This window comes from Alosa alosa, chromosome 14 (assembly GCF_017589495.1).
Source record: "Alosa alosa isolate M-15738 ecotype Scorff River chromosome 14, AALO_Geno_1.1, whole genome shotgun sequence".
In the NCBI taxonomy this organism is placed as follows: domain Eukaryota; kingdom Metazoa; phylum Chordata; class Actinopteri; order Clupeiformes; family Clupeidae; genus Alosa; species Alosa alosa.
In genome coordinates, this window is record NC_063202.1 from 2472354 (window position 1) to 2544442 (window position 72089).

The 72089-nt window shown below is 41.5% G+C and overlaps 1 protein-coding gene and 1 long non-coding RNA gene across 2 annotated transcripts; both read left to right on the forward strand.

The window, feature by feature from the left end:
- The first annotated feature begins 5960 nt into the window (after nucleotides 1-5960).
- On the forward strand, nucleotides 5961-8248 carry LOC125307299. Its single transcript, XR_007195684.1, has 3 exons — nucleotides 5961-6054; nucleotides 6827-6904; nucleotides 8190-8248. It is a non-coding gene; the product is annotated as an uncharacterized LOC125307299 (long non-coding RNA).
- Nucleotides 8249-37373: 29125 nt separating this feature from the next.
- Nucleotides 37374-54162, forward strand: LOC125307346 (NEDD8-activating enzyme E1 regulatory subunit-like). Its single transcript, XM_048263269.1, has 6 exons — nucleotides 37374-37568; nucleotides 37645-37713; nucleotides 52145-52236; nucleotides 52368-52427; nucleotides 52736-52869; nucleotides 53860-54162. The coding sequence occupies exons 2-6, from the start codon at nucleotides 37686-37688 to the stop codon at nucleotides 53924-53926; spliced, it is 381 nt and encodes a 126-aa protein (XP_048119226.1). The 5' UTR covers nucleotides 37374-37568; nucleotides 37645-37685; the 3' UTR covers nucleotides 53927-54162.
- Nucleotides 54163-72089: the final 17927 nt, after the last annotated feature.

The following is a 72089-nucleotide window of genomic DNA, read 5'->3' on the forward strand; positions in this document are numbered from 1 at the left end:
GTGCTTCTGAAGGTCATAGTCTTTCTCCCCACTCATTGTGAGTCACAGCAATGCCAAGTGAATCAGACCAGCTGTTATGTTTGTACTCTGAATGTTTGGGGTTCATTAGGAGAAGTGATATGTAAGGATCCATCACTATCAGTTTGACCTAATTCAAGTGCCTGTCAGCCTTTTGATTACATTTTCTTAGAATAGAATCTGGACAGATATGAGGACGTATTTGTTTGAGCTTCAGTTTGCAGCCTTCATTCTGCCTTTACATTTTCTCATGTATTTTCCCAGTAACCTGTTTGTGTAGATAATGCAGTAGGAATTTCTGTTTTATGATTATCTGCCAAATGAAAGAACTCTCAACTCTTTTGTTTTGCCTTGCATGCAGTCAGGGCGCACAGTTTTTGCTTCCTCCATAAGTTAGTGGGCTGCAGAGAGGTGGAGGCCTGTGGTTGTGAAGGTAGAAGTATGTGGTGCAGAGCCCCTCCGGTCCAGCTCCTCTCCCCTCTCTGCTGCTCTGGGGCTGCTGCCGCTGATAAATCTGCTGTCCAGTTCCATCGCTGGCCGGTCCAAAACGGGTTGCAGAGGAGCGGTTCTGGGCAGGGGCGGACCTGGGTCTTGCCGGAGTGGGCCAGAAGCATTAATCAAAGCTCGTCCTGATGCTTGTTACCACGGCAGCAGGACGGGAGTGGCCCCTGCGGAGGATGCAAGGTCGTTTGCGCTGCCCTCAAGGTCACGCTGCTGCCGGTGCACGGCTATGTTTGTCGGGGACGGAGTCAGCAGCAAGGCTCTCTGGGATAGTAATAAGATGGAAACACGTCCCAGGGGCCGGCTGTGGAAAATCCATCTCCAGGCCTGGCATCTGTAGAGGCAGAGGGCAGCAGAGCGGGCACATGTGCCAGTGGTGCCACGTGGAAGTGCTTATAAAGCCCCCTCAGGAGAGACAGGCCTGGGCCACTGCGGCAGCATGAAAGCAGTTTGAAGGGGGAGCCTGCTGAGGGTTTGAGGATAGGACACACCAGTAGCCCAGCTCGGCACAGCTGAGTACTCAGTGTGTGTGTGTGTGTGTGTGTGTGTGTGTGTGTGTGTTGTGTTTTTCCTTTCTTCATGCCTATCTATTTGGCTTTCTGAATGTATTCATGTAACAGCGTCATGCTCCACATCTGGCCCCAATAGATGCATGATCATCTGCTCGTGCGTGACTATTTCCATCTCAATAAGTTGGAGGATTGGAGTTCTGACACTGACATAATTAATTTGATGACAGCTGACCGTGCGACAGGTGAAATATTCCCTAATTGCTGAACACGGCAGACAGCCTTGTTCTCCCAGATCAGCCTGAATTTCTCTCTGAGGATTTATGTCCTGGGAGGCAGCCGTGTGTAAGCGCTGGGGTTAATCTGTCTGCTGTCGGAGCAGCACAACCATCACTCATGGCACCGGCGGAGGGAGGCTGCGGTCTGAGGTCTTAATTATTTCTTGTTTGCATTATAAACGGCTTTCATCACAGAAATACAGCTGCAAATAGACACCCTGGTTGTGCATTTTAACAAGGCTGTCATATAAGTTTAAAGACCTTTCCATAATATAATAATTTGCCTATGAGAAGAGACTAGTGAAATACATTTGCTATATATATCTCAGTGGTTATCTACACACCAAACTGAGAGACTAATGACTGCTAGACCATCAGTCTGTCATCTTGGTTTGAGATTCTGTATTAAAATTCAGCTGGGGTCACATGCATGACACGTGTACACAAGTCTGCCAATTAAAACTCACTGTGACCTTCTCAAGGTGACAGGCACCTACAGTGAACTTTTATCTGCAGCATTTGAGTGAGATCTTTCTGACACTGACTAAAGGTCCAGGAATAATTGCCCTGTGGTCAAGGATCAATGCTTTGTAGATGGGTGGAAAACAGAGTCTGCTCTTGGTAGAATTGTGGGCAATTAAAAAATACCAACATCAAAATTTATAAAAATGTTTTCAATCATATTTCTGAAATGGAGACCACAGGTGATGTGGAGTCTCACACTACTGGTAATTAAGGTTCTGAAGTTGTTTGTCTGCTGCTGAAGATCAGAGGAGAGCATGACACTTGTGGATAATCAGACATGAATGTTTCCACTGATTTTTCTTTGATGATTTGTTTTCCTTTGATGGTCAGCAATGAGTATTTTAAGCTGTTTCCTGTATCTAGTAAATAAGATCTCTAATGTTAGGCTGTAATTTAAATACAAGTGAAATGTTTACTTTGAAGATGCACTGTGCTAGCCATGCTGTGTTATTGCAGTAGTTATATCATCAAAGTTCACCTACAACATGTTTATTTCACACAATGCTATTTGAGTCATAGAGATGCAAGTGTTTGGTCATTGGTCAAATGTTTTCAATCTATCTACTAAGGTGAAGCCTTTTCTTTAAACCAAACCAAACCTTTGTAAGGCTGTGTGAGAATCCATTATTGTGTGCACTCATAAGAGTCCATTTCCTGTTGATGCTGGCACCTTCATCCTGGTGGTGGAGGACATGTGCACAGATAGCAAACCCTCACCAGCTCACTATCTGCCTAATTGAGCCCCAGCACTTTTCCACAGAAAGACGCCTCCTCTCATTCACTGGGGGAGGAGTGAGGCTGACTCATTCCGCCCGACTGATATCTTCCCCCTCTTTCTCTCCCTCTCCCTCTCTCCATGTTTCCTCACAAGCTGTTTGTGAATGTGACACTCTCTCCATATTTCACACCATTTTCCCAGATGGTGCAGAGGAATTTTTGCATGTGTTTGAGAATGTGGCTGTTTAAGTGTGTAGAGTAAGTTAAGAGTCTTCAGTGAGGCTGCTGCACAGCTCAGATTGACTAAGAGAAGTGCAGTTTTCCCACATGTCCACATGTCCTCAGATTTGTTTTGATCTCCTCAATCCATCATCTCTAAATCCATCATAACCAGGTAATGTTAGTCTTGTAGTGTAAATAAGTATCTTTTCCCTTATTGCTGAAACATGTTCACAATGTATTTGTCACCCTAATCCTGAATCTATTGTCATACTGTAGATCTTGAGCTCTCAATTTTTCTACTTGGATTCTGGTTGTCATAAAGTCTGATGACGTATTCCCTGGTACACAAGGATAATTGATGGTGGAGGAAATATTTGTTGTTAAAGGAACACGCCACCCAATGTCAGTAGTAATATATGTTCTTACCTTAATTTTCACCAGTTGAGTCATACCTCTCCCGTGTCGGTACGTGCACTCAAACGCTCTGGTGCGCGGCTGGACTGTGTTAGCATGTTGCTATGCTAGCGGGCTTTGCCGTAACTAACCGTAGAAGTAGCCTAATCAAAAACATCCACGTTTTCCCGACTTAAATACAGTTGCACTAGTAGTTGATAGAAATGTCTACGGCCACGCAACATGAAACGTGGCGATTTTCCAAGCGAATAAACAGGAGAACTACAATGTGTGGCGCAATAGCACTTGGGAGTAGGCTACTTCGACCTAGCGTAGTAGTATTGTTAACACCTAATTGTAGATCCTATCCACCACAGAGTTTAGAATCCATGCTGGATCGACCCTCAGCCTCTCCCTCCCCTCCGAGCGAGAGAGAGGCACACACACTAGAGATGCGCTGATGGGCTATTTCAACCATAACTGCATAGCAAAACTTATCATCCATCAGCCATCCATCAGCACCAAAGTTTTTTGACCAATTTTCAAAACCGCACCCGCCCACCATCCGCTGGTTGTTTTAATGTAGGCTATGGGTGATGCAGCGCTGCTGACGTGAGGCTAGAAAGCCCTTGCCTGTTCTAGAAAGACTGATCCAATGCAGCAAATATATTAAAAGGCTAAAGTCGTACATTGTTGTAGCCTATCCCTAGAAAATCAGCAGCAAACTCAGTCTCTGTCTCGCAATAAAACGCACATCGGCCTGTTGCCTATTCTGCCAGCTTGTGACAATATATCGTCCAAAATGCTTGATTGCATTGCATTCTCCACTTTTTTAGCTAAATTTTCATGTACCACATCAGCATTTTTGTTCAGTGAATCTTTTGTAAATTGCTTTACAATTACCGTCGGGCCTATAGGCCTATTGCCTGGCTTGCCTCAGCTTCGGTCACGTCCTTTTACAATTTTATCATTGTAATAAAAACGCAATTTGCCACATAATTTCAACACGCTCCTGGCCTACTAATTAATGCCTATTGTACTTTATTTTTTGCAAAAAGAAAGAAATCCTTGATAAAATAACAAGTCATTCACATTATAGGCTACTTTACGCACTGTTATGTCAGGGTGACTGACAAGCCTGGGCCCACTTCCACGATAACGACGGAGACACGCTCTTAAGAGGGTTTTCTACGATTCATCTCACGATCGTTCGTTTGGTTTTTCCGACTGTTTCCCGAACATGCTCGTAGCGTGAACGCGCATGCACTGACACTCCAGCTGGAGTCCACGTTAATAGCTCTGAAATATCCTCTGATTTGACGGTGATGTCAGGTGACTGCACGTCACAGCTATAGGCCTACCATTTAAACTTCGGATCTACACATTAATTCACATCAATACGAAAATAGAAACACTTTGACATCTGCATGTAAGCATCCCAAGTAGGTTACATACCACACAGAGACATAAATAATTGTAATTATTTTAAGATTAGATTGTTGCACCATGAAATAATTTTTCATTGCCACTTAAGAACACGTTTGAAGATAAGAAAGAAGTCGAGTAAGAAAGAGAGAAATGTGTAGGCTTAGATTTTGATGCAGTAGGCTACAGACTAAACCACATGTTGCTTTCTCTGCTTTTTTACCTCATAGGCCTAATAAAATATTCACTTAGCAAAGATAATGTCAAACTATTCTGGCAACGTCTGGTTTCATAACTTGATTGCATTTTGTCCGCTTTTCATCACATTATTATTACCATTAAATGTAGGCTATTTTGCACGCTAAAATCTGATTCATCACAGGTAAACACAATAAAGAATGGGAACGTAAATTGGATTATGTATTCTAAGTTGTAATTCCTCTGTATGTCCTGTTGGTGACCTCAGTGAGAAGTAGCCTACTGTTAAGACGCTCTTAGCCGGTAACGAGTAGGCCTACTCTGGAGCACTCGTAGATCTACGAGTGTTTTCACGATGCTCTTAAGCTACGATGGTTTCGGGAAACAGTCGGCCAATCTTAAGACGTTCGTAAGAGGGACTTTACGACGCTCTTAGGCTTAAGATGCTTTCGGGGAAGTGGGCCCTGTTCTGAAGACTCCCATTCATTTTGACTGCACGGGAAGAGAGCGCGTCTTTTTCAGGCAGACAGCGCAATTCATTTTATAGCAGGCCATCGGACAAACTATATGACGCCTCGATATTAAAGAAACTCCGACTCCATTCATTCTGAAAGTCCACCTAATTGAGCCCCAGCACTTTTCCACAGAAAGACGCCTCCTCTCATTCACTGGGGGAGGAGTGAGGCTGACTCATTCCGCCTGACTGATATATTAGTTACGGCAAAGCCCGCTAGCATAGCAACATGCTAACACAGTCCAGCCGCGCACCAGAGCGTTTGAGTGCACGTACCGACACGGGAGAGGTATGACTCAACTCGTGAAAGTTAAGGTAAGAACATATATTACTACTGACATTGGGTGGCGTGTTCCTTTAATAGCTTGAGTTTTTGAAATATTTGGCAGTATGTCATTTTCCGAAGTAATTCTGTTAGCACACAGTAGCCGCTGGGGCCTAAGATAATATGAATAATATTTCTCATTCTCAGTTTTTGTTTGATAGAACTACTCTCTCCAAATCATAGTCTAACTCATTTGTACAGTCTGTGCATATGCTGTGAGATGATGTCCCTGAGCTGCTAATGAACTGCGCCAACAGAAATGACGCCTCCGCTCACTCAGTCCAGGAAGTTTCAAACGAGAGCCCTGAGGTGTCTTAACTGCAGTGTGTGAGTGTGTGCCTCTGTGTTTCTGTGTTGCAGTCTGTTCCAGCACTACTGCTACTCTCGTGGGGGAATGCGACATGTCTCCTACACATGCATCTGTGGAAGGTAAGGCTTCATCGTCCCTCAACCCTTCTGGGGGAGATATAGACACACATTCAGTTCCAGTCAGCACTATAGCAGTGGGCATGGGGGCTCTAAGTGAGCATAGCACTTACAGTACATGGCAGTGATGCAGCCTCTTTGAAATACGCTCCTCATCTCTCACTACTGCAAGCCTCATCAGAAATGTGCTCGGGGTCTTCCTCTGAGCAAGTTCCCTCAGTTCAAAGCTCTGCCTTTCAAGTGTATCCCCACATCATGCAGCTGGTTTCACTGATAAACTTTGAGAAGCTGTCGTTTCTGTGTTTATCTTTGAGCTCTGTGGCACGAGTGACAGACCAGCTCCTTCTGTTTCAACTCGTTTGTCCCTCTTATAAACCACACCATCGCTGGCTCATTTTAAATGCCACTCAGTAAGGATCACTGCAGAGTTTTAATTTTGGGTTACACTTTACTTGACAGTATCGACAAAAGTGACATGACACTCTCATGAATGTGTCATAAACAAATCAACGCTTATGACATACTGTAACGCTTCTGTTATTAAGTGACATTCGGTTTTTGTCATAACAAGTTAGGATTAGGTCATGTCACTCTTATGTCGATATTGTCAAGTAAAGTGTTACCAAATTTTGTTACTAGACACAATGTTGTCGCAACTCCTAGATCCAAGTGGTCAGTGTTTATGATGCGCTTTGTAGTCTGTTTAAGTCATGATTCCCTATTGGTGGATTAAAGCCAAGACTATGATCTGTGTGATTTTGTGTTTGATTGACAGCGGAAACAACGGTTCAATTATTTACTATGGCCATCCTGGAGCTCCCAATGACAAGACTATTGATGACGGAAACATGTGGTGAGCATGAAACACAAACTCACCAAAATGCTTTAATTGTCATTTTCACTGACTTTGAGGCCAATCAGATCATTATTTTCCTTTTCAAAGGAGACTGTGAACTGTGTTGTGTGTTTAAAAGTATACTTGATTTAGTCAGTGTTTGGTATTGTGAGTGCAGAGATTCAAAACTCTCTCATGTCTGCATTCAACTCTCTCATTTTAATCACAAGAGGAAACACAGGTGTAATCTTTTTTGTATATTACATAACCTGTCCATTCTAAGGCTCTTGTAGTGATGAAGCTGATGAGGTCTCTCTCTATTTTAAATAAATAATCAAGTCTGTTCAGGATATCCAGTTCCTTCTGACATACGTTTACATGGAAGCCCCACTATACTTTTTAAAATATTAAATCAGAGGATGTCTCCATCCACTCCCCCACCAGAGTTATCTCTGCTCTGCCCTCTCTGCTGTGTGGTTGTGTGTGTTTGATGGCAGTGGAGTGTGTTCTGTGGTTGAACCTGAGAGACGATGTCCAGTGGGTGTGTTGATGGAGATTTAAAGAGGCACTTTAGTGAGCTCATGTTCACACCACACTAGTAGATCTGAGGGGCCTTCTGCGCTGCACTTTACCGTCTGCAAGTTTACAAATAGCTATTTGAGTTTTTTTTTTTCAAGAAGGCTAAATCAAATAGTTTCTGTTAGTCTATTTTTGAAATGATCACAGCCTGTTTGACATGGGTGGAAATAGCTCTTTAAATTAGGCTAAATCAAATAGTTTCTGTTTTATTTTATTTTTTATTTTACAGCCTGTCTGACATGGGTGGAGATAGCTCTTTAAATTAGACTAAATCAAATAGTTTCTGTTTTGTTTTATTTTTTATTTTACAGCCTGTTTGACATGGGTGGAGATAGCTCTTTAAATTAGGCTAAATCAAATAGTTTCTGTTTTGTTTTATTTTTTATTTTACAGCCTGTTTGACATGGGTGGAGAGAGCTCTTTAAATTAGGCTAAATCAAATAGTTTCTGTTTTGTTTTATTTTTTATTTTACAGCCTGTTTGGCATGGGTGGAGATAGCTCTTTAAATTAGGCTAAATCAAATAGTTTCTGTTTTGTTTTATTTTTTATTTTACAGCCTGTTTGACATGGGTGGAGATAGCTCTTTAAATTAGGCTAAATCAAATCGTTTCTGTTTTGTTTTATTTTTTTTTATTTCACAGCCTGTTTGACCTGGGTGGAGATAGCTCTTTAAATTAAGCTAAATCAAATCGTTTCTGTTTTGTTTTATTTTTTATTTCACAGCCTGTTTGACATGGGTGGAGAGTACTACTGCTACTCCTCCGACATCACCTGCTCTTTCCCAGCCAATGGCAAGTTCACGCCAGACCAGAAGGCCATCTACGAGGCTGTGCTCAAGTCTTCTCGGGCTGTCATGGCTGCCATTAAACCAGGTACTGGGTGAGCATCATTACTCGTCGCCAGAGTCACTCGCTGAGCAAATTTCGCTCTCGCGAGAACTCTGGATTTCCAGGGTAGGGGTTAAATTGACTGACATGCATCGTCTGGCTGACCGTCTCCATCTCGAGGAGCTGGTGAAAATTGGCTTCCTGAAGGGCAGTGTTGAGGACATGATGAAGGTGCACCTGGGGTCTGTGTTCATGCCCCATCATGCTCCCCAGCACAGCGCTGCTTAATCAACAATGACGTGTTGCCTCACTTCCGTGGTTGTGGAGGGGTGAGAGTGCTCACGTCTCATTTAACACGTCTCAAACAAAGTAGGGTTGTTCCGATCGTGATGGTTGACAGGCATCACGATGGAAAGCAACCATCATGATGCCACGCCCCCACATGCCAGTCACTAATTCCTGCTGTAACAGGCTAAAACAAAAAAATAATAACATTTTATATTCCCTGAAAATAAAATGGAGCCTACTTTAAAGGCTGTCAACCAAACAGTTATCACGTATTAGTCTACCGTCTTGTAAAATAAAAGACTTATTAGTCTACCCTCTTATTCAAATAATTCCTGACTGTGACGTGAATGTGTAGCCTAATTGTCTTTTTGTAGCCTACATGTCTCGCAGGCCTATAGCCTACATTGGACGTAATAAGTAGCCTAATGTTTTAGCAAATAAATATAGATTTATAGTGTTAGGCTACGACTAGGACATTCTAGCGCTCAAATATTTTTGCAAGGCTACAGCGAGCGCCAAATGCGTCCTTCTCCTCTGTGTTAAAATAAACCATTTCTTTCGTTAATTATAGGATCAGAAGGTAGCCTATTCGTCTTGCACTGTAAGGCTTGTATTTCATGCATTTAGCAAAAGTCCCAGACAGCAGCGGAGTGGTAATCGGGATTCGTTATTTGTAAAAGTGTTTTTACTTCGCCCTCTAATATAGCCTGGACTGCGCGATCGCAGCCCTTTACTTTCACTTCCCGCCGCCCTCATAGTCAGCACGGTAGCCTGATAACGTGGGATGCTGCATAGTACTAAGATTTTAAATGAGTGACCACGATAGTAGTCTTAAGTAACTTTTTTGCTGGGCCCAGCGAAGGCTGGCAATGTGTAATATTCCGCTGGTTGATGCACACGCAAGTGTTCAGATTGATTGTCTATCCGTCTTTCACAACAATTTTCTTGGAGCAGATCTTCCACACAACTTCGACAGCCTGGTCAGTATGTCTCTCTTAGCTGTCCACTTTCATCAGGCCGTATAGCCTATATATTTTTTATTTTTTTATGTAGAACATTATAAATGTATTTCTGTACAGACATACCTAGGCTATAGGCTAATTAATTAGTGTTTACCACACTAACCCCCCCCCCCCCCACGATATCATCATCCATCACAATGTTTTACTGTACACATCGTCAAATGCCAATTTAGGCGACATCGCCCAACCCTAAAACAAAGTTTAGTGGAGCAAATCTTGTTTTTAAATAAAAACTTTAGTATTACTTTAGTTGGATAGTAGCTCTGTTCCCCATTAAGCACCTTCCCCAACACATATGTTTTGTTGCACAAGCACCCTTCTAAAATTGTAGCCCTACACAAGCACTTCACAATCCCCACTGTACACAATGCCCCATGTTTTCACAACCCCCACTGTTCACAATGCCCTTTATATGTTTTCTGTTATCTGACACTGCTGTGGTCATCTGCAGCAATTAGCCTACATTATTTTGCCATTCGTTTTTGCAAAACATCAAATTAAGTCTTAAACACAACCACTATAGAAAAGCATGCAATATCAAATAATGCTAACGCATGGCAATTACGAACATGGCGGGATTTGAACCCCAGTCGCTCGCGTGCGCTTCGTCTGTGATTGTTTAATCGCTAATGAGAACTGCTGTTATGTCTGCTAACCACCAGATGTCACTGTTTTGTATTCGATGCTTTGACACTTCGAAACACTTACAATACAATCAGGAAGAACCTTCCAAAGCCTCGTGGGGCTTCATTCGCCCAACCCTAGTTTCAATTTCCTAACTTTTAAGAATCATGTTTCAGTAGCTGAAATGTTGTGGGTTCACTTCATGGCTTCCACCATTGTGGCCTTGAGCAAGGCACTTAACCCCAAGTTGCACCGGGGACAATGGCCCTTGTCATATAATTGACATATTTAAGTTGCTTTGTCAAGTTTATATAGCACATTTCATACACAGAGGTCATTCATACTAAGATTTTAAATGAGTGACCACGATAGTAGTCTTAAGTTAAAAACAGCACTCACCGACGCACTTATTCTTACTGTACTCTAATGTTTTTTTAAACTGTAAAAATTGTGAGAATTGTTCTAAAACTTACTGTTTACCATGTTGTTAGTCGCTTTGGTTAAAAAGCGTCAGCCAAATGTAATGTCATGTAATGTAATGTAAAGTAACTTTTTTGCTGGGCCCAGCGAAGGCTGGCAATGTGTAATATTCCGCTGGTTGGTGCACACGCAAGTGTTCAGATTGATTGTCTATCCGTCTTTCACAACAATTTTCTTGGAGCAGATCTTCCACACAACTTCGGTAGCCTGGTCAGTATGTCTCTCTTACCCCATAAAAGCCTCTGCTAAAGGAATAAATGTAATTGTCCGTCTGAACATTCCTGTGTTTTTTTGTATTTATACTATTGTCACCATGTGCTTTTGTGACTTATTACTGTAGGTCTCTGAGGAATATTATGACATTTTTATCTTCCCAACAGGTGCGCATTGAGGATGACATCGCTGTGACCGCAGACGGAATGGAGCTGCTCCCCTGCGTCCCGTTGAGGAGATCGAGGAGTTCATGGAGGAGGCTCGGGCTGACCCCAAGTCCTTCAGTCCCATCACCCAGAAGTTGTGAGGGGGCAGGCTGGAACTGCTCTCTCCCCCGACTCCTTGGGTTTCGTCCCAAATCCACACACTTGTCTGAAAGGGAAGTTGGCTTTGATTTCTATACTGTGACTGTCATCATCACACACAGCTCTATCTGTCATTCCCATCTGATGACCCCTTGGTCTCTGTACGGATTTCTGAATGTCTCTCAGACTGAAACTCTCAAAGGCCGAACTTTTTTGGGTAGTGAGGGTAGTGAGAAACATAGGGGTCATGATTGATGACCAACTAACCAGCTCTTAAGCTCCACAGGCCTTCCGCATTAAATCGCTAATGCTTGCCTACAAAGTGTTCTGGTTGTACACCCACTTGAATACCCTCATACAACTGTCCTCCAAAGAACGCCACCTGTACACGCAAGCCAATGCAACCTTTTCTCATCTGGATGTAACCCACTCAAAAATAGCATTCATACAGGGTTAGGTTTTTTTTAGTACTACATCCAACTTCTTGATTTCTTTTAGTTATGTTTTCCCTGCACATCACATTTGTCCAGTAGGTGGCAGTGGTGGCGCTGCATAGAGGGGAAACTGCTATACTTTGTTAGAGAAGAAGACACAGACAACGTGAACAGCAGAACGCTAGTAAGCTGAAGCTGAATTAGAGATTCCACACTGGTTAAAATTAAATTAATAATCGCATTTAAGAGCTAGTTATGCGGAAGATGGAGTAAGGTGGGATGGTTCACTCAATGTGTCTTTGTCTTCATGAGCTGGTAAGGATGACACAACTTTAGGAAAAGAGAGCTCAGCAATGCTATGACCTGCAGATACTTTGATGTCATGTGCGGTCTCATTTTTCACCAAAACAGGCATCTTGAAGGATGGAAATGGTGGGCTTGTCATGATGTAGCTACAGAACAAGAGTCCAGCAGGTAAGTTGGATTGAGGGGGCTCTACTACAAGGGGTGTATCGGTTGCTACTGGGACATGTCTTGCGTATCCAGGTAAAGCCACTCTTTCACCTGCAGGAATGATGACACTCTTTTTGCCTTGCAGCTTCACAGTCCCAACTCTGCCATTTTGTTGATAAATGTTTCACAAGTGGGGAACAGTGACTGTTGGTCCGGTCATCCTGAATAAGTGCACACTTTTCATACAGGGGGTCCAATGTGTTAGTGCCTCTCAACAAGGGAATGTCCATGTTTATTCTGTGGTCAGGCACGACAAGTGCTAGGTTTTGAATCTTCACAGGCTTTCCCATGATGTTCTCTGGAAAGTTTATGATGGCTTGGATATAGCCTAGATAAGGTACTTCCTGACCACCAGCACCTTCTATGTCTAATAGGTCTTGAATGGGGAAAATGGGCTGATGTGAAAGATGACTCTCATGGAAAGACTTTGAAATAGTGCTAACCTGGGAACCTGAATCTAGAAGGCAATCACACTGAACCCCTTCAACTACAACAGTTGATGTACATTTTGGTCGTATCAACCCTCTTGGGAGAGCAACATCCAATGACTGAGCTGGAGAATGTGTTTCACAGATGACTGTGTCTTTTCGTTTCATTTTACTTCTGGGTGCAGTTTGTCCCTCTACTGCGACCCTGTCCAGTTTAAATGGCCATGTCTGGTATCCCATCGGTTTGTCTTGTTTTAAGTTCCTTATATTTCTGATACACCAACGGCTTATTTGGGGAATTTTCACACTGTCTTGCTAGATGACCATCATTGCCACATTTGAAACAGAACCAATCCCTTGGCCGGGGTTTTGGCGATGTTTGTTGGGCTTGAATTTCGGCTACTCTAGTTGAGGGGGTTCCTTGAGCTGAATTCTGGATTTTGTTAGCATACTTTTGCCTCCTTTGATCTTTCTTTTTGGTAAGTTGCATTTTTAGTTCAGCGACTTATTTCCGTAAAGCTTCATTTCTGTAATGTATGTCTGGAGAACATTTGCACTTGCATCATCAGGAAAAGGCGGCTCATGCACAAGTTGCATATTCAAAGAGGATTTGGGCTTTCCCTTATTGACGTTGCATGCGATCTTGCTTTGCAGTTATCCTGTCTTCCTCTGTTCTAACTTGAAGTAGGAAATCAGAGAAATTGGGTGGGTTTTCTGTTTTAAGGCCTAATTGCAATGCCAGAATAAGGGACTGATCCCAACACCCACGGCGAAACTGTCGCAACAGCTGTTTATTGGCGTCTGCTCTCACAATGCCACCCCTCTTTATAGCTGTAGTGATTAGCACCTGCAATCGCTGCAGATATTCTGAGGCTTTCTCTCCTGCGTTTTGATGAGTGCTAAGGAACCTTGCAAAGATTTCTTCCCCATCCTCGACTAACCCATATGCTGAGTCGAGGAGCTTCACATTATTACGAGGGGCTGCATCTGGGCCTAGCTGCCTGATTAAATCAGAGGCTGGTGGAAGCAGGCTTTCTAGAATTTTACGTCGCTGTATGTCAACAGGGGTTTTGTCCTGAATCATAAGCTCCACATGAAGAGACCATGTCTGAAAGTCAGCTTCATTTGTAGGTTTAGGAAGTTTGCCTGAAAAAGGACGAAGTCGCTTAGATCCCTGGTTAAAGGCATTGGAGTTGTCATTTTTAATAACATGCTCTACAATGTTCCTCTGAATTATCTGTTGTGTAGGCTATTTAACAGCCAGAATTTTTTAAAAATGCCTGGGGGAGGCCCTTTTATGATCCACACTACCTCTTACAAAATAGGCCTACTCCAACGTCCATCTAGCTCTTGTGAATTATGAACTTCTACAACACTGCCTATACAATTGTCAGCAGTCAGTAACAGCATAATGTGACTTAATGGCCTGTGTGATTGGGATGTGGATTGCTAATTTATTATGAGTAGACCTATAGGCTATGGTATGGCTTATGGTATGGTATTCTCTCCGATATAATAAATACAACACAATGGGTTTGGCAAGAAATTTGGCAATACTACTTTCATACAAGTGATGGCACCCCTGCTTGGAGACAGAAGATTGTCCGTTTTGCTTTTAAGGATTTCATCTGCAATGGGAAAAAATGGAACAACATGTAGGCTATGCTTACTTTAGTGCTGGACTTGGACTCGACGATCAATAGGGACTCGACTCGGACTCGACGTGGATCAATAGTGACTTGACTCGGACTTGACGTGGATCAATAGTGACTTGACTCGGACTCGACGTGGATCAATAGTGACTTGACTCGGACTTGACTCGGATGAGTAGTGGACTCGACTCGGACTTGACTTGGAATTTTGACTCGGACTTGAACACTGGGGACTCGAACCTGGACTCGGACTCAAGGCATAGTGACTTGACTACAACACTGTCGTTTGCATATATTTCTCTTTGTACCCAATGTATATGCTGATGAGCCTTATCAATATGTTAATCATTTATTAATAAACTATTTCTGCAGCATCTGTGAGCTGTTCTCTTATCTTAGAGTCACATGTAATATTTGCCTTTAGAAATTATTCCATAAACAATAAGTGAGTTTGTGTCACAAAATGTAATAAAATAATTATCTCTGTAGATTACTGAATTAGCGCCAGTGAGCCAGTTCAGTTCAGGAAGAGCCATGTTGTTTTTACCTGCACTGAAAAAACTTTCTCGTTAAAGGGACACCAGACAACGTTTTCGTGTTAATTAATCATCTTCGTAAGTTGGTATATGGTTAAATTACTCATTACGGGGCGAATGAAGGCTCTCTCGCCCGCCCCTACTGCCTGTTGGAAGAATATCCCACTTGCAAGTTCGGTGTATCCTACCCGCCGACCGATGCAGGATCAGTTTACAGCACAGAGGCAGGCTAACAAAATGCTAGAGATTGTTGCAAACGTGTGTATAATGGCAGAGCCGGCGAAGAAGCAGCGAAAACCCTTGACGGAATACGCAAAGAAAAGGAAAAGAGCTTCAGACCGAGCGAGGGGGAGTTTCGTAGAGAAAAAGCATCAGGCTTGCCTGGTGTCCTTTTAAATTATCTTGACTTTGTGATTCATTGACCTTTGGCAACAGAAAATGAAATTCCGGTCTAATTGACTCAGCTGGATCTCATGAGTCATAAAACTACATGCTGAGAAATGAACTCAACCGGACTGAACTGAACCAAGCTGAACCTTACAGTAGAATAGTTACCAGAGGAGATATGTCAGAGGAGAACAGTCAGTTTGTTATAGAGACAAGTCAAGTCAAGTTTATTTATGTAGCGCATTTCATACACAGAGGTCATTCAATGTGCTTTACATAAACAAAACCAAACAATAATAACAAATAAAAGCATAGAAGGGCAATATAGTCAAAGAATAGTTCAAAAGGTAAAGATCATAATAAAAAGAAAACATAAAACACACAAGGTGAAATCATTTAAAAATAGAGAATGATTAAAAAGACAAAATAAGACACAAGGTAGAATAATTTTAACAAGAGTTTACTGTTTATGATTCCATGTCTAGACATTTAATGTAAAATCATAGTGACATGCCTATACAAGCCACAAGCTCTCAGGCTTCAACAAATTGAAATCAGTAGTTGAGTTAGCTATCACAGGAGGCAAGTAAAGGTGTGAGATAAAGGTCTGAGTATCCAGGCCTCCTGCAGGGAGCATGACCTCTTCATGTAGGCTGCTGGTCCCCTGGAGACGACCCTGCTGTGTCCATCTCCTAGGGCTCCCTTTGGCTGTGAGAGCAGATTAGGTGATGCTGTTGGTCCAGACTGCAGGTACATCAGAGGGACTGTGGACTTTTTAACCAGCTGCACAGGGAGAGTAGACAAATTATAACCGGAAGACATGGACTGGGCCTCAGCATTGGGAAAGGAATGTCTTAGTTCAGACATCAGATGTGTGTCTTGAGCAGGAGGTGTGTAGTTAGGCATCAGGAGTGTGTCTTGATCAGGAGGTGTGTAGTTAGGCATCAGGAGTGTGTCTTTGTGAGCGAGAGAGATTGAGAGAGAAGAGAAAGGTTTGTCTTTGTTTTTGACTCTTTGTTTCACCCACATAATGTCTGCTACGTACACACTGGTTCATTATTTTAAAAGGCCAAATCAAAGCTGGTGTTTAAATACTTAACACATTATGCGCAAAACAAAATGTTAAACTGCCATGACTGCATTAAACCAGAATGAAACCAATAAAGTGTGTAAATTAATGTAAATTTGTTCATGTGTCAATTCCAGAGGCCAGGAAGCCCAATTTGCATACAGACAAATACATTACATTAGACAAACTGCCAACAACAGTAAATGCCAAATGTTGCACTCCCATTTAAAATCTGAGTGTGCAAGTTAAAGCAATACCATACTCCTATTCCCAAACATATTGAGCTCTTTTGGGTTTCTTTGAACCCTATGTTGTGAGTCTGCGTTGCTTCAGATAAAAAACAAAGATAAAAATACATCTGCGATCAAATGCCTTCGTTTATGTGGTGTGAGAAGGACAGAGTGCTGTCTAACCAGAATCCCAGGTATTGTATTTGATCATGGGCGGCGCTAGGGTTGAATTCCATAGTAGGCACCGCCCCATCCACAAAAATACGCTCTGATTTGTAACCCAAACCTGACCAAATCCACGAAAAAAGGAAAGAAAAGAAAAACATGTGCGAAGCATGTTTTAATTAAGAGATTAAATGTAGTTGTCACGCAAGCTATTTATGTTGTTATATTGAATGATTTTACAAATAAAGCCGTGAAATCTACATTGTGTCGTGACTGCCATGGCTGTTTAAGTCTCGACTTTTCAAGTTTATTGTCATGTACTCATAAATAAAGATCTATCAGTGATCAAATTTCTTATGCTCAAGAGCCAGCTCAACTTTAAAGAATAAATGAAATAGTAGTAATGAGGCTGGACCAATGATTTCAAAGTTAACGCCCATCACCATGCTAGTGTTGAAAAGCTTTCGCAAGCGTGAGTGCTCAGACTCTATTCATAAAGTGGTTTTAACCAGGCTAGCAATGTATTTTTATATACAGAGAAAATATGTTGGGCCTAGGATCGAACCTTGAGGTACGCCTTTAGTAACACAAAGGGGCTGAGGGAAGATTTGCTGATAGGATCCTGGATGGCTGTGAAAGCTACTGAGTTCCTGCCATGTTAACAGAATAGTATTGCTATTGGCTAAGATATTACCGTAGTAATACTAGTGTTAAATGGTCTAAGTCTAAGCCGTAGTAATACTAGTGTTAAATGGTCTAATGTCCAGAGAAGTCTCAGTGGGGTGAGGATCAAGTCCAGCAGGTGCTTGGTAGGCTGTCTGAACTGCGCTCTAAACTTAGGGCTGTGTGATCCTAACCCAGACACCCAAGGAGAGCCTTACAGGTGTCCACTAACATGAACTATCAGTTATAGATGCCAGAGCAGATGCTGGTTCAACACCCAGCAACACCAAGCCAGCGGCAGCGGCAAACGTAACGCAACGCTCAGACCATAATAAGTTTTATCTCGTTCCTAAGCAACACAAACGGTTTGTCAATTGAATACGCTTGCATTGTGCTTTGAAAGTTGAACCAAGTTCAACGCTCCGCTTGTTCAACGCTAGTGTTACGCCAGCGTTGCCACCGTTCCACTGCTGAACCCTAGAGAACAATAGGAAACCTGCCGCTTGCCGCTGGCTAATGTGATCCCCACCTAAAACTTTCCACTAATCATATTCCAGACCACTGAATGTCACTCACTCACTCGCCCCATGGGTCAGTTGTGTCATCCTGAAAGAAGACGGTTTGTCCATATGGTTAATATGGTCACCTTAGCCTCTGCTTCCTTCATTAATTTCCATGGTATGCACAGACAGGAAGTCTCTATCCCGGGGGGAATTTACTGCAATATGCTGAGACAGGTGTTGGGTCCAGGGTTGAATGGTGACCATGAAAGAAAAGCACCTGAGCACATAAGGTAGACTCAGAGCAGCAATAAGCTTGTCAGTTGCTGACAGGAGGAGCTGTCCTAAGAAGAAGTGTCTAACTAGACAAGGAAAGACACGAGTGGTTGTGTATGAGTCCTGCAACACTTGCGGTTAAAAGAGCAGTGTTTATTTTACTATTGTGCTCTTGAAAAAAAGGTCTTTATTAGAGTATAAGAATAGTGTGGAACACTAGAAAGCAGGGATTTAAAAGAAATCTTCCTCAGTGAAAGAGTCGTGACACACGCAGCCCTGGCAGTAAAGCTGCTCGTTATGTCGGAAGCAGTAAAGAAAAGGCCACAGGCTCTAAGAACTGCTCCTTAGATCATCAGGCTCTCAAAACTGCTCCTTACATCCACAGGATCTCAAAACTGTTCCTTAGATCATCAGCAGCACATCCACAGGAGCTAGACTGTCTAAAACCAACTACTGTGCAGAACTCAATAAGTATAACACATAGAACAGTAACATGCACACGCACACACACACACACACACACACACACACACACACACACACACACACACACACATACACACACACACACACACAAAGACACACCAAGGGGAAACATTACTGAGGGAGGATGTACAGTATAAACATTTTTCATAACACATCAGGAAGTGAAATGTGAAAGATATGCACAGAGATAAGTAGCTTAATTTTCAGATGTCGACTAGCTCTGTGAGTGCAGCATGAACACAGTGGCCCAACAGGCACCAGGGGGGGATGGAAAGTGTATTTTTATTGCTGCCTTATTGCTTTCTGAGAAGCACACAGAAGACTGTTACAGTATGCAAGCAGTGCGAGGGACAAAACTGAGATATTCTCTTATGTCTCCAGGGATTCTGTGAGTATGAGCTCAGGGGAGACTCCATTCTACAACCCTTATTACCCTCATAGTTGGCCAGCCTCTGCAGCTTTCTAATAAACATCATATCAATAGCTTTCCTTTTTTCACCACCTTCCTGTCCATATTAAACATGATGTTTTTTGAATATACTCCATGTCTTGATATTGTAACACTTTGATACTTCTCATCACCATCAACCATTTAAAACCATCTGCACTGGTTTACATATATAAATATGAAGATCATTCATGGGCCTTTCATTTATTGGCAATTTTATTTTTATAGTGGATCCTAAAAGATTTTGGTGTGACACACTACTGTAAGTATAAGTATATGGGGGGGGCAGCCGTGGCCTACTGGTTAGCGGTTCGGACTTGTAACCGGAGGGTTGCCGGTGTGAACCCCGACCAGTAGGCACGGCTGAAGTGCCCTTGAGCAAGGCACCTAACCCCTCACTGCTCCCCAAGCGCCGCTGTTGATGCAGGCAGCTCACTGCACCGGGATTAGTGTGTGCTTCACCTCACTGTGTGTTCACTGTGTGCTGAGTGTGTTTTATTAATTCACGGATTGGGATAAATGCAGAGACCAAATTTCCCTCACGGGATCAAAAGAGTATATATATTTATGTGAGGGAAATTTGGTCTCTTGTTACATTACTTGCTGATGTGTTTGGCAATTGAACATTTAATTGTGCAGCAGTTTTGTGCTGGTATGTATAAAATGATTCTCACTCAACAGCTTTCATCTCTGGAGGTGACCCTACAGATGGGTGAAGCATGTGTGTGTGGGGCATCCTGGGATGGGTGGAGCACTTGTGTGTGGGGCTTCCTGGGATGGGTGAAGCACGTGTGTGGGGCACGCTGGGATGGGATCGGTTGGTGGTGTGGGGGACGCCAGTGTCCGTGAAGTGCGTGGGGGGGACGTGAAGTGCGTGGGCAAGTTTCCCGAAGGGGAGGGCAGAGTGACGGAGTACCGTCACTACAGTTGAGTATGCGCTCTGACTGCCATGCCAACGCGCCTGGCTCTTTGGGTTCACTACAGTTGAGTATGCGCTCTGACTGCCATGCCAACGCGCCTGGCTCTTTGGGTTCACTACAGTTGAGTATGCGCTCTGACTGCCATGCCAACAAGGTCTTTGCCGTTGCGGTCAAGCTGCAGATTTAGTGTCCCGTAGGAACGGGTGGGGTCACTTCTCTCTCCCTTCTCTACAGGGTAGCCTTTTTATTTTTCTCTGTGTTGATCTTGATGAACTGAATCTTGCAGGCCTTTTTGTCTCTCTACTGATGTTGTGGGACGTAGAACAGCTAGTTTTCTAGTTTTCTTGTTTTAAAGATTATATTGTGACATGGATGGAATTTCATGTAGAGGGTGCGGGTGTTAATGTGTTCATGTAGCCAGTATGTTTTCATCCTAGCGTCCTATGTGCCATGTGTTGATGTAATGTGAACGTAAGGACACAGTTAAGTGTCCATTAATCCTATTCACACCATGTTCCTGCTGAGTACTGAGAGAAAGTGGAATAGAACATTATGTCCAATATTCCAATATGTGGTTTAATGTTCTGCATTTCTCATTAGTGGGTCACATTGATACTAAAAGTATGATTCTATGTAATGACTGTATGATATCTGTACTGTCCCTGTGTATATCTGTGTGTGACTGTATTTAGAGATAAGCTGGAATATTATGACTGGCATGGCTGTGTCAGTAGCTATCTGCTCCGGATTGCCAGGTTGCCACTAATCAGGGTCTGATTCAGTGTAGTCCACGTGAGATGGGATGACCAGCGCCATCTCCCGATACTTAAACCATAACTATTTCCTTGTCTAGTTAGAGCAGCTGATGGATCTTTAGGTGAAGTCATGCTGTCTCTCCCTTGATGTGCATCATTGTAAATAAACTCTGTTTCTGATTTTTCATACTATTGGTCTGACTGGGTCTCTATTCATCTGTGGTATCAAAATTACCATCAGTACCTGCATGAGTACCTGCTTACTGCTAATGACCGCTAACTGATGTGGTCCATGTGTGCGACCGCTATTGTGCCGTGTTTGCGCCTGCTACTCTGCGACCCGTGACCACATTCTATGTGCTCACACATGAAAGGGCTGTGCTACAGCAGCGCTGTTGTCTTCATGCCTGAGAGCCAATCAGCATTCAGTATGTGTTGTTTTGGTGCCCACATCACAATACCTTGATGCATTCAGTTGATTTTATCCTGAAATAAGAGATATCTCCTATAATATTTTCTCATAACAGCAAAGCATTATTAATAAACAGTTAGATCATATCTTGACATAGAGGCACTAAAATGATTATGTTCAGAGAGGGACATCCAATGGTCCCTGCATTTATTGGCACCTCTGGTAAAGATAAGTTAAAATGGTTTATGGGAGGTATGAAAATGCTTTGAATCATGTTCTGTGGTCAGATGAAAAGAAAAGTGAGCTTTTTGAACCAAATATTCAAGTAAGGTTTGTTGTACATAGAAGAATGTCTATACTTACAAGAACCCCATGTCTAAGTACAAGTATAGTGAAGGGTCTGTGTTGATCTGGGGCAGTTTTTAATCTAATGTTCCATCGGAACCTCATGTTTGTGGTATAATGATAAAATACCAGGGGATTTTAAATCAAAATCTGGATACCTTTGCCAAGACACTAAACGTGAGTCCTGATTGGATCATCCAGCAGGTCAATGATCCAAAATGTCTGTCATAAGTATAAGTATAGTATAAGTATATATACTTTTTTGATCCCGTGAGGGAAATTTGGTCTCTGCATTTAACCCAATCGGTGAATTAGTGAAACACAAACAGCACACAGTGTACACACAGTGAGGTGAAGCACACACTATTCCCGGCGCAGTGAGCTGCCTGCTACAACGGCGGTGCTCGGGGAGACAACACGGTCATCAACAACGGTCATCACAGACAACATAAAAATGGTTTACTGAACACAAATGCCAGGTTCACCATAGTTCCCTAATCTGAACTCCATAGAAAGCCAGTGGAGTGCTTTGTATTCTCCAGCTTTATTAGATGTTATATGGGAAAACTAAGAGCTCTTTTTTGGCAGAGATTCTTTACAAATAATTAAATGCAAGGATGGCAATACTTGTGGCACATGTATGTTTACTAAAAAATATTTATTTTTCTTCTCCAAATAAATGTGATTTCCTCAAGGTTAGCATAGAGAGCGCTTCAATACTCAGAGCTTCATGTAATGCAACCATCTGATTCAGGTCAGATATTCAACCCATTTGAAAAGAAAATATGCCCCCTTGATCATGAATAAGAGTCTTTCCTGTGAACTGTAGTGAGACCTACTGTATTTCAGGTGCCCCACTGTGTACCAACGTTGTGAAAAGTCCCCTGTCAAAGACTTCAGTTGACTATCTAGCACTTGGGTGGTTGTGTGAGTGTGTGCTTGGAATTGCTACTAAGCCCCTTTTAGTTTTGTGCCCATGAGAGCTCGGCCACGCACTCTCGTTGCCGTTAGCAGATAGCAGATAGCGCGCGTGGCCCTGCTTCTATTTCTGGTCACTGGAGCAGAGCCTCATCACCAGAGGTGCAGCACAACGTGGCTTCATTCAAACAGATCATTTGGACGAGCAAACAGGGAGAAGGAAAACACAAGACGCTAAAAAGTAGAGCAAACACACAATGGGAGATGGGAAATCTGTAAAAACAAACAGGAGCGCGGGGAGGCAAACACGAGGCCAGGGCTAATCCATCCCAATCCATCCCACTCTTCCCTCACTCAGGATGGGCTGCATGCAGACAAACACCAACCTCCACCATGTGGAAAAGCATGCATAGGTAAACAATCTCAATGGCAGATCCAGAGGATCCACATAAAATCCACACAAATAAAACCCATATGATTGTTTTTCCTCTGTTGAGACAGCAGGGGGCATAATAACCTGATTTGACAAGGCTTTGCTCATTGTAATTTATCTGCAATTGTGTTGCGTCTCTTTTTTTTGCCAAAATGTCATTCTTCATAACAACAGACAAGAATGTTGTGTGTGTGTGTTTGGGGATGGTGGCAGAGAGAGAGAGAGAGAGAGAGAGAGAGAGAGAGAGAGAGAGAGAGAGAGAGCGCTAGTTACTGTATCAAAGGAGCCTGACTTCTCCACTATGATAAGACATTGTAATGAGCCATCACAATTCACAATTCAGATATGACATTGAAACCCCATGATATGAGATGATTACTTACTGTAAATAAGCAGGATTTAGTTTTTCAATCGGAAATACACTTGTAGCTCTCATTTTAATCAAATGAATCTGACATGATTGAAAACATTTGCTTCATGCATACTAAGCATTTCCTCTTCTAAAAAGTCTTTCTATTTCAAATGATTTGTCTTGCCTCTCTAAAAAATTGTGCCCTGGATAATATAAAAGATACATTCCAAATCACTATAGACAAAGGATCAACATGCAAAACATGCACACAAACGCAATTTAGTCAAATTCACATGGGCCTTAGGCCGGCTGCAGACTGCCCGTGTGGCGTGAACGTGGTGTGTCTGTTGCGTGTAGTTGCACAGCTGCTGCGTGGCGTTTTCTACGTCTTTCCACGTCAGAAACGTGTCTGACTGCGCTGCAGCGGCCCTTCTGCCTATTAAAACATCTCTTCACTTTCTCTTTTGAATGGAAACGCTTCCAACATGCTTGTGTGTCGCGTGAAATAAAGAATGACATGCCACGCGGCGGACACGCTCACGCTACGCACCTAGTCTGAATCAGCCCGTTGCGGCGTTTGCTGTTGCAGAGCTGTGAACACACTGTTGCATTAGTTTCAGAGGCACTGCATGAACCCCGGAGTGGCTGTTTCATCACACTCATGTGCCTCTAATGTATAATCCCTGTGAGTGAGGTGAAAGCTTCACAGCCTTCATGTTGTCCCTGCTTGTTTGCAATTTGTTTAGATTTGCCTCTCTGGCTGGACTGGTTAATGCTGAGATGAAAGCCTTATGAGACTTTATTTACTTTCATCTTTGGCCTCTCTTTCATTAATATGTGGTGGATGGGGAGGAAGCCTTACAACCCGTGATTTCCACTTTAAGCAAAAAAGTGCAACACACATAACACACACACACGCACACACACACACACACACACACACACACACACACTTACATATCACACACACACACACACACACACACACACACACACACACACACACACACACACACATACATATCACACACACACACACACACACACACACATATGTATGTCTCGGTTTTTTTTATTATTATTACGATTTTCTGTCATAATCAGTAGTTCTGTCCCAGAGGCTCAGGCCAGCAGTTTCCCCCATACTGGAGATAACATCACTGGAGCATCACATTCTCATTCAGATGAAACAACAATTGGATTCCGTCAGGGTTTTAGAAAGGCACATTCATGTTTCTGGAAAGACTACTTCTGATGTCTCTGTCTCTTGTATTTCCTCACATGTTTTCGTTTGTTTCTTTTGAGCTGAAAAATGTAGTTTCAGTAAATGACAAATGTGCCATGACCACAGTGTGCAAGAAGATGACTAAATGTGTGTGAAGGAAATTTGTAGATGTATTTTATGATAATAAGTTGCTGTTTGTGATTTTGGAAAATGGATTATGAGTTCCAGATGAATTACATTTTGAGGCATTCCAAATGAGGCGACAAATAGCACATAATGAATATTCAGTGAGCATATATCTTTTTTTATAGGTTTGCATTTCGACAATAAATGCCATATGCTTGCCTAATGAGGACAACATTTCTAATATCTATCAAAACCGCTGGAACAAAAAAGAGAAAACAAAGCTAAAACATAAACAATAATGCAAATCTCATACAGAAATCTCCTTGTAAATCTCCTACATAAATCTCCTTGTAATTCTCTTACATAAATCTCCTTGTAAATCTCATACAGAAATCTCCTTGTAAATCTCCTACAGAAATCTCCTTGTAAATCTCCTACAGAAATCTCCTTGTAAATCTCCTACAGAAATCTCCTTGTAATTCTCATACAGAAATCTCCTTGTAAATCTCATACAGAAATCTCCTACATAAATCTCCTTGTAAATCTCCTACAGAAATCTCCTTGTAAATCTCATACAGAAATCTCCTTGCAAATCTCATACAGAAATCTCCTTGTAAATCTCATACAGAAATCTCCTTGTAATTCTCATACAGAAATCTCCTTGCAAATCTCATACATAAATCTCCTTGTAAATCTCATTCAGAAATCTCCTTGTAATTCATTCAGGTACTGCACAAAAAAAATGCTAACCTTGTACAGGGCTTATTCTACTGTGGCCTTTGCCTTCTGGGGCCAGTTGCCTCCTCAGGGTCTGTCCAAATCCAGAGAGCCTGCGGATCCAACTCTACTCTGGACTCATTTGCAGCAATAGAGACACTGACGTATATTAAATGCCATAAGTCTCCACAACTGCCAGATTCACCAAGGGCTGATCAAGACAAACTGTGCTGCCTTCTTGCCCCTGCACACTCTCCTCTGTTATTATTGGATATTCACTGTGAGGGGTGCAGGCCTCTGGAGGCTACAGTGAAGCGAAAACAAATGGCAGCAGAATTCAGCAGAGGAGGAAAATCCAATAGTTAGTGGGTTCACTTCAGGGCCACACAAACTCTATACTAGGTTGGGGCCAGAGAGCTCTTCAGAGCTGGTCATGCCAGGAAATATGTTTTCACAAACGATTATCAATCTAACCGCTGAAGTGTTAGCAAACCAGTGAGCTTGCTGTGGTTTCAATGTGCCAATAGGCATGATGAACATTATTTTTAAATACATGCTGTCAGGAGCCTTCATTAACACCATTTTTGCCTTTCTACATGTGTCTTTAATTAAGGGATTTAGATGTTGCCTGAATAAAAAAAAACATTTATCTATGCCCAATTTAACATATGAAGCCCAAAACTCATGTATGCCTAATTGAGCCAGATGTTTGATGGGAAACAAAAACAACACAATACGTTTTTATCCAGTCAAAATGATGATTCAATAGTGCCGATAGGCATTGCAATGAATTGATTAATTACTGGTTTTATCTAGTCATATTAATATTACGACAGACAATTCTTGTTGTGGCGCTAGTTAAAAAGATTTTGTAACTCATGGTTAATGTGTTGCTTTATTTAGGTCCCTTTGCATCATTTTATCCCATACAGTATATAGCCAAAGAGGCTATTTTGTGTACACAGCAATATTTTGACTTTATTTGAATCATTAAATCAACTAATTTTGAAATAGCTTGGTGGTGTAATGGATTTGCATGTTTAAAAGCACAATTGAACTGAAACCTCTTGCCTCTGCTAATAAATTACTCAAAAGCCTTTAATCTTTAGTCCCACGGAAATATTCTGATGTATTCAGTGAATAGACATACTGTATTTCTTCTGTCTTTACAAATAGAATTCAACACCAAAGCTAAACGATTGTTCTCTCCTTATTCATGTTGCATGCTGGTAGTTCTATCATTCTTATTTAAGTATGATTGCTCTGCATGCAACGTGCACAGATTGAGGTGAGGGCATCAGGTGAAGCGTTTGCTGCCTGGCGTACCTCTGTTTGATTTGTCTTCATCTAACGAGCATCTTGAGAGGAGCCCCACTGCAACCTCCTGTAGGCCCTAAATGGAACCGATGAAAGTGGGAGTTTGGGAGTCACCTGAAAGAGGCTCAGAGAGGCGGCACATGTTGGGTTTGGGAGTCACCTGAAAGAGGCTCAGAGAGGCGGCACATGTTGGTTTGGGAGTCACGTAAAAGAGGCTGAGAGAGGCGGCACATGTGTGGTTTTAGCACATCTAGTGTGATGTTAAGGGAGCAGTTACACATTTTTACTGACATTATTAGAAAAATGGCATAGAAAAACATCTCCAAGGGCACTCAAAGTATTGCCAAACATTTGACTGCACTGTAACCTTGAAACGAAAATACCCTTAGGTAATTTATTATTTTTTTCCGATAGCTAACATGCTTTTTGTAGAATTTGGCTCATTGTGAAAAACTACATACAAAATCAAGACACAACACTCAGAGATACACAACTGACATCTGTGTGAAGTCTGCCATGTAAACTTAACCATCCTTTTGCAAAATGTCATTCTTGCAACAAAATGCTACACACAGGCACATTTTCAGTAACACATTGGTGTACTTTATGCAAAACACCACAGTCTTTCTATTTTTATTGTCATTTTTTCAGTGTCTTCAGTGAAAGTCAAAAATAGGACGTCTGCAGTAATCACTTTACAAAATTTTGCAACAAAAAGACAGAATTACAGATATTTATAGAGTACAATACAAACAATAAGTTATTGCAAACAAAACAAAAAATAAACAGTAAATAAATACTGGAAAATAATCTTACCTCTTCTGGGATCTGGCCATATAACCCCATCTGCATCGCAAAAAAGGTCATCTCAGGCTAAGCAACAGGACTTTGTGTGCCGTTTTTCCATTTTTCAGTACATAATACATATTTGTGTTTTTGTATGTTAAAATGTGTGTGAGTTTGTATAATTACTGTACGTGTGCGTTCATGTATCCTTGTATACTTGAGTTTGTGTTTATGTATCCTTGTACACTTGTGTGTTCATATATCCAGAGGGCATATTTTTCTGCCTCTAGCATTTTTATTCTGTTTCCTTTTCACTGTCAAGGTGACTGGTCTGCCGTCTGACCTGACAGGATCGTCCTGCTTTTGCCCGCTCTCCTCCCGGGACGTCATTACATTTCTGTTTTCAGCACCTGAGCCTCTTTGAGCTGTCCGCTCACGTGGCCTCTTGGCTCCCTGCGCCGTGATGAGATGTGATGAGATGGCCTGGTTCTTTGGCTCTGACTGAGGTCGGAGGCTCTTCTGGAGGCTGCTCTGCTCCCTCAGTTCCAAAGAGTCAACAGAGAGCAGCAGGCCGACATCGTCGTCCACTCAATGGCCTTCCAGCTCCTGCCCCAGTTTTGTACACGCTCACGTAGGCCACTTCCCAGTAGAAACAGCATGGTCTCCATGGTGATGATGGATGATCATGCTGCATTGAGGTTTGGCAACTCACATGCACAGGACCATGGGGCAGCTATAGGACAGTTATATTCAGATGACAATGGCAAGCAAAAGTGCTTCAAAGTTATATGAAAGTAGTACAGGCATGCTATGTTGTAATATTGTACAATATTGTAGATGCTAAATGGGATCCATTTCCTGTAATTACACATTTGTTTGCATTATAACCTTACCTTACACTAGAATGTAATTCTCTTTTCTTCACTGAGGGTTAAAACCATGCAAATGTCAAACGGATTCAATGCTCTCATACTCCAGTGGTGGGTGTCTTTCTCTCTCTCTCTCTCTCCCTCTCTTTTTCCCTCTTTCTCTCTCTCTAATCTCCTGTCTGTGAGAGAGCCAGCAGCTCAGTGAGCACAAGTGGATGATACTCGCATCATCAGATGGATAAAATAGTGTGTAATTTGAAGACAATTGTCCCTCACTACCCAGTCCTCTGTCATTCGTGGATGAATGCTATGTGTGTGGGTGTGTGTGTGTGTGTGTGTAATGCTTATGCATCATTATCCTGCGGCCAAAGCAGGAATGACTCACTGTAAACCGGCCGGAAGAACACAGAAATGCAGCCATAATGAGAATATCATCCTATTATTCTGAATACCCAGACCCCAGTTCTCACCCACAGGTGGTGAAGCATGTGAGGCCTTGGCAGAGGGAATATGAATTACAAAGATGAATCACTTTGTTGTTTAATTTTGCAGTTTTTTTTTTATCCTGAATGAATTCAATAGCCATTACATAAAGGCCATCAGTGACAAGTATACCCTATTGTCCCCATATGCCTGTGAGATAATCTCTTCAGTAAACTCTGCTAGCAGAGGCGCAGTATCTCCTATCTCTGAGTGTGTGATCCTGTAGCTGTTCTACACTGGAGCTACAGCTGATAACACACCCTGCCACTCATTCTGCCCAGCAGCCTTGGAGCAGTTCACTCTGATCTGTTTTTTGCTTTAAAAAAAGCTGGAGATAAGCTGTGGCGTTCCAGTGGGATTTTCTCCTCTCCTTTCCCCAAACGGACACTGAGAGGAGAGCAGAAATAGCAGCTCTCTTTAGAAGCAGACAGCAGGGGTGAAAGGGCAGAGAGACAGATTGCACTCTGGGGTTTGTAGTAGTTAATGAGTTCACAAACATGCATTGTCTTGTCTTGTCTTGTCACAGTGTCTTTCTCACACATACAAACTGTACTCAGTCTCACACCCTGGCACAGTTGGATGCAGTAGGACACTCATGTGCACATGGACACCCGCATACACACATACCTTGACAATTCTGACTGAGATTACTAGAGGGATGTGTGTGCACCCGATGCCACGTCTCTGAGATCACTAGAGGGATGTGTGTGCACCCGACGCCACGTCTCTTTCTACCATCTTCTGTTAACCCGCTTCATGCACAAGAGGAAAAATGACTAGTACAAAACACACACCAAAAAAAAGTGCACCCACAGACACATGCACCCACACACACACACTTCCCCCACCCACCTCTCTCTCCTTCTCTCTCTCTCTCTCTCACACACACACACACACACACAAACTTACTGGGCTGACCAGATCTGGATATGATGGCTACTATGACCATTGGTTCCCTCGTGCACATTATAGCACCAGTGTTGGGGAAGTTACTTTTAAAAAGTAGTGTTTGCTCGTTACTCGTTACTTCTCAAAAAAGTAACCCGTTACTTTACTTAGTTACCTCTATGGAAAGCAACTTATTATGTTACTCGTTACTTTTACGTTACTTTTATGTTGCTCGACTTTGGGCAGAACCCAATATCTGTTCCTAAATGTGTAGGCCTACATAAAGTTCTACTATGGAAGATATAACAGGTATTTATTTTGTGCTCTTTATTATAAAAAATGCCACAAACAGAGCACTTGACAAGAAAACATTGGGCTTATAGGCTTCAACACCAGCACTAAAACCCTATGAAACAATATCAAATAACATAGCCTCGATACATCTTGGGCATATAGGTGAACACAAAATATATGAGGGCTTATTTTATAGCCTTATACTCTTTCATTAAACAGGGGCTCCTCCGAAATTTGGTGCAAAGCTTGTGCAAATCGTATCAATAGGCTGGCAGTTGAGTTAACGGCAGTAGAAAAAATCAGGGGAAAGTGTAGGCTAGGCTTAGCCTGACGAGCCAGACCCACATTTGCTGCCGCTAGGGTGCGTCTAGATTTCTAGGCTAGGCTAGGCTAGAACTAACACTCACATTCCTCCCCTTAGTTTCAATGAGTTCGAAGTACTAGGCTACCTCCATCCCTCAGAAGTTAGCGTTGGCTGCGTCTCGCTTGCTATGATTGCTCTTCATTGCCACCAGCCTCTGTCACGTACCGTGTGGAGCTATGGTTGCACTTCATGCTACCAGCCTCTGTCACGTAGGCTGCCGTGTGGAGCTCGTGCTTATTGCGCAAGCGCGCAACTGAGAAAGCAGCATCGCTGTCAAATATGTCCCTGGGCAAAGTAACGTTACGTCGATATGAAAAAGGAACTACGTTACGTTACCAAATTTTCAGTAGTAACACGTTACACTACTTTTTACTCAAAAAAGTAGTTACGTTACTGTAACTCGTTACTTTGTAACTCGTTACACACAACACTGTATAGCACACACTCTCTTCCCTTTGTCTTCTCTCATTCCTGCTCTGCTTGGCCCCTTCATCCTGTAGCAAAGGCAGAGGAGGAGGAGGAGGAAGAGAGCAGGAGCAGGGAGGAATGGGACTGAGAGCAGGAGCAGGGAGGAGTGGGCAGGAGCAGGGAGGAGGGGGACTGAGAGCAGGAGCAGGGAGGAGTGGGCAGGAGCAGGGAGGAGGGGGACTGAGAGCAGGACAGAAGGGCTGGAGGGGAGGTCACGCAAGGCTGCTGGGTAACACAGACAAAGGGCTTAGAATCTCACTTTTTAACCATGATGAAGGATAATACACACACACACACACACACACACACACACACACATTTCACACACATTATGGACTTATGAACAATGACATTTCACTCTCACCTTCATATAACACTCAAAACCTCTCACCTGTTTACCAGACTGAGTGAGGAACGCCTACAGCAAAACAGGGTGGAGGAGAGCCATCTTCACTTTTCCTCAACAGGAATAGCCAGCAGCTCTCACGGCTCAGATCAGCTTTAATTAACCAGGCTTGAACAAACGCCTCTCACTAAAACCACTATAAATAAGCTCCATTAATTTATTCAGCTTTAGAGAGATTCTGTAAAATAGTAGGTGTCTTCTCTTCAGTGCAGCTAGATACCATATGATCTTACTCAATTTAACCATGGGGAAGGAGAATGCACACACACACAGGTCTTATTATGGTTTAGGATTTAATCTCTCATGATTAGTGAAGTCTTGCAGGTTTTCTATTAATTGAGTTTTTGTGCCAGTGAGTGATCACAGTTAGAACCAGTGGTTCTCATCAGAGCAGGAAATGTAATTATTTTGAAAGAACTCATTTTTTTTATATATATATTGTTTGCGTGTGTGTGTGTGTGTACTGTATGTGTCCTTTGCCGTGGTTTGCCTCCTCATTAGGATCTAAATATGATTGAGTTCTGTGGGCTGTGAGGTGTGTATTTAAACTGTGTATGCAGAGGTCTTCATAGATGTGCTCTGTGCTGTCAGGTGTTCTTCTATTAGCATGAAATATATTATGATCTGTGGGGCTAATGTGTGTGTGTGTTATAGTGATTGCTGGTTGGTGTTAACTAGGGCTATTTCCCTTTGGTTATGTTGCTCATTTTCATGGACCTGCTCTAGTGTGTGTGTGTGTGCGCGCGCACGCGCACATGTGTGCATGTATGTTTGTGTGTGTGTGTGTGTGTAAGTGTGTTTTTTATAAATGCAGCCATAGTGTTGTACAATTTAGAACCACTTAATATCCCACCTTTTCCCCCCACAAGTCTTGAATTACTTGTACCATACTCAAATCAATTCACCTAATTTATCAATTTATTTATCATGCCAGAGGATCTCTTTGTTTCAGCCATTTTCTCTAATTCTCTCTCTCTAATAACACTTATTCTGATACCAGGCTCCTATATCTCACTGTGATCTCAGTACGAGCTCAGCTTTTCACTTAGACCTTCACTGTATTCTGATATGCTTTTGCAATGCCACTACCCCACTGTGCAGCTGCTCAGTGGGGTCCCTCTTCACAAGGCTCATCCAGACTCTGATTATGTACCCGTTGTGCTTGATCTTGAGGAAGTCCTATAGTGAATTCCCTGGTGGTCAAATATCCTGGAGTTTTTTTTGTCAGTTTCTCTCTCAGGTAGTCAAATGTAAACAATGTAGCTTTGAAAATGTTCCAAAAAGTGACTTGGCAGACTTTTCATGAGATAGAATTATTTCTTCATGCTCAGGCCATAAGGACACTGTAGTGTTGATAATGATGACCATAAATAAACACGTAGATTCACCTACATCAGACCATAAATAAACACGTAGATTCACCTACATCAGACCATAAATAAACACGTAGATTTACCTACATCAGACCTATCCTAGAAATATTTAGGTGATGCTTTTACAAATTATAAACAATCCACCAAAAGAGGGGGAGGACACACATACACACACACACACGTGCGCATGCACGATACACACACACACACACACACGCACACACATACATACACACACGCACACACACACACATACGCACACACACACACACACACACACACACACACACACACACACAAACACACGTGCACATACACACATACACAGTTTCTTGTTACTTGGCAAACTCACTTCTCAGTTTATATTTATCCTCCCTCGATGGTATCAAACTGTCTGACGTATGCAGTGGTGCTTAGAGCAGATGGTGAGCATTTTGACAAACAGTCAACAGACTGCTGTTTGCCGACGAATCCTCCTCCAGGTTGGACTTTTTAGTGTCAGCAGCTAATGAATAAAAGCATTGTTGCACGGACAGCTGGAGTTAATGGGGGAGGATGCAAGATATTTTTTCTGCTCGAGAGTGTCCACAGAGTGAATTGATTTTCTCCCTCTGGGAAGAATTGACTTTAGTTATGCTTTAAAGTTTCAGGTCAATGCTTGACTTGTGTTCATTTGATCCTCATTCTGAACTGTGGCTTGGAGCTGAGTTTGGGCGTAGTTCATCAGTGGGAGTGACCTGCAGAGACAGAACCACCAAACACCCCACCCGACCAACCCCCCCGGGCATCTCCCGCTAAAATCCAGCCGCCTGGATCTTTAAACCAATTTAACTTCTATGTTCTCTGAAAATAAACTTGCAACCCCCCCCCCCCACAATCTGTCTCCCTCCTCTGTAAGATATCATTTGTCTACCTTTGGTCAAATTGGGAAGTCATTTTGGGTCTTGATAGCAGTATATAGCCGATGGAAAAATTGTTTGCATAAATCACAATAAAACAGAGATTTCACTGGTTCCTCTATTCCCATGGTATAGCCTTTTAAAGTCACTTAAACATGAGCAATGAGTCTGCTTATTCTGCACATATTTTTTTTCTTATCATTATGCAGGCAAGCATAAATATTTGCGTATTTGCATATCCTGTGGTACAGTTATTTCCCTTGTTGTTTTAAAGTGTTTTCTCTGCTCTCTTCAGAGATATGTGTGCTACTGATTTGTGCATTCAAATACACAGTGCACAAGCTGCATGAAAATGAAATCATTAAATGTTAACAAGAATAAAAGTTTTTACTTTCCCTCTGTGAAAAAAATGTCATATGGCAGATTTGCCTCCACATTAAGGAAGAGAACAACTTTTTCTCGAAACCAAACAATGGAATTATTGTATACAATTCCACATGTAGTATAATTACACTGTCCGTTGCTCCCTTTGCAATTATGCCATTTGTTTTTGTGTGTGTGTGTGTGTGTGTTTCCAGTCTCAGTGCTGCTAAATGAAAGGCCTCACAATAAACAGGAGCCTCATGATTAAGGACATTAGAATGATTTCTGCAGTGAGCAACTTTTGTCATGTTTATCTAAATGTTTTTGTTTAATGCTGCCACATTTCACATGGCTCTGAAGAAGGCTCTGTAAACAACTAGAAAGATGGCCTTGCTTGTTGTTTGTTTGTTTGTTTATTTTGGTCCGTTTTGGTTTTGTTGTGTTTGAGGAACAAAAGACACAAGAGACAGTGACAGGAATTCTGGTGGTTCTAAATAGGGCAGCGTAGTGTGCGGGCGACAGGGGAGCTGCAGAAAGAAAAAGGATCAAAGCCTCGACTGAAACTCTTCCCATAATCCTCTACTGCAGTAGCTCTGAGAAAACTCAGAAGGAAACATGTTTAGATCAAATGTGTAGGATTTAAATATCCACGTGAGTGTGTATGGACATAAAACACCCTATATCATCATTATTTTATACCTCATGTGTTTATTAGCGGGTATCGCTACTCCAGGGTGTTCTGCTCTGTAAGATGAAAAGAGTGATATCACGCTGTGCTTGCATGGGGAGACTCAGGCACAGAGGCATAACATTGCTGTATGTCAGTGTGTTTGTGTGTGTGTGTGTGTGTGCAGGGTGGCTAGAGTGAGATTTTGTGAAGTCATAGTGCGTGTGCGTTAAATTTTTCCCTAAACCTAATTTAAAAAATGTCTGTCCCCTGACTCTTTTGTTATGTATAATCCCTGATTTAGGCCTATGTAAAAAAAAAAAAAACTAATAGAATGGAAAAGTTTCTTCAAAATGTACAATTAATTTATTGATTGCACTTGAAAACAACCAGTGTTTTTACCCTGTGGCATGGGAGGATTATGAGCCTCTGCGCCCCTGGGCACGACATGAAAAGGGCCGCCCTGCCCACCTGAAAAAGGTAGTAGCTCAGCAATTCTAGGGGGGTCCGGGGGCATGCCCCCCAGTAGATTTTTTTTTTAAAATAACCCCTTAAATGATGACCTCTGGCGAGTTTTGTGGACAGAAATGGACAGATTGAGACTTACAAATATGAATGTGTGTATGAGTGTACGTATGTATCAGGGATGAAATGCACGTGTGGGATGAAAGGGATGAAACATTTATTTTCTATTTGGCCTGTTATGAAATCATGCATTGCCCAATTTAAGCACACTTTTTTTAAGACACTTAAATACATGCATACTTAGCATTTTGTGAAAATAAAAATTATGGCTACATAGACAAACTCTTAGCTATGAGCTCGGTAAACTCTGCTGTTTATTCTGGTTTACAGTTTGTAGTTGAACGAAAAGTGTGTGAGATATTCCACCTATATGAATTGAGATCAGCACAGAGTTGTAGAGTAATATGATTATTTCTTGAAAGTTAATTTTCTCGCGAACCATTTATTACAGCAATTAGCAGCTATAGCACCGTATAAAAGACGAGAAAAAGTTATTTAATGTGATATCTGTGTGATGACTAGGCTAGCCTACTTTGTGAGTAGTTCAACAGAGAAGAATGGGCGGCCACACTTCGCGTCCGTCTGCCTCATAGGTCTAAATAGCAATGTGTTCTGTGAAGGTGTCGCGATTAAAATAGTCAGCGCATCAACAGAAAACTGCGCTGTCAACGTTGTAGGCAGATATTAGACCTAGCCTAATACCTGCTGTTGGTGTAAAGACATATATGTATGTCTTAAACTCTCCTGTTATTTAGAAACAATGCTGTGGTCTAGGCTATAATCTAGTCATCAACAAAAAATTAACGGATTGCAAAAAAAAAAATAAGAATGGATTTGGCGTGACATTTCTTGCGTGTGCGTGAGAGCGTGAGATTGGTGCTGAAAGCGTGAGTGTCACGCCAGATGCGTGAGAGTTGGCAACCCTGTGTGTGTAGCAGGGGGCCTTAGCGATTGTACATAAGGTCTAGTAAAGAGTGAGCCTGTGTGAACACAAGGCAGATGTTCTTAACAAGTTATGATGAACGTCTGATGTCAGTTGATTAAAAGAAAGAAAGATTAATTATATAAGCAGATGCTTGGAAACAAATTTACCATTCCTCTCATCTCTATGTGTCTCTCACTGTCGCTCTCTCGTTTATTCGCCAACTCACAGTATGGAGACTTCATATGAAGATTGGGTTTGACAGGTGAGGTGAAAGAAATGGCAGCTCCTAATTTCAGGAAGATGCCAGTTTGTCATTTCAGATGACACTGACCAGGAGCCAAATTCTAGCATCCACCAATGGCATTACACAAAATAATAACGTTTGTAAACCACGGAGCTACATGGTGTCACCTTACTCTAGTCTAAATGACATGTACTGTAAGCCAATTAGGACTTACCAAGATCCTCTCTACTGGATCATCTCCCATAGTGAGTTTCAGTAGTGGTGTGTGGGTGAGGTCTTTCGGACTGTTCCCCAGCCCTGGACTAACTGGGCTCTGGATCCTTGTGGAATATGCCATGGAAAACACAATGAAAACGCTGCACAGTATTGGTGCACTCAGAGACAGGGTCCTTTTGGAGATTAAAGGCATCCCAGCTGTACCCTACCTGTTTGTGGAGAACAAACCTTGACACTTTGCCCTCCCCAAATCATGAACTGCTTTGTAGCTATTGTGCAATAGCCCACAATTTGTATGAAATTGTGTAGCATTACCATGTCAGTCGACATAGCTCTTTGGAGATTGTCTTTGCGGGTTTGTAGACAAATACACATGTACCATGTCCAGGGGAAAGGGTGCAAGCCATGAGTACACAGTAATGCTTTAACCCATTCCCGCTGGATGCTGCACAACGCAACATTCTATCTCCCGCCTGATGATGCATAGCGCAACATTGAATCTCCCGCTGGTTGCTGCGTAGCGCAGCATGCTTTTTATTTCATGTTTCTAGGTGTACAGAGGCTTAGATATTAAGGTTTTGGTAGATGTTGACAATTCTTAGTATTTTTTCAGAAAACCCAGAAATAAGGTTATTTAGTCTAGAATGCCATAGGATTCTATTGGCGTTTTTAGCAGGCATTTTAGGGGTAAATGGGTTAAAAGAAAGTGCATGTTGTAATCTCTCTAGTTCTATGTGTTTACTGAAAGTATGAATGTGATAAGAAATACTTTATAACTAACTACTAACATTACCGTAGTTGAGTGAAAAAGTTTTTTTATGACACAAAACCATGACATTGTTATACTATACATAGGCTACTGCATTAGTATTCCATATCAAGTGCATTCACTGGTCAAATCGAATGCACAGGTATTAATGGTAAGAATGGCAGATAGTTACACCTAATTACATTCTGTTACCTGTGCATTCCATTCTGTTACCTGTGCATTCCATACCTGTGCATTCCATTCTGTTACCTGTGCATGGAGCACGCAGTTGCCCTGTGGTGGTTGTTGTCCCCTGAGTTTTATATCCACCTACAGAAGAGGCAACATCCCACCCCACTGATATAGAAACACTTTCAATTCAAAGTTACTTTTACTTCAGTGTAAACACTTCACACTTGTTTAGATGAGTTTGACTGTAGCGGTGCAGAGATGATGTCCCTGAGCTGCTAATGAACTGGGTGCGCCAACAGAAACGACGCCTCCGCTCACTCAGTCCAGGAAGTTTCAAACGAGAGCCCTGAGGTGTCTTAACTGCAGTGTGTGAGTGTGTGCATCTGTGTTTCTGTGTTGCAGTCTGTTCCAGCACTACTGCTACTCTCGTGGGGGAATGCGACATGTCTCCTACACATGCATCTGTGGAGGGTAAGGCTTCATCGTCCCTCAACCCTTCTGGGGGAGATATAGACACACATTCAGTTCCAGTCAGCACTATAGCAGTGGGCTATAGTAGCAGAGGTATAGCAGAGGGGGGGATGATTTTGAATATGTTTGTAACCCCCCCCCCCAAAAAAAAAAAAAAAAAAAAAAAATGAATGAACGATTCATAGCATAGTAATTTCATGGCTAATAATAGCCTATATTAATTTTGCCAACTTTGTAACATTTACCCTTTAGCTTAGTTTTAGTTTACCGTTGTGTATGACTTTAAACAGAGTGTGCTCAGCTCCTCTAATGCAGGGTTGGACTACGTTTTGACAAGCATACAAATTCACCTTGTTCTTGACCCATCTGAAATTACTCCTCTACCTTTGTGCCTCCATCCTTTCTGTATTTGTTATGTAAATCAATGTTGTATATGATGACACTGAAGTCTTGAGTTAGTGAATTGGCTACAGTGTTAGTTGGTAACCAAATAGCCTACACATTGCACTACACGTGCATTCTCTCTCCTGCAGATTTGCGTTCAGTAGCCAAGTGCGTAATATTGCAAAAGTTGAAAAAATAAATGTGTTTATTGAAGCCTACAGAAAATAAATAGCTTACTATCATACTGTCAGTTAATTGGCTACAGTGCAGTGAAGAGTTTGGAGAGTGAAGTTATAGGGCAACTTGAAGTTTTATGAAAATAATTTACGAACCAGAACATATGGGCCATACCATGAAGCTTCTATTTCTTGCAGCTGTTAAAACACCTGCTAGATAGTTTAAATACCCACCAACATTCGTTTTTGTTGTACAGATTATTTCTGTAAATTATTTGTCTACTAGGCCTAGCCTACTGGCTGATTTATCAAACGAGTGATTTCTCGTTCGTACTCCGCAAACTACAGGTGTTTCGGTAGAGAGCCATTGAATAAGCGATGCCAAGCAATTTCTGTAACACTTTTTGTGACATTCAGCAAATATCTCCTCACTTAATGTAAGTTCCTTCGGACAATAGGCCTACGTTCTACTTTACGTGGAGTTGTCCTCCATCTCAGTTGCATCAGTTTTCTGATTTTAAAGGTTCTAAAATATGACGATATTCTTCACTGAATCCTTCTTGTTTTCTTTCATTTGTCCAGCTAACTTTTCCATTGAAACTAGCCATTTATGATACACAGTCGACATTCTGAAATGTCCTGCACGATCAAGGCCAAATTAAGTTATCATGCAGCCACTGTGTCAGCAGCATGAGTGCTGACGGTGACGGTGCGTTTCTGATGTCAGATTATTTTGTAGGCTAGCCCACTAGACTGTTCTCACGTTGCAGCGCTTTACTTATATGAAGTAGCATTAATCAATATGAGGGGCAGAGGGGGATAAATAATTAAGCAGAGGGGAGGATATCAAGATCAGAGGGGGGGAAATCCCCACCATCCCCCCCTACAAATCGCACCCTGGGCATGGGGACTCTAAGTGAGCATAGCACATACGTGGCAGTGATTCAGCCTCTTTGAAAAACGCTTCTCATCTCTCACTACTGCAAGCCTCATCAGAAACGTGCTCTGGGTCTTCCTCTGAGCAAGTTCCCTCAGTTCAAAGTGCTGCCTTTCAAGTGTATCCCCACAACATGCAGCTGGTTTCACTGATAAACTTTGAGACACTGGAGTCTATGTGTGATGTGCTCTTCCTCACCTCTGTGGCATGAGTGACAGAACAGACTCCTTCCACCTCCTCTCATTTCCGCCCTCTTATAAACCACACCATCGCTGGCTCGTCTTAATTGCTGCTCAGTAACCCATAAATAGTAGAGTGTGGCCTTTATCAGTGATAGTTCTTGAGTTGATGGTTCTCTCTCCCCCACGCTGAGATGGAGCCTCAGGAAGATGAAGAGGCCCCAGTGCTGGAGTGAAGCTCTGCGCCTGCTGGAAAGGCCAGATCATTAACATGATTATAAATAGTGACTAAGGCTGACCATTACTCTACCAATGCCCAGGCTCACAAATGACTATTACAGCTTTATTTCTGTTTTGATTTTGATTTTGATGTTTGATCATGATATTATAACTATACCCATGACTCGATTTGATGCTTGTTTAATGCCGCATGTACTTTGTTGAAGGGCATGCATATTAGTGTAATGGGGTATTTAAATTCCGCTATGCCAGTGGGAACTGTGGGTTTTCTCTGACAGGGTCACTTAATCTAAAAGTACTCCACTGCGGCTGCACTGTCCCGTGATAAGACTGTTATTAAAAGGGAAAAGTGGACAGTTTATGCATCCTCCTGGACATCCAGTCATCATCAGAGCTATATCAGAGTGAATGATTATAATTGTGTTTGTTGTTGCTTGTTAGACACGCTTTTGAACTGCGTTGTGTGTTTAAAGGTGTGATTGTATATCAGAGTGCCAGTGTTTCACCCCTGGTGTTGTGAGTGCAGGGTCACGCCGCTATCTCATGTATGATTTTATCACAAGACAAGAAGAAACAGATGGAATCTCTCATGGCTCAGATCTACAGTGTTAGATTAAAAATGGCTTACTGTACTCTGATGAAGCCTTTGAGCTGTATATGGGTTGCTACATTAGTTGTGCTTTGCAGCCTCACTGTCTACTGTAACAGTGGAATGTTCCCACCCACACTTGCATCATACTCTGGTCTCTGCAGTCTCCTTTCTCCTGTCAGTGAACGTTGTCTGTGGAGAAGTAACCATGGTGTTTATTGAATAGTTTACCTGGGATTGACTCCAGATATTAGATATTTAGTAAGAGGATTACCAGTAATTGATGTCAGCAATACATATACGATAAGTGGGCTGTGATGGTGTGCACAGATTTGTTGATGTTACACTGTGGTATGATGTGGACAGTGGTGGAATGTAACGAAGTACAAATACTTCGTTACTGTACTTAAGTAAATGTTCCACGTATTTGTACTTTACTTAAGTAGAATTTATAGTGCATACTTTTGACTTTTACTTCGTTTCATTTTACAGCAATTATCTGTACTTTTACTCCGCTACATTTCTACAACACCATCGTTCCTTTTTACGATACATTTTATGATCAGTTTTTTCTTCTCTCTCTGACAAACACGTTTGTTTTACCAGGGGGCGGGGTTGCTACCAAAGGTTCTGGAGCGCTACGTGCCCAGCTTCTAATTCTTTGAAACATACCGTAAAACTCCAAATAATAGCCCGGGCTTTTATTTTCCCAAATCGCCAAACTGTACCGGCTAGTATTAGAGACAGCTGTCTATATGAGACAGGCCTTTAATTCCCTTTACACAAAACTTTTCCTCTTCAAAGATGGAAAATATTATCGAATTAATTATTTCAAACACACTGAATGTCTACCTATATGACTAGGCTATCTGATGACAATTACAGATCATCATTCATTTAGTGTTGAGATGTTGTTCATTGAGTGAGATACAGTAAGATCCAAATAGCAGGGATAGCCAGAACAGATGAAACAGATGAAACATGTTTTAATTACGTAATTTACAAAGAGATCGTATCACACTGAAAGCTCATATTTTGTCAGTAGCAAATAGCCTATTCACCCCTTGCAGACACGTGACTTAAGTGTCATATGTCTAATAGTCATATGTCTAAAGTGTCTAATGTCATATCAGAACATGAAATAATAACTAGCTGCCACGTACTATTCTAGCTAACGTTTATCGTAGCTCATAGTGCTAGGGCTAATGTAACTCGTCAGTTTGTACGTTGCCCAGCGAATAAACTTACTTCTTACATGTCTGAAATTAAAGAATTGAAAGAAATAGGAAATTTAAAAAAAACTTGAATGGTATTATCTGTTTACATTCAGATCTTGCCAAAGACTTTGCCTAAGTGCTATCTGCCGTCCTGTTCAGAGTCTATGGTTGCTATAGCAACCGCTGCTGTGCTTCATACACTGAGGAGATAAGCATGCAATTGTGGTTGAAATAATTCAAACACAAAGAAAACAAACCAAAATATATCTATGCAAGAACATGGGATGTTGTTGTATTCCAAACAATAAGCCAACAGTCGTGGAAGGGCATTACTACGGTTAAATCTCACAATAATCTCCTAGCAAAAGGATATGTCCCATTACAACCCATTGATTTGATTTGTGTTCTTGCCGTCCACTAGGCTATTTTGCTGTGGCGCGAACAAAACGTGACGTCACTTGCAAGGGGTGAATATCGGTCCTTTGTCAAACACAGTTGCATTATCAGCCCTGACCAAAACCGTTCAGGAATTATTTATGCAAAAGTGAAACGTGCTTAACGTTCAATTCTCCCTCCTTTTCGGCACGCATGAAACAGCATGAGAGAGCATGAACCATATTGTTTCTCCCGTTTTGTATTTGCCAAATTTGACAACAGTCTACATTCAAATCATACTTCCAGGCGCACGGGAACATATTTTTAACCAGGGGTGCTGAATAACAAAATAATCATGGATGTCCGACGATTTCTCCTCCAGCATATGATTTGAATATAGACAGCTAAATACGCCATTTCACCGCCGTGTATGAGTAGGTCTAAGAGTGAGAAGTTTTTATATGCCCTGGGCAGCCACATTCCACTGCAACTATGCGCAGCACTTGCCACTCCGACTCATCAATAAAAACTGTGCGTGCACACACCAGTCCCATAAAAGCGCACTTGACTTTAAATCATTACCTAACCTATTTCAGTACACATGTCCGTAGACGGGCTCTGATATAGCCTAGTCTAAGGTAAATTCCTTTTCTGACTTCTTTCTCTGTATCGCCATGGCATTTAGAATAAAGAATAACGTTCGCGAACCGTTCTGGTTTTGTTGCCAGCATAAAAACACGCTTACCATCGGCCTATCCACAAATTTTAAACACAAGGGATGAATTGAACGATGACAAAGTCGGACATATAGGCATAGTTCATATTGAAAAAAAAGCTATACAATTTGGAACTCTAGCTTTTCACCGCAGTCTTTTAATGCCATAATCATGTGCGGAGTCTGCGCCATACTTAAGCCCAAATCACACCCAAGATTCGCGACGAGATGAGCAGCAACTTGATGCAACATTCTAAAACTGTGACCCGACAACTGTGACCCGACAAGGTGAATTCTTTGCGACGGCTTGCAACGACGTGCAACATCTAATTCACACTGCTGTAACCTCCTTTCTGTAACGGTTTCGTGTCATTGCAAATCTTTAAACAGACGATCTGACGGGTTTTAGAAGATTACTGTAAATACAACCCGAAACTAAAAAACAGACCAGGCCTCTACTGGAGACCGGCCTTTAACTCAAACCTGTACCCACGCCAGGCGTTTAAAACAGACTTAGGGACTCGGCGATTATAGTTTTACGGTAAGCTTCTAGTCTAGACCAGGCAAAGTGTGAGCTTGTAGCCATCTGCATTCGGTAGGCTATATTCACCAGACCCATGGCTACACTGGGAATGCAACTGTGTTCTGTGCCTTTCTCTGTCTGTTATCTGCAGCGTTAGGGCCTCCTCTCCGATGATATTGCTATCCGCGGATCAGCGAAGTTACAGGCTATGCCCATGCTTCACATGGCACATGTCACACGTCTGATCATTTGCGGCACAAATGAATGGTAGACTATTATAGAACCGCTGGCCGAAAAAAACGTTAAATTTTCCAGATTAGGAAATATGTCTTAATTGTGTGTGATCAAATAAAGAGGCATAGCCTACAATTGGGGGGTAGTAATGTGAGCGCTCATTCAATGTCTATGTGCGTCTGAGCAAGTGAAACTGAACCTAGTCATAAAGACACCTTTCTCAGCAACTTTTCTGTTCAATCAGTAGAATTGGCATTACGATCCACCCGACGTTTCCCTTGTCTACCCTGTTAAACTTCAGGCTCTCGTGTTTTGCTGAATGATATTTTACTCAGCAGATCACCCTAGATAACCAGAATTACAGTCTCTAGAATTGTAGGTCAGAATGTAAACTGGACCACAGATGGTAAGCACAATTGCATTAGCTTAAAACTATCTAGTCGATATAGCTTAATTAAAATGCCACAGCCCATACTGATTTTTCTTTTAGAATAAAGATATTAAGAGAATAAATCATTAAGTAAGTATAAGTATAAGTATATATACTTTTTTGATCCCGTGAGGGAAATTTGGTCTCTGCATTTAACCCAATTGGTGAATTAGTGAAACACACTCAGCACACAGTGAACACAGTGAGGTGAAGCACACACTTATCCCGGCGCAGTGAGCTGCCTGCTTCAACGGCGGCGCTCGGGGAGCAGTGAGGGGTTAGGTGCCTTGCTCAAGGCCCACTGGTAACCCTCCGGTTACAAGTCCAGAGTGCTAACCAGTGGGCCACGGCTGCCCCACAAATTATGCAAATACTTTTAATTTTAATACTTAAAGTACATTTAAAAGCAGGTACTTTTTACTTTTACTTAAGTAGGGTTGTCATTGTGGTAATTTTACTTTTACTAAAGTAAATATTTCTCTGTATTTGTACTTTTACTTAAGTACTGAGTTTCAGTACTTCCTCCACCACTGGATGTGGATCATCAAAATGCCATTGGGCTACTGATACGTAATTGAGCTGTTCTGTCCTCTTCAAAGACCTCCATCAGGATGCGATCAGGCTACTGTGCTGTGAGGATTCACATTAAAAAGTACACTGAAGATTAAACCACCTTATAAATGAAACCATGCTGATTACAGTTTGGGTCCCATATAGTTATTTTTCACTCTGTTCTTTGGTTGCTAGTATAGAACATGAGTGTGCTCAAAACAGGAGTGTGCTCAAACTGGTATTAAAAACCCCTGCATGGTTGCCAGGTGCAGCGTGCCACAGTCCCCCTCCTAATCCCAGTGGACTGGACACTCTGCAGAGCGCTGACGTGCCTGATGTTGATGTAAACCCTAAGGGTGCACCAGCACTGCCCATATCCAGGCACCTCTCCCACCGTCCCCAGTGGCAGCCCAGCAAGCCTGGTCTAAAAATACAGACTCCCGACACCGTAACCTTTGGTGTTTTCTCTTTTTTTGTTCTCTCTGTAAAAAGATAATCTGTTCCAAAGCCTCTTCCCTGTCATCTCTCTAGGTTCTTTGTGTGGCCTTAACATAGGCAATTAAACTTGTGATATGTTCATCTAGATGTGTTTATTCTACTGCATTTGTTAGATGAAAGTGTATGGTCTCTGTATACAGTCTGCTATGATACTGTATGATGCTGTATCACTTCTAGAAGATGGTTCTACACATGAGTGACAACTCTGCGTCTGTTCTAGGGTTAATCAATATGATACCACAATATAAACACGCTCTCAGATACACACATATGGGCTTACACAAAGACATACATACTTCTAGTCTAAAGTCTAAAGTAATGTTTCCTGAACTCATAATTGTTTTAAAACTCAAATATATGAAAACAATTTATTCTTGGAATTTAGACTAAATGAGGTTTCCAGAACTGTGTGCTGCTCCCGCACTTGATTTGTCTGACACCAAAGCGAACTATAGTGTTTGAGTCAGTTAATTATAATTCATCAGTTCCATATAAAGTCTACCAAAAGAACAGCTAATTTCTTATCTCCAACTTGAAGATGTGACATTTTATCAAATGGTTCAAACTTTGTGGCTTACCTCTTTGATACTGGACTTAATAATGCTGTCACAGCCTTTGAGATTAGACCTCACATCCTCTTACTCAATTCCTCGCTAATGTATCCCAGAGTGTTTTCTCTATGACTTAATTTTGTGCTCTGCTGCTTTTAGAATAAATGGCGCCATTACCAAGCTTGTCTTTTAAGAACCTGCCATTGAGTATGGAAATTGTAAGGCAATTTTCACTAAGGGAATCAACCTAGAGACAATCATGCCGCTGGGACAAATTGAGACGAGCTGTTTGGAATTTCAAGACATCTGCCAGCCACTGAGCCTTTCAGGCAAATGTTTCCATTATCATCTCTGCCAAAGTCAATACTGGAATTTAAAAAGATGCATCCCTGTCTTGGTTTCCCGTTCAAGGTTAAGATTCATCCTCGAAACAGTTCTAGCCTAGTATGCCACTTGGCTCATTAAAATCCAATCAAACCCATATATTATGACAGGACACAGAATATATTGTATGGGCTCATCACGGTCTCACAGAACATATTGTGGCTGTTATGAAAGCAGGTTATTTTTCCCCCATCTTGTGAGTTGTAGCCCTGCCGTCTGTTTACATGGGGGCTCAGAGGACTCAGACCGCGTCTGTGTTTACCCGTTACCGTGGGAGCGGCAGCCTGACGAGCCACCCCAGAGAGGAGTTTCTGGGCTGCCTGGTGCTCCTGTATACAATGTAAACACAACAAAATAAATTATATTGACTTGGGTTTGATGGGTTTAAATGAACCCAAGATTACTTTTTCACCAACAGTTTTTGGTCTTTCTTTTCCTTCAGACATGGAGGTAAGCTAGGGGACTGTGCTTGCTGAAAATCAATGTTAAATTGTAGCTCCTGAGCTAATTAATATATCACAGTTTTAAGGATATATACTAGGGGTGTAACGGTACACAGAAGTCACGGTTCGGTTCATACCTCGGTTCGGACATCACGGTTCGGTACGAGTTCGGTACAATGGCACTCTAAAAAATGCTGGGTTATTTTCTCAACCCAAACGCTGAGTTAAAACTGTTGGGTCATTGTGTGGGGTTGTTTTTACTCATGTTGGGTTATTTTCTGTAACCCAGCTTGTTGGGTTAATAGTTTAGGACAGCGCCCCTCCTCTCCCCCACCTGACGTGAGCACACTACTCAGCACCAGGGTAACTTTAACACAGCTGCATAGTTATTTGAGAGTTCGGGGGAAATCGTTATTCTTTCAACCGTCCATGCAGTCCAGGCAGCTTTCAACATGCAGTGGAAATCAGGCGATTTTGGAAGGTATGTATCTGCTTTTAACTTTTTTATTATTCAGACGGATTTTAAAAGTAGCCTTACACCCAGAGATACCTTCGTGATATGAATGGATATTCTGCCTGCCAATTTCGTTCAGCCTAAGCAGGTTAAGAATTGTGACATTCAAGCCAGCTAACATTAATTTACAGTCTTACAATTACTGCTCATGTTAATGTTAAATCTACACAAAGACAGACTCTTAAAAACATAGTTCTGTGTTGACTGGGTATGAACTGCTGAACAGAAACAAAACAAACTTTTACAAAGAACTAAAATTAGCATACCAACAGCTGGCTAGGTTAACGTTAGCAGACGGTTGGTATGCTAGCTTCTAGCTCTAACAAATGCTTTGTGTTAGTGCAGCATGTGTGTCAGCTAATGTATACAGTCGGTAGTCTCTTTAATGCACGGTAATCATCATGCCAAACAACATATTAATTCATTCAGGGTAGCTTCATATTATAGCCATGTAACTTACTGGGTGGTTTTTGGTGGTAACATTAACGTTACAGACAACTTGAATTTAACTAACTGAATGTGTTAACATGAGCTAGCTAACGGTAGAACTATCACTGCCACTAACGTTAATAATACTGAACGTATGTTTGTCAGTCTGCTGTTAAACAACTCCATGAGGTGGTCATGGTTTCGAAAGTGTGTTGGCGCTAATATTTTGTCTCAATTTTTAATGTTTGTCAACATCATTCACTGATCATGGTTCGTGAAAGTCTTGATCTAAAGTTTTGTCAATAGCAGTGATTAATTTACTCTTTTTATTTCTTTGATTGACAGGGCTGACCCCCAAATGGACCGTGGAATCTAGCTGTCTTCATGGAAGTAACTTATCACATGCTGATGCTGCTTTTAGAGTAGGCTATCCATTCAAAAATAAAGTAAACTGTCAAATAAATAATTATGTCGAACTGTTTTATTTCATTGCATGGCTATTTGTTGCCCATTTTCTCTCAATGCAACCCAAATACTGGGTTTAGAAAACCCGACAACTGGTTATTTTAACTAGCAGTTCTGTTGATATAACCCAGTGGTTTGGGTTGAATCTATACCCAATATACTGTGTGAATTTTACTCAACATTTATATAGTTATAACCCAGCACATTGATTACCTTTACCCAGTCTATTGTGCCAATTTAACTAACGTTGTGTTGATATAACCCAGTGTTTTGGGTTAGAATCATACCCAATCTGCTGGGTTTAATAATGTACCCAGACCATTGGGTTAGGATAACTCAATGTGGTGTTGGTCCAATAGTTAACCAGCGGCTGGGTTATATTTGGGTTATTTTTAACCCAACATTTTTTAGAGTGAGGGAAAACCAAAACAAAAATGCAAAAAGCACATTTTATTGTGCATGTCTCAGGCTGTACCACCTAGTGTCATGTCTCCCCCCTGAGTTATTTGCAACAGCCTGAAGTGTGTAAGATGTGAACAGTACAATAAGTACCCAGACTCCATCTGTAACTTGTAAACAAAATAAGATAATCAGCTATAAAACTGAAAATAGGCCTATAGCATCTCTTATTTCTGAAAGTGCAAATTACATAGAATAATGATTTTTAAAAATCCACTTAAGCAAGGCCTTCAATATCCATGTTTAGTTGTAGCTATATGGAAGGGTCAATTTACCTCAATATTTTTCAGTGTGTGTACAGTAATAATCTACTAACTGTGAAAATATCACACTATTTTGTCTTTTATAAAAAAACGAAATTGCTCCTTTCATTCCATAAAAGTCACGTGACTTTACCCTTTGACGTTAACTCACCGTAGCATGATTTGTTTCGTGGTTAGCTTTGACACTTTCTTTTACCGTTTATGCACTTAACACTGCCAGCTCCTCATGTGAGAAGTACAAGTTACCCTAACATAAAGGTAATTACCACGCGATTTACATAGCTTTCTGTCATTACGAAATCATTTTAAACCATAGGTTTTGGCCCTATTTGTATCCAAAGGCTGGTGGAGCGCTTGGGAAGTTTTTTCCTCGTTTCAGTGATTGGTAGCCTAGGCTACATCATCTGGGTGATGGCGTCGAATATGTGTAGCATGTTCGATATATTTCCACTCACATTATGTTAGCCAACAACTGCTGAACAACGCCGACACACAGTTTCGTCTTATCCACCACTCTCTCACCTGTACTACTGTAACGGAAGTTCTCAAACTGGCAATCTTAAAGAAACCAGCGGGTCCTCTAACTCTTGTGGGTCTCCACCACTCGCTTAAGTTAGTGCTGCTATCTCTGACAGACTGACTCGACTGACGACCTGACAAAAAAATAACATAGGCGCCAATCAATCAGACCTTCAGAGCTAAGGCGAGGCTACAGATTAGTGTTAGGTGTCGCTAAAGAACAGTAATTTTGCATTCGCCTATTTCACGTCGCCATTTCGAATATTGATAAGCCGTAAACTCACTTCCGGTTAACAATGTCTTATGGAGAAACTAACGTTATCGGAGCTATACAAGTTTACAAGGAATTTGCGGCATCTGCCAAATATTAATCTGTCACAGGTGGCAGATATTGTGGAACATCACACGAAAACTAAGCGATCCAAACTGGATCGGGGATGTAAATTGTTCCATGAACAATTTATATATAAATATGAAGGTAAAGTCAGTCAGCTAGCTAGATGGCTAATACCAGATAACTAGATGGATAATACTAGATAAGACACAACAGCTTGTAAATGCACTTCAATTAAGCAGTGTAACAAAATTATCCTGTAGCCTACTTCTACTAAACCATCAGAATTGGATTATAGATTGTTCCATGAACAGTTTATGTTTTGTGAAGGTAATGTTGATATCAGCTAGCTAGGTGGCTAACGTCAGATCCAAACAGCTTGTAAATGCACTTCAATAAAGCTGTGTAAAGAAATGATCCAGTATTTTATTTTGAAATTATTACGTGCATGTTGTTTTTGTATAATGTCCAACGTAGTAGGCCTAGATGGTAGTGTCACTGTGCTACCAATCTCTTAGAAAAAACGAGGAGCCGCACAAACAAGGTGTAGTGAACATTGAATCTGTCAGGGGCAAAAGGAACAAGTACGCCAAAATAGCTATTGTTTACAACAGTCTTTTTGAAGGGGGTGCGTTGGCCAAATAATATTAAAAGGATGCAACACTGGTTTGTCAACAAAAACGTTGTCTAGAGTATGCATCAATAATTGACAAACAAACGCTACCTACCCTGTTTTTCGTGCTAAACGTCACTGAAGCCTAGTTGATTGAAGGATGACATCTTACTTGCAACAGTGTCGATGTCTGAGACCTGGGCGATGTTTGAGCATCTTGCAATGTTAATAACAAATGCACCTTCCTGTGTAGACTACAGTAAGGAGCCTAACTTGTGAAAGTTAGGTGTGTTTTATAGGGAAATGTTTTGGATATCATACAAATGATGGTCATAAGAAGGACAGATATACACAGGAGGCATTTAATCAATGACGTACCAGCTTGGCTTTTTATGTAAGATTGCCTTTTATGTTGGTACATTGTAAAAGGCAATCTTACATAAAAAGCCAAGCTGGTATATCATTGATTAAATGCCTTTGTGTATGTGTCCTTCATATGACCGTAATTTGTATGATATCCAAAACATTTCTCCTTAGAAACACACATAAGTAGCTAATTGTTGCAACACTATGGAAGACAAAGCTCTTATTTCTTTCCCAAAAGTTTTAGTTGTTGTTCCACGAGTTAAGGTTCAGAAACTTTTGCTAATATGTTCCACTCACCGTGCTATTACTAACACTAACTACTTCGGCCAGCAAGACTGCGGGGATATGCTGTTTTGTGTGTTGGTAGAGGACTCTGTAATCACATTGTTGCACATGCCACGCACTCAGGTAAACGTAACCCAACCCTATAAAAGGTTAGTTAGTGTCAAAGTAACAAGTAAACAAGAAACATATTTTATTGAAAAACTTGTGGACATCATAGAAATACACAACATGGAATACTACATGAACACCCAAAATGAACACAATGAACAAACTATAAACCAATTATATATATATATATATATATATATATATATATATATATATACACACACACACACACACACACCCAGAGCCTCAGGCTCACAGCAAGCCATGAGGTCCTTGCTGCCAGGAGAGATGAGACCCAGCAGTGGTTGGCAGGGAGGATCCTCAAGGGAACGTGGCAAACCGCAGATATGCGGCAGGGGCTGGAGCCAGAAGTGCTCCACCACTACGTGGATCTCTGGTAGGTCAAGGTCTCCCACTGCAGCATCGTTATGATACATCTGGGTGCAAGCCTAGATTGTCAGGTGGTTGATCCTTTGCAGGTTCCCCACTTTGTACTAATGGAGGTGAAATGGCCAGACATCACCAGCATCACGAGGCACCTCACATCAAGTTCGTTGGGGAGAAACCTCAACTAAAAATGAGTCACTGGAATTTCACCCAGGTGCAAGGTCAGCTTGCGGTCACTGGCCTTCCCTGGTGTGACAGTCACTGACACCAAGTCAGACATTTCCGTGTAGAGGAGAGGATTTGGCGAGACGAGTCCTTCATTGAAGTTCTGAAAGACAAATTAGATATTTTTTATCATTCCACATTTATGGACGTATTTCTTCAATAGTATGCGCGTGTGTGTATGTGCATGTGTGCGTGCTTTGTTCAATTTTCAATTTGTCTGTTTTACAATTATTCTGTTGATCAGCATGTGGGCGTGCATGTGTGTGTGACATATTTCTCGATGTATTTTCTTGATTTTGGATTCAGTGATAATTACTAACAACTTAGCATGTGGGAGCGTATGCATATAGAAGAGCAGGGAAGTGAAAATACTCATGTGACAACACCAGCACCTCCAGTTCTATCCTCGTGTGAGCTGCATCCTATGCACCTACCTGATGCAAACAAATAGACAAGTAGAGAAAAAGTAGAGAAATAATTAAACAGATCACAGCACCTCTTTAAACTCAGTCCATATCAAGAATAGCTTATTTTCCTGATGCTGACATCCTGCTAACTGTAAACAACAATACTTATTAATTAATTACAGTACACTACAATTACTGTAGTGTGCAATGATGACATACTGTAGTAAAGAGAAGGAGGCCTTCAGAGAGCTCATCCGGCAAGGTGAGTTGGATGAAAATGCATTTTCCTTTTTTTTTTATAATATAAAGTTATGAGTGTCAGCACTTTACAACTGAAGACACCATTCATACTGAATGCTTACAGAGGGAAAATAAGAGCAATGTTTAAATTACATTTCTCTCTAAACACGAACATCAGAAAGAAAAATAAATAAATAAAAGGAAAACTCCAAAAGTTGATTTCCCTCCTACATTTCATGCTTCCCTCATAACACCAACCCCAAAACACATTTTCTGAGAAGAACATGTCAGCTCTTTCACAGGAGCAATGCTGGCTTATATGAACATCATAGTGATGTTTAATGGTATTGATTCATGTTGCTTTTTTGTTCTTACTTGGCTCCCCACCAGGGATCTTGACGAACGAACATGGAGCGCCTGAGGATGAGGAGAACTTTGAGGAGGCCATCAAGAACGTCAACACAGCCCTGAACCCTACTAAGGTTCTCCTGAATATGCTCCTTCTTGATAAAGCTTTAAAGGACATCTAAGGGACACTAAAGCTTTAAAGAACACTTTTTGTTCCGTTCACTGATCATTTTATGTTTGTCCGTCTCTGTCCAGCTGCTTGTAGATCACCAGTGCAGTAGAAGACCTCTTCAATGGAGAGCAGTGCAATAACATCTCTGCCCAGGTGAGTCCCAAAGTCTGCATGTGTAGAACACTTGTCAGATGGTCTAAACAGTCACTCAATATGCAAACAATTCAAGTGCACGGAAGCTGTTTACTACTAGGTACTAGTGAATTCCAAGAGGACAGCATGATTATCTTTTTGTTCTCCATCAATTCATTTGTGTTCATCAGCTAAGGAAATTTCATTTTTTTTGTGTGTTCCCACTTTGGCATAGCAAAATGTTGGTACCACTCTTCTACTGCTGTGCTTCTGTAACCTGTGTGTGTGTGTGTGTGTGTGTGTGTGTGGTGTGTGTGTGTGTGTCCCAGACTCCACCCTTCTGGGTGGTGGCGCGGGCGGTGAGGGAGTTTGTGAGGAATGAGGGGAATGGCTGCCTGCCTGTGCGTGGCACTATCCCCGACATGATCGCTGACTCACAGAAGTTCATCAACCTGCAGAATGTGTAAGTGACCAACTACGCAAGCACAGGAACACACCCAAATGCATACACACACACACACACACACACACAAAATAGTACCAGAGTATAAAGGCCTAGAGTAAGGACTACAGGTTGGGCTTAATGTAGTAAAACGTGCGGTGACCTGTCTGAAGTAGACTTGATTGTACGACTCAATCTCACGTGCAATATGCTGTTGGACCATCCTCACACAAGTATCACATTTCATACTGTGCATGTTATTCATGCTGAGTAATATATACAGTATATATATATATATATATATATATATATATATATATATATATATATATATATATATATATACACTCTGCTGCAGTAACTTGTCCTTATCGCACTCTACCTTGATAAAGCGTCAGCCAAATGTAATGTAAATGTGATGTACAGTATGTGCCCTGAAACCAGATATGGATACATTCTGGTATGTTGAATCTAAATTAGTAAGCTTTATTTCCAGCACTTTTGCAGAGTCCCATGCATGGTATGTTATTGATGAAGTACATTACAAAAATAATTACATTCAGGATTATATATTATAATAATATAAAATGTATTATTATATATAATAATTATATTCTGTACTCTGTATTTTACATTTAATTCATGTAAAACAAATATTTTACAATAAACTCATGTAAAATTGCCCAACCCACCACGTTGTGTTCCCCACTGGCCGCCCCCACTAGCCAGGTGCCATTCTTAAACAAGCAGACATGAGACATCTGAGAGTTTGTGACTGACGCCACAGTTGGGAAAGCAACTCTTGACTGAGCTCAGCATGGTCTCCCATTTTCGCTCTGTCAGATTCCCACAGCCTGTCATTACGGGAGATGAGTTCTTTCTTTGTGGCGTGTTGCACGGCCCGCCAGTTTTGTTTGACACAAATTACTTGGCGCCGGTGTTACAAAGGAGGCCCATTTTGATGCCTTAAATGACTGTAATTTTCCACTTTCCCCACGACATGTTGATAAGCGCTGCGCGTCAGTGTGACAGGAGCCTCCCTCTGAAGCCGTGCAGAAGAGCCGGGGCTGAGGAGTAAACAATTGAACGTGTTCAGACCTCCATCAGCACGCGGCAAGAAGAAGATTATATCAACTCAGTTGATAGTCTTTGCTTTCTCTCTCTCTTCCTCATTCTCTCAGTCTCTCTCTCTCTGTGTCTGAGTGTGATGATTCTTCTTTTTCTAAAAGGATCCCTATTTACTGTAAGCACTTTTACTGTAACACTCACTCTTCCACAAACATAGAAATAGAAATAATTTGGTATGGTAATAAAAAAGGTGCATATTGCTTTCAAGAGTTTAAATTTAGACTCCCTGAAGACATTGTTTTCACACAAACATGTTTGCATATAAACAAATAAATGTCACCATTCCTCTATTCATGCCACAACTAGAAGAATATTGATTGATTGGCTCTTTGTTCCCTCAGAGGAATATTTTAAGCTTGTGTGTGTGCGTGCATGCATGTGTGTGTGTGTGTGTGTGTGCGTGTGTGTGTGTGTTTGCGATGCTGATAGAATATGCAAAAGCTGTCACCCATGCTCTCTGAGTGAGCACCCCAATAGCTTTGAGTCAGAGGCAGCATTAGCATAGATGCACATTGCTGAAAAATGTGCCGCCCTTCCCCCTGTCAAGTCTTTGCACAAGTGTTCAAGTATACAGATTCCCAGTCATAAATCTAGGCTTTTAATTACATTGAAGTGGGGATCTTTTCCAAGGTATGTTACTATTTCCTTGATAAATTATCTGTTCATTGTGGATGGTTTATACTCTTTCTCTCTCTCTCTCTCAACCCTATTTTCCTCTCTCTCTCTCATCCTCTCTCTCTCTCTCTCTCTCTGTCTCTATGTATGTATGCAGAGCTGCCAATCCTCACGCACTGGATTGGCGTGAGAGCATGTGAAGCCAATCAAATGAATGAATCTCACAGTCAATGCGTGAGAGTTTGACGGCTTGACGCCGAAGCGCGTTTGTAGTCAAGTGCATGGCGCAATAAATCCTTTTAAAAGTATAATACACAAGATAGTGTGGTTTCCTCCACTTCAATGTGTGAGAGTTGGCAGCTCTGATGTATGTGTTGTCAAAGAATCTGCCTCCTCTCTCTCAGATCCATGTAGTATCTAAATTACCCCAGTGTGCTGCCTGAGGTACCAGGAGAAAATGATTTTGCTTACCAGTTAAAATGAACAGATAAGCAGCACAGTGAGTGGGCGGCCTGCTTCAATTAAGAACGTACTTGCCTTTCTGATTTCAAGTAAACCGTACGGTCTTCCATTACTGAAGACTGGTAAGCATTGACTTTATGTCCATTGAAATTAATCATCCGATCCCAGAGAAAGCTCCTGAACAAGTCTGGCTCTGACCTTGACCTCTGGCACTGATCTGCAGTCTCATTCAATAGTCAGCTTAGCTGCTCTGTGCTTGTGTAGACCACAAAACAAAAATGTGCTACAGATATATCCTGAAGCTCAACTGGCACAGTGCTTGATCAGGGTAAATTAGGATCTGCATCTATGCATGCACTGTCTGCACAGGGGGCAACATATATTTGAGTTCTTTTCCAGGATGTTTACTCTAGCATACTCTATTATATAAGAATTGATAATTTGGATAGTTATGCTTGTTTTGAAAAGAAAATTCTCTCAAAGTAGCATCTAAGAAAGGCATGTAGAAAATAATGTCTTGTTTACAGGGGGGATATGTAGAATATCATTAGGATATGCAGTAGAACATCTGTTGATTAAGTTTCAAAAAAGTGGTCTTTGAAATGCCCATTCAGCTACATTTCCTAAATTCCCTAATAAATGAATGCTATGTTATTGTCACAATGTTTCATTTATATTCTTTTGTATCACCAGCATGCAGACATAGGCTTCACAAGCATCCACATAAATGCATGCTGTCATTATTTCGAGCTTTTTAAACACAAACACATACATGCACGCTGTCATTAACAAGCTTTTTAAAACAATGAGCATTATATGGTTCTATGAGTTTGCAAGCCTTTTGCAAGAATGAACCAGCAGTGTCCAGCACATCCTTGTAGGGTAACTCCCACTCCCAGGCACAGAGGCTTTTCTCTGGGCTGTGTGTGAGTGGCCTCCCAGGCAGAGCCATAAGCCAGGCTGCTCAGCTGGAATGGTCTTCGTGCTCGCCTGGCTGCCCCTGGTATTAGGCTCTGGCTCTTATTACTCGCCGGGAAACCACTTCATTATGGACTCTCTTCAGTCCGCTGCAAACTTTCCATTTCCTTCTCCCCACCCTGGCTTATTACCCAAGATTACAAATGGAGGCTCAAGAGCTGCCCTGACCAGATGAACCCACACCTCACAAATAGAAAATCACACCACTCATGCATGACATGAAATGGGAAAGGGAAATGATTGTATTTGGGTGTGCGCTGCATATGTATTGATATGATTTGCACACCCATTATGATTAATGCCATCTGTTTTCCAATGGAAAAAATATATGTGTATAGTTTCAAAACATAAAGAACATACACTTCAAATAATTGTTGCGGGTGCCTCTTACAGAAAACAAGTAGTGTAAATAAAAATACAAAACAAAAATAGGTTCATTTGGATTTTTATCTAGGCCAGTTCTTAGAAAAGTAGGCTACTGCCCCTAACACCAATTAGCATGCTAACCAAAGAGCATCTGGCTCTGGTGTGGATCATGGTGCTTTTCTGGCTCATGCTCAGAGTCATCTGGGTCTGTGTCCGATGTGTGTTTGACCACCAAGAACAATCACCAGATTGGACACATCATAGTCATCATTCAGGAAATGAACTGAAAATAAAACAAATTAAGACAAATAGCTACATGACCCATGAGTGGCCAAATTGCATGTCAATGTTCAGTCTGTAAGCAGCTGAACAGAGCCAAACAATTAACCATGGCAACAATTAAGCCAATCATAAACTCGTAGATTCATTATCAGCCTGCCTGCCCAACACTGATTTCCGCAGCTTGACTGGACAGAGCTTTCTCTCTTCTTTTCCTCTCTGAGCTTGCTCCTACTTTCCTGGAAGCCTTCAGCTTGTGGGAACAGCTGAGGTTGACCACAGGCTCGCTGAACCCCGCTGAGGTCAGGTTATCATAATGTTTCTCAAAAGGCTCGTCTCTGATTACATATAGAGCCTTCCTCATCATCATCTCATGAACCCAAACTCTACCCTAATCAGCAAACTCATGACTTTTCAGCAGCATTCAGCAACAGCACATTAGTTTTCTGACTAAATTCAGCAACAGCATTAGTTTTCTGACTAAATTACAAACTATACACTTTACTAAAGTCAATGGGACTTTATAAACTTACTCCACAGTATGGCATACTCAGCAGACTTCATGCTGCTCAATCAAACTACTACCCAGTTCACTGTCAGAGAGAATGGTAATGCTGCTTTCAGCCACTGTGCTCTGTACCTTTCTCTGCAGGTGGGGAAGAGAGCAGGAGCAGGGAGGAGTGGGACTGAGAGCAGGAGCAGGGAGGAGTGGGACTGGGAGCAGGACAGAAGGGCTGGAGGGGAGGTCACGCAAGGCTGCTGTTTACTGGCTATGAGGAATGTTGGGTGACGGAGGCAGAGAGACTGGGAACACATGCATATGGACAAACACATACACATGCATTAATATACACACACACACACACACACACACACACACACACTGACACACAGTAGATGCACATTTGAATGAAAATGCATGACCACACACATTCAGGGGAACATAACGATATTAACATTTGTGTCTCCTGCAAATTTATTTGTGTCTGAGGCAAATTTAAATGTCATAGTGGAACTCTTACACTAGAAATTCAATTCAACTTTATTTCGCCATGTATACAGAGATACTAGGAATTTGATTTGGTCTTCTCCATGCAGGCAACACAAAGTGCAACAGAAAGGCAAAAATAGAGACAAAAAACACAATACAAGGACAGACAGGACCATTATGAGCAATACATTAATAGGAATGTAAATAGTGCTGTATTAAATAAAAATAAAGTGCTATGAAGTCCAAGTTCAAGAGTTATTTAGGAGGGCTATTGCCTGGGGGAAAAAAACTGTGGCGGTGGCGTGATGTTTTGGGCAGAAAAGCCCTGTACCGCTTTCTAGAGGGGAGAAGATTAAACAGACTATTGGCAGGATGAGAGGGATCAGCCACAATCTTCACAGATCTGTTAATGGACCTGGAGCTGTACAGGTCCATGATGGGGGTGCAGGGGGCAGCCGATGATGCGCTCTGCTGCCCAGACGACTCTTTGTAGCCTGGCCTTTGCACGGGCTGACGCAGAGGCAAACCAGACCGTGAGGGAGGATGTTAGCACACTCTCAATAACCGCTCTGTAGAACTGTACCAAGATTGGGGGGACTGACCTGTAGTCCTTTCAGGCGGCGGAGGACAAGCAGGTGCTGCTGGTCTTTCTTCACTGGTTGGGAGATGTTATTGTCCCATTTGAGTGTGTTGGTGATGGTTGTGCCCAGGAACTTAAAGTCCTCTACCACAGTAACAGCTGAGTTGTTAATGACCAGAGGAAGATGAGTCGGGGGCTTTTTGCGGAAGTCCACTATCGTCTCCACTGTTTTGTTGATGTTAAGCTCATTTATAAAGCGTTCTTACGCACAGATTTGATCTTAGACCATGCGTACGCTCAAATCCATGCCAACGCTCAGATTTATAAAAACCGTCTTTGACGTGGAAAAGTGCTTATCTCCACGTCGGGTTCAAACTTGACGTACGACCATTTCCTTGTGGTAATGCTGGGGTACTGCAAGTAATTTGAGGTCTAAGTGCGATGCATTTTCAAAATTCCAAGACCGACGATCTCATGTCTTTCTTTGCCATATGCATGATCAATATCAGAAGATTTTTAAAGACGTTTTTGGACGCAGCTTAATGTTTCGTGGTTTGGCATAAAACTGCTAACGAGAACAATAGCCCACTTAAGAAAGTGAAAAAACGTATAGCTTACTTATTTCATAATATCTATTAAAAAAAAACACCAAGACCTACGATAGAATGATTGAACATTCTTACAGGTGATCTAGTATATTTAGTGTTCTCACCAATCTAATATTGACCATAAAATGTCCAATTGCCCTCGTTTAGGAGAGGAAAAGTACATTCGTGCCAGGGATGTAGTGGTAAAATAAGAGGTGGGTGAACTATGAGTTCTGCAATCTCGGTGAGGTGGACTGCGCCATGCGGAATCTGATTTTTTAAAAAGGCATTCGAACATGTTTGATAATGGTGGAGGTTATTGTGCAGTATTAGGAATATAGGATAGTATTGGATAATACAGTTGTGAATGTTAAAAGTGAATAAACTCTTTTGAGAGGTGGATAAACTCTAATAAGAGGTGGGTAGGCCTAAACTCTATTTCTGAAATGTCAGAGGTGGATAAACTGCGTTTACTCGCGTTTAGCCTGCACTACATCCTAATTTGCGCTCATAGGCCTATTCCCAGCTTCGTAACAGAAAGGTAATATTTGAATGTAAACTATACAATGTAGGCTATAGATATTTTATATCATATATAGCCTACACAACCAAGGGACGAAGGTTATCCTCTGAAAGCAGGGCATCTTCATGTCCTCTGCTTCCTTTTGCTTGCAGTAATGTGAATAATCTACATTTAGTATGTTTAGGCCTACTCTGATTTAGCCTACAAAACAGAGGACTAAATTATAAGCGTGATATGTCATGTAGGCTTAACGTTTCTTTTAGGATAGGCTATGTTTTTGCTGAAAAAGTAGCCTAGTTCGCCAGTCATTATTCATTGATTCTGCATATTTGCTATCGTTTTCTTTCAATAATGTCCAATGGCTTAAACATTGTCCTTTATTGTTGCTTTAGGCCTACCTTTATATTTTAGCCTACATTATTCAACTCACGTATTGTCATCTGATCTTCGGCACTGCCAGTCAAAAAAAGCAAACAGGTGCGCGCTCTGCACCTCTTTACGCAACTCCGACGCAACACTAAATATGAAGATGCCCTGCTTTCAGAGGATAACTTCTGTTTCTTTGTTGTGGAGGCTATATATGATATCAAATATCTATAGCCTACATTGTACAGTGTATAGCTTACATTCAAATATTACCTTTCTGTTACGAGGCTGGGAATAGTCCTATGAGCGCAAATTAGGATGTAGTGGAGGCTAAACGCGAGTAAACGCAGTTTATCTACCTCTAACATTTCAGAAATAGAGTTTAGGCCTACCCACCTCTTATTAGAGTTTATCCACCTCTCAAAAGAGTTTATTCACTTTTAACATTCAAAACTGTATTATCCAATACTATCCTATATTCCCAATACTGCACAATAACCTCCACCATTATCAAACATGTTCGAATGCCTTTTTAAAAAATCCGATACCGCATGGCGCAGTCCACCTCACCGAGATTGCAGAATTCGTAGTTCACCCACCTCTTATTTTACCACTACATCCCTGGCACGAATGTACTTTTCCTCTCCTAAACTAGGGCAATTGGACATTTTATGGTCAATATTAGATTGGTGAGAACACTAAATATACTAGATCACCTGTAAGAATGTTTCAATCATTCTATCGTAGGTCTTGGTGGGTTTTTTTTTATAGATATTATGAAACAAGTAAGCTATACGTTTTTTCACTTTCTTAAGTGCTATAGTTCTCATTAGCAGTTTTATGCCAAACCATGAAACATTAAGCTGCGTCCAAAACGACTTTAAAAATCTTCTGATATTGATCATGCATATGGTAAAGAAAGACATGAGATCGTTGGTCTTGGAATTTTGAAAATGCATCGCACTTAGACCTCAGATTACTTGCAGTACCCAGTACACAAGGAAATGGTCGTACGTCAAGTTTGAATCTGACGTGGAGATAAGCACTTTTCCACGTCAAAGACGTTTTTTATAAATCTGAGCATTGGCATGGATTTGAGCGTACGCACGGTCTAAGATCAAATCTGTGCGTAAGAACGGTTTATAAATGAGGCCCCAAGACTCCAGGAAACTGACCTCCCTGCGGTAGGCTGACTCATCGTTGTTGGAGAAGAGGCCTATTATGGTGGTGTCGCCCGCATATTTGATGGAATATAATAATATATTGGAATATACAGTAATTTAATTTCATGAAATATTGAACATCTTGAGTATAAACACACACATTCACATTTTATGGGCATGCATACCTCCATGTCCAAACCCTTGAAATATACTCATATATTTTTTATTTCCCAAAGGCTGGTCACACAGATACAAGTTTGTATTATTGCCTGTCTACACACACACACAGACACACCCACACACAGACACACCCACACACACACACACACACACACACACACACACACACACACACACACACACACACACACACACACACACACACACACACACACACACACACACACACACACACACACACACACACACACACACACACACAGGGGGCAGCCGTGGCCTACTGGTTAGCACTTCGGACCTGTAACCGGAGGGTTGCCGGTTTGAACCCCGACCAGTAGGCACGGCTGAAGTGCCCTTGAGCAAGGCACCTAACCCTCACTGCTCCCCGAGTGCCGCTGTTGATGCAGGCAGCTCACTGCGCCGGGATTAGTGTGTGCTTCACCTCACTGTGTGTACACTGTGTATATACTTATACTTATACACACACATTTTATGGGCATACAGTACCTCCATGTCCAAACCCCTTGAAATATACTCATCTCTTTTTTGTTCCCAAAAGCTGGTCGTACCTAACAAAGCTAATGCTGGCTAGAGTTTTACTGTTGGATGGACATTTCCAAAACATAATTTAGTCGTAAACTCAGCATATAATCCTCTTCTGGGAAGCAGCCACTGAAATCTTACAGAGGATGTCTTTGTATCCCCAGCTGAGTCACCTCTGTGTGTGTGTGTGTGTGTGTGTGTGAAAGAGAGAGTGAGTGTGTAGGTGCATGCGTACACGTGTGTGTGTGTGTGTGTGTGTGTGTGTGTGTGTGTGTGTGTGTGTGTGTGTGAAAGAGAGAGTGAGTGTGTAGTTGTGTGCATACATGTGTGTGTGCGTGTGCATGTGTGTGTGTGTGTGTGTGTGTGTGTGTGTGGTAGGGGGTGAATGGGGCAACCTGTTACAATATGTTCCAGCACCACTGCAATTCCTCTCGAGGAGGGGTGGGGGAGTGGGGGCGGCTGGACTCCTAAACCTGAATCTCTGCAAGGCAAGGTTTCATCCTCCATCAGCTCTGGAGGCAAGCCAGTAAGAGACATTAGCCACAGCTCACAGCATCTGTTGCTAACTGCTCCTGCAAGGAGATTAATTTCCTGAAATTAAATTGAACACTGGTGGTTGGGATTTTAAACTAATTTGTGTGGAATTTTATTGTGAAGTTATTTAAATGCTAAATATTTTTATTTCTTTATTTATTTGTTTGTTTTTTTGTTTATTTATTTATTTATATTTATTTGACCAAAAATGAGTGATGGTGTGTCTGTGTTTACTTGAAAGCAGCAGAGGCCAGCTAACAGTGAGGGGAGTTTATATTTCAAAATGGAGTCTCCCCTGGCTTGAGTTTCATATTTCCATTGTATGCTCTCAGTCATCCATATAAGTTCAGTGTTTTTCATTGCTTTCATTTAGAGTTTTCAAAATGCTTATTTCCCCAAATACAATAATGCACCAATAAAAACACACTTGTCAGTCTCCACAGGGGCATGTTGGCAACGGTGTGTTTGTGAAGTTCCCCCGAATCTTCTCATTCACAGAGCTAGTCCATTATGAAACAAAATCATTACATCTTGCCAACATCTGAATAAAAACCTACTTATCACAATCCATAGGTTCTATTTCTCCCTGTAACATTACACATGAGGATTTAGATCGGTCGTAAAATACGCCCATTTCTCCTCAATAAATGTTTCCCTTGCTGTGGCCTGTGTGTTATTACTCTTGTTGAGTTATACACAGAAGTTGTTTTTAAAAGACAGTCAAGCTCCTGTGGGTGTGTTGATGGTGATTTAAAGCAGTGGCTTTGAGAGCCTTTTCCCTTCTGCCTGGCAAACTGAGCAGCTTTACCTCCAAGGCTGCATGTGTCACGACTCTTTCACAAAGGAAGCTTTCGCCAGTTAACATTCCCCATCTCATGTTCTGTGTACTTTATTTAATCTTTGATAAAGACCTGTGGTTTAATTATTATTTTTTTAAATGCTGTTTTTACTTGCCACTGCTGCATTGAACTTGCTCTATGAGGTTTTGGCCTTGGGCTCTGTAAAGTGCTTTGAACAAAAAAAATCTGTTTTCAAAGGCACTATATATATATTGTAATAAAATGTGTTTTAATAGAACATGTCTCTCCATGCATCTTGTTTGAGTGTGATTTGGCATCGGCCAAACTACTCATGTCAGCCAATGTTACTCTGAGGGCCAGATGTACTAACGATTTTGCGCCCACTTCAGGCGTATTTGTTTCGCAATGTGCGTGTAAAATCATTGCGAGGTATGTACAAACAGGCCGCAATGATGTAAAAGCAGGTGTTAATCCAAATTGCAGTTCAATGCGTCAATAAGAGAACCTTTCAAAGACAACAGAATCGCTATTTAGAGCACCAGTTTTTGTGGTGAAAGTATTTGTACTACCAAAAGCAACCTCAACTTTCGTTGACCTTTCGAATGTCTTACTTTCACTTTCACGTCATTCACTTAAACTTTCCTACTTGCTAGATTTGACCAATCTTCCATAGCCTACGTGCACAAGTAGTTTGAGTAGAACTACTGATCTTCATTATCTCCCTGCTTGTTTACATCTTATCATGTATGGTATTATTTCATGATCGCTAAACGTTTGATTCTTTTTAATGTTGTCATCAACTTCATTCAACTGCCCTTGTATGTAGGCGCTGCCATTCAGTTGTGGACGTTCGTAAATTGCCTTTTATGGGCGGAGAAAGGCAGAGAAAGGCGCAGTTTACACTAAGGATTGAACGATTGATAAATAAGATGGAAACTTGGGTCTGACAGCGTTCGCAATCTGCGGTGTGTCCATGACGCTGATAACACTACGTTCGCAAATATACGTACATCTGGCCCTGAGTCTGAAGTCTGTGCCCCAGTAACACTTTATAATTAGAATACAACTCATGTACTTAATGATTGACTAATGCATGACTCCTGATTAATTAATGATAGCTGTACTATGACTCCTTGTTGCTCATTATGAACTAATGATGAACTCACTGTGGAGTTATGGGATTACTTCACACTTTCCTCATCGTCAAATTAAAGGTAGGACTCACTGCAGTAGGCCTACTAAACCTTTCCAACACCAACAGAGATATGCAAGCTACAGATCGAACCTTGCAACCTCAGACAAGATGTCCAGGAGTTTATTCACTGCAGTACTGCCCACACATGCTAGAATTGTATATTTTGGTGATGCAGTTGATGCTAGAAATGCTAGAATTGTATATTTTGTTTGTTCAAACATTCTTTTATCATTGGTTTTTAAATGTCATTATTGTACATTATCCCCTTAACATTTATTTAGGTGTTTTACATTTCTATTACATTTCTAGCTGATGCATATTGAAGCAGAATTCACCTATAATTGGATTGTTCACCCTCTAATAGGGAACGCGTTCTGGGATTTGGACTATTATACCGATTACTAACTGACAAGTTAGTTTTACTCTACTCTACTCTCAGTACGAGTGGTACCACAAGTTCTGATATACCAAAATTTTATGCGCTGTAAGGCCAGCAATTAGCATACCTAAACCAGTGGAAAGGTCTCATATTGACAAAAGCCTTCGTAATCAGCAGGACCCCCATTTATGCATACAGTGAACTAGAAGTCTCTGTTTTGACCTGCCATTTGGGTCTCGGTTTGCCATCTGCTCGTGTCTGATATCATTTTAAAAGTCTCCATTCAAGAATGTGAGAATGTTCTTTATGTGACTTCATCCTACATCATTGTGAATAACCAAGAAACTGGTGACAGATATTTTATGTCACCTGTTCAGCTGCCCTCCAACTGAACTACATTGCTTCATTATTTTTACAATATTATTATTATTATTATTATTATTATCATCATAATTATATTTATATCGTTTCTTGAATATTGTATGTTGATATTCTATACATCAAATACATTTTTAAAAATAAAACTGGTCACCATTCAACCCTGGACCCAACACCTGTCTCAGCATATTGCAGTAAATTCCCCCCCGGGACAGAGACTTACTGTCTGTGCATACCATGGAAATTAATGAAGCAAGCAGACGCTAAGGTGACCATATTAACCATATGGACACACCGTCTTCTTTCAGGATGACACAACTGACCCATGGGGCGAATTGTAAGCAGTGAGTGACATTCAGTGCTCTAGTCAGTGGTCTGGAATATGATTAGTGGAGAGCTTTAGAGGTGACCGCTGCTGAGATGCACTGCCTGGCTCTCCATGTCCATCTGGAGGAAGTGCCCAATTTCCTGCCAGCTGAGGCCCGGATTCACACAGCCCTGAGTTTAGAGCCTGACACACACTCTACATACCACAAAAAATGTGTGCCATTAATTCTCTTACAGACTGTGATTCATTAGCCTCTACTGGGGTTTCATGAGTGCACTATATGACTGATGTAATGAGGTATGTGCATACTGTAGTTAGGCCTACTTTTATTTGTGCTGCACAGTGGGGTGTACTACGAATCTCGATTAGTGGGTTAGCGAGGTATGTCGTTTAATCGACCGTACACTGACCAATCAATTGTCGAAAACGAAGTTATCTCACGTGTAGGATTCTGTCATATATCTTACAGGTGGAGCTCCGCCTCTACTAACATTTTGGATCTCGAATGCGCTTTAATAGCGCTGTGCGTGCAAATATCCCACTATGGACGTGCATACCATACAACAACTGATGACAATTGATTTATTGGATGTTATAGGTTAGACACAAAAAAAAGACCGCAGTGTAGATTAAGCTATCGCTCATGAATGCGGAAGTAATTGTTTTTAAATAGAGGCGGTCTTGTGCGTCTCCACGTTTCACGATTGGCCAACGTCCTCCCAACACCGAGAACGCGCACAGATCTGAGCTGAAAGCCTAGTTTGACAAATATATCACATAACTGCAATCGTAGTATCACTTAACGTATACCCCTGAGTCAAGGCTTTGTCAAGCCTCGATATGTCTACATAGCCTAGATATGTCTAACATGCTTCGTAGTATACCCCACTGGTCATATCATGTGTATCTGGTCATACCCCACTTGGTCAAGAAGTGTCTGCTAAATGTAATGTAATATCATGTAATGTAACTGATCAGTTTTATTTGTGCTGCACAGGTCATATCAGGCCAGATCAGGATTAATTGGAGTAATTGGAAGCAACATGTTTGCACTTTGTAATTAACCTGGAATCATTAACTCAAATTGATGTTTCATTAGAGCTCTGTATAGCTGATCTGGAATCAGTGGTCTGTAGTCAATATCCCACTGGAACTAAATACACTGTATCCAGACTACAGTCAATGCTTTTCCAGTTGGTAGTACTCGGTTATGAGCAGAAAGGCTCAAAATGGTGATATATGGTTTTAATATGGCTTTTTATGTTCAAATTCTGCATGGGAATGTGGTGCTGTGTGATTTGTACTGTAACCGTTGTTTGTCTAATGTAATTAATTTCATAAAGTGTGTAAAATAACTAGTTGGACTAGTCTCTGGAACTGAAACAAAGAATATTTACATGAATTTACACAATTCAGTGGTTTCACTCTGGTATAATGTAGTCATGGAAATTCTAAATGGGAATGTTGTCTTCTAGCACCTTGATTTGCATTCTGTGCATAATGTGTGAAGTGTTTAACCATCAGCTTTGATTCAGCCTTTAAAGTAATTAACCAGGGTTTGTAGCTTACATCACATGGGTGAAACAAAGAAAGAAGAACAAAGAGCAACCCTCCTCTTCACACACACACACACACACACACACACACACACACACACACACACACACACACACACACACACACACACACACACACACACACACACACAAAACACACACACACACACACACACACACAAAACACACACACACACACACACACACACACACACACACACACACACACACACACACACACACACACACACACACACACACACACACACCAACACACACACAACACACCAAAACACCAACACGCACACACACACATCTGATGCCTCCTGCTCAACACACACATCTGGTGCCTGAATTAGGGCATTCCTTGTTGAGACACAGGCTGTTCCTCAAAATTAAGGTGGGATCCTTCAAGGGCGCTATTTGAAGTCAAGTCCCGCCGAAATACTGTTCCAATGTCAAGCATCCATCAAAATCCACCGAACTGTACCAAGGCCGAGATCAAAATCCACCAAACTGTACCAAGGCCGAAGTCCTTCGTTTTGCCAAATTTTAGAGGATGGATGTATTTATTCTCTGCATGCTCGGAACACCCACAATCCTGTGCGCATATTTATGGAGGATTTAAAATCTGCACTAAACAAGGCAGTTTACTATGTATTTAAATGTAAACAATTTTTTATTGTCACTATGTAAAGTAGCCTAAATGAATTATGGGCTCAGGTCATTTTGATAACTTTGAAATCTCACAGCGTAATCGTGTAAAGGCATTTAGGAAGGGTATTTAATCCTTTTCCAATAAGAGTGATTGCAAGCTAAATAATACATGTTTCTTTTCATGATTTTGCTTAAGGGTTGCTGCTCTGTGGTTTATTTTCGCAAATCAATGTACAGTATGCACATGTATAATTTAATTCATTGATGTGGGAGAATGCCAGTGGTGCAGTCATTGTTTTTCCAAAACAATGGGCAGTTGATTTTTGATACTGCACACACCTGCAGCTTCCTGCCCCCTTGAGTCGGTTCCAGTGTGTGTTTTCTGAATGCTAAGAAGAAGCCTTGCCTCATCTTTGAAGGATTTGACTCAGCAGCACAAATCCTCGAGGATCGTCGACTTTGAGAAACAGCCACAGTCTGTGTTGTCTGGTCATGTCTGCTTTTACAGAACTGGGTGAAAAGCCCACAGACAGTCTGGCCTCACAGCCAATGGAAGCCCCAGGAGCGATGGACACAGCAGGCCCAATACAACCTGTGGGGACCAGAGAAGCTCCACGAAGAAGACCTGCTCTTCACAAGAGGCCCAGATACTCAATCTCACACTTTCCTCACTGGCTATGACAGCCAACAGAACTACTGATTTTCAATTTGTTGAAGTCTGGGAGCACTGATGGCTTGTTCAGTGAATAGGAATGTTGTTTTGACATATTGTGAAATCACAAAAGCAACAAAACATCAATGTGAAAGTTAGAGTCTGAACCTTGGAGAATACCCTGCAGAGGTACTGCTTGGGTTACTATTCAGTCAAAGATAAAGATTTTATCTCTACTACATAAATGCTGTGTTTAAGATATTTTCCAGTATCAAAAGAGCTATAAAATGTTCTTATGCTCAGTAAAACATAAATTCATAACATTACATTATAATGTTATTTATGATGATTGAAGATAATTGTAACATGACAAATATGACAAAAAGTACAAAAACTCAAGATGACTGATGATCATGCCTTATAACATTGTTATGTCAGTATTATAACCTTTCCTGGCTGGTTTATTTTCTTTGACATATTTTTATATTGCATGTCTCATGTTTTAGTGCATCATTATTTTTTTAGGGTGAACTCTTTACATCAGTCCAGGGATGAGAAATGTAACCCCTTGGCTAATTCACATTTACTTCACATTTACTTTCATGTATATTAATGTGCACTGTCCCTTTGAAATAAACCAGAAATAAACTCAGTAAATAAATGTCAGCAGTAACTTCCTGGACAGCCCTTGCCCCAGGGTAGCCCTCCACATCCAGCACAATGATGCCCACCAGGTGGCCCACACCGCGGGGCATGAAAACGTAGTCCAGGTGCACCTTCAGCATGTCCTCAACATTGCCCTTCAGGATGCACATTTTCACCTACTCCTCAAGACGGACACAGTCAGCAACAGCCAGATGATGCTTGAAAAGAGAAATGTTATTGTTTACTGGAAAATATAAATTCATTTTGAGTTTGATGTCAGCAACACGTTTCAAAAATGTTCGTGAGGACAAGAAGGACAGAGAGGACTGGAGCATGTTGATCGTTGTGTTGCATCGCCTCTTTTTAACAGCAATCTGTAAACATTTGGGAACTGTGGAGACCAGTTGCTGATGTTTTGCTCTTTGTTGTGTATTTAATTTCATGATGAGCAACCGTAAATGTGACAGGTTTGGATTGCAGGCAACACCTGCAACTGCAAGCAGTTATTTCAGCATCTGGACTCTTCTACCATGGAGCCATACTGTTGTAACATGTACAGTATCTTTGGCATTGTTTTAACAGAAAATTCAAGAAAGTTCAAAATGAATATATAAATAAATAAAACAATTGGTCAGGGTTGTACCAGAGAGGGTTTAATAATCAAGGATATTTGGTTGTACAGTATGTATCTGTTCCTCATTTATTCTTGGTAGCACTTGGATCATTACTCCAAAAAGGGGCATATGTCAGAAATATTAAGCATTAAAATTAATAAAACATGTTGAATATAAACACAGTCCATCATTACCAAGTTTTGTGGTAACTATGACAGTGTGACAGGAATTAAGCACAGCCACATAAATAGTCTTCTGGTCTGGCATGAATTGCCATACAGGCTGGGAAAGAATAGGAGATTTACTGAAAAGTTGCAACAGCAGTCTTAACTCATGCAAAACAAGCTGTGCAAATAATAATAATAATAATAATAATAATAATAATAATAATAAATAAAAAAAAACAAAACAAATACAAATCATTTGATTCAACCAAGTTGGACAACTAGAAATATATTTCTAACACCAATTATGACAAGGCTGACTTGTAGAGACTAGAATAGTCCTGGGCCAGGGACCTCTGTGACCCACTAGTATGGTGTGAACATGAGCTCTCTAAAGTGCCGCTTTAAATCTCCATCAACACACCCACTGGACATCGTCTCTCAGGTTCAACCACAGAACACACTCCACTGCCATCAAACACACACAACCACACAACAGAGAGGGCAGAGCAGAGACAACTCTGGTGGGGGAGTGGATGGAGACATCCTCTGATTTAATATTTTAAAAAGTATAGTGGGGCTTCCATGTAAACATCCGTCGCGAGGAACCAAATGTCTTGAAGATCCTTGATTATTTATTTAGATAAAAAAAAAAAACTCTTCAGCATCAATACTGCATGGCTGTAATAACAGACATGACTGATCAGAGCCACAGGAGATTACATCTGTGTTTCCTCTATACTGATAAAATCAGACGTGAGACAGTGGTGCAACTCTGCACTCACAACACCAGGGGGAGGTGAAACACTGACAGAGTCTGATACACAGACACACCTTTAAACACACAGCATGGTTCAATTAGCTTGAAAGGGAGGACAATGACCTGATTGTCCTGACTGCCAGTTGCACCAACAGCAGAAGCCTGTCTAGGTGGGTTTCCTGTATGTCCCCATTACTGATAGCTTCATCATGGGGAGCGCTGGCATGGCCGTTGATAATCTAGGCATTGTGTCCTATGTCACATGAGTAAAATCATGCCCTAATGTGTTATTTGTGATAAAAACAAAGTTGTGATGGCCCTCAGTAGGCATTGGTAGAGTAATGGTCAGCCTTAGTCACTATTTATAATCATGTTAATGATCTGGCCTTTCCAGCAGGCGCAGAGCATCACTCCAGCACTGAGGCATCTTCATCTTCCTGAGGCTCCATCTCAGCGTGGGGGAGAGAGAACCATCAACTCAAGAACTATCACTGATAAAGGCCACACTCTACTATTTATGGGTTACTGAGCAGCAATTAAGACGAGCCAGCGATGGTGTGGTTTATAAGAGGGCGGAAATGAGAGGAGGTGGAAGGAGTCTGTTCTGTCACTCATGCCACAGAGGTGAGGAAGAGCACATCACACATAGACTCCAGTGTCTCAAAGTTTATCAGTGAAACCAGCTGCATGTTGTGGGGATACACTTGAAAGGCAGCGCTTTGAACTGAGGGAACTTGCTCAGAGGAAGACCCAGAGCACGTTTCTGATGAGGCTTGCAGTAGTGAGAGATGAGAAGCGTTTTTCAAAGAGGCTGAATCACTGCCACGTAAGTGCTATGCTCACTTAGAGTCCCCATGCCCACTGCTATAGTGCTGACTGGAAGTGAATGTGTGTCTATATCTCCCCCAGAAGGGTTGAGGGAGGATGAAGCCTTACCTTCCACAGATGCATGTGTAGGAGACATGTCGCGTTCCCCCACAAGAGTAGCAGTAGTCCTGGAACAGACTGCAACACAGAAACACAGAGGCACACACTCACACACTGCAGTTAAGACACCTCAGGGCTCTCGTTTGAAACTTCCTGGACTGAGTGAGCGGAGGCGTCGTTTCTGTTGGCACACCCAGTTCATTAGCAGCTCAGGGACATCATCTCATCACTGCTAAAGTCTAACTCGTCTGCTGAAGGATACATACACTGACTAAATACATGGGCAGTTTTATGATTTGGTGTGAGCAGCTGTGTCAAACAAACAATACTGAGTCAAAAGCACATTTTCAAATATCAGTTAAGAAGCAGCAGCTTTTCCTCCTGTATTGAGACAGCCGAACTGTTGACCCTGTGCCATGCATCTTCTTAATGAGTTGGGGCTCCTTGACAGATGAGGGATGAGAAGGACTGAATTGCTTATTATAAGAACTGATACTCTGACAGGAGGAGATTAACCATTCTCAGAGGGAGAATACAGAGGAGGGGAAAATAATTGATCCATCCAATTTTAAGAATGCGATGCTTTACTCCCAGTCTTAACAGACATACCCAAACCATTTGAGTCTTCTGTCCCATAGAGTGGATATATATTTGTGGTGGATATTATATATTGTACATGGAAATTCTATTTTAGGAATAACTACTTATGGGAAACTGTGTGCTTCTGTGGCTGGAGTTTTGCTGACAGCCTAACTAAAGCTAAACAGTCAGATCCTCAAACAAAGGCACAAACCTCTCTGCACCATCTGAGAGATTGGTGTGAATTATGGAGAGACATTCACAAACAGCTTGTGAGGAAACATGGAGAGAGGGAGAGAGAGAGGGGAAGAT

What these genes read in the sequence shown, in the direction of transcription:
- LOC125307346 (XM_048263269.1), top strand. Translation starts at nt 37,686, where the DNA reads ATGTCTCCTACACATGCATCTGTGGAGG. An exon ending in CAGCCCTGAACCCTACTAAG is followed by an intron (nt 52,237 to 52,367) that starts GTTCTCCTGAAT and finishes AGCTGCTTGTAG; the next exon opens with ATCACCAGTGCAGTAGAAGA. An exon ending in TTCATCAACCTGCAGAATGT is followed by an intron (nt 52,870 to 53,859) that starts GTAAGTGACCAA and finishes CATGTTGATAAG; the next exon opens with CGCTGCGCGTCAGTGTGACA.